A 70487-nucleotide genomic window follows, 5' to 3' on the forward strand; every position below is an offset into this window, starting at 1 on the left:
TTCCACTTCTGGAGCCTTCCAGCCCTGAGGGCCAGGCCCGATCTGTGGTGTCTGCACCAGACAGTCACCCCCCACCCCCCGCCACCCCCGCCCTGTCCTCAGAGGCTAGGCACAGGGGCTGGGGCCTAGCACCGGGGTGCAAAGTCGCAGCAGGGCCCATGCAAGGAGTTGCTGGGCCCGAGTCCCCGGTTGCAATGGAGGGACTTCCTCCCTGCAGGTGAGAGAGGATGCGGGTTTAGGCCGGGTGCACCCTGTTGATGTGACTGTGCCCAGAGCAGGGAGGGCCTCGTGCACATCCCCAGGACGGAATGGGGGTGGCAGTAGGCACCTGCAAAACCTTCATCAGAGCTTGCGTGTAGCTACCAGAGTCCCCTTAGCAAGAATCCATGCCTGGCCTTTCCTGCACGCAGGCCGCTGCAGAGGGGGAATGCAGGCCAAACCCCGTGAAGATGGAAATTAGATCACTTTGCTCCCAATTCTCAACGCTCCGCGACTCCCTGTCACATGTGGAAGGAAATGGCCGTTCTCTCCCACGACCTGCACCTACAAGTCTCTGGGTGTCCCAGCCACCTTCCCTCTGAACTCACCGCCCACCCCACACTTCCTCCTTCGCCGCGCTCTGCCCCGACGGCCTGCGGGTCCCACCACACATGGTACGTGTTCTGAGCTCCGGGCCTTGGCTCTAGCTCTCCCCTCCTCCCAGAACCCCCTTCCCCCTGATATCTAGGCCTCTGGCCGTCTCTACTGCTCCAAGCAAAGATTGCCTCTTGGGAGAGGCCTTCCTGGCCTCCACGTCTTCAACGGCATCGAGGCCTCCTCCTCTCCACTTCTGTCTTTCCCTTTCCTTGCTCTGCTCCCTTCAAGGCTTTTCTGCAGCTCAGTGGAGGGATCACATACTTACCTGTCCATCAGTCGTCTCCCCCACCAGAAAGAAAACCTCAACGGTTCCCCCACGCCCAACACAGTGCCTTGCAAATGGAGCACTCAGTAAATGTTTGCTGGACGGATGAATCCTTGAGATGGGTGGGAGGAACTCAGCGTCAGTGGCATCCTGGCGTTTCTGACGGAAGGGAGATGCTGGGAAGGACAGGGAGAACTTGACCCCCAGCCCTCAGGACAGACGGGGCGTGGCTGCTCCCACCGCTCCTCAAAGAGGTGCATCTGATACACTGAGTTTAATTTAGCTGATGTCTTGGCTGCAAGCCAGAGCTGGTAAATTTAGTTGGAGGATTAAGGAACGTATAAGATGCATAGCTCCTTAAAAGGAGCTGGATGTCAGGGGAGAAGGAAAGCCGGGCGCATCCTGAAGTTGGCCTTGAAAGGGGAGGCACTGTTTGTGGAGCAGAGCACAAGGTCACGTGTGCTGAACCTCCTGAGGGGCTGGCATCTCCCCGTGCCGGAGGGGTGATGAGGGCGAACCCAGGGACACAGCCCGTTCCTGAGGGGCCCAGCAACCCAGAGCAATCCCTTCAACCCGCTGACAAGGAGAGGGACGGCCTTCAAGCCATGGGGCTGCCCAGACATCATAAATAAATAGATCACCAAATGTGACCCTATGAAAATGTAAAACTTCTGCTAGGAAAAAAAAAAAATCCATCAGAAGAGTCCAAAGCGAACAACAAAATGGAAAGAAACGTATTTGCCACACACACCATAGAAAAGTGCCAGCTGTCCTTGGTTTATAAAGTGCTCGTAATCGATGAGAAAATGAGGAACAATCCAATAGAAAACAAGGGTGCCAGGACATAACAGGAGGGTAAAAGGAAAAGAAATACACGGGGTCAATAAACGTATAAAACCATGCTCAGCCTCATCCAGCGGCGAGGAAACACAAATCAAAATGAAATACTTTACTTGTCAGACTGGCAAAAATCTTAAAAGTGTGATCATATCCATTGATGGCAATGAGAACAGGAAACATAAATTTCCCTGTTGGGAGGGATATTTGGTGATTTCCATGCAAATTAAAAATGCGTAAGCCCTTTGATCCAGAAATTCTACCACTGGGTGGTTACCCTATGGATTTTTATGAATATGCTCCAAAAGGAATATTTCTTTCAGAATATTTTGGTAATAGCAAAAACAAACCATAAACAACTTAAATTTCCATTAGTGGGAGACACTTATGGATACCACGATATATACTGTGGAGTTGTTTCTTTTTTTACCATATATGTAAATTATTTTTATTAAAAATGTTTATGAGGTTAACCTAAGTCACAGGGTGATTAACCCACTTTATTTTCTGACTTTAAAAACACCCTATTGGGGCGCCTGGGTGGCGCAGTCGGTTAAGCGTCCGACTTCAGCCAGGTCACGATCTCGCGGTCTGTGAGTTCGAGCCCCGCGTCAGGCTCTGGGCTGATGGCTCGGAGCCTGGAGCCTGTTTCCGATTCTGTGTCTCCCTCTCTCTCTGCCCCTCCCCCGTTCGTGCTCTGTCTCTCTCTGTCCCAAAAATAAATAAACGTTGAAAAAAAATTAAAAAAAAAAACACCCTATTATGTATAATACAAAACAATACAAAAACGTGCAACTAGCTTGGGGCAAGCCAAATTCCAGACAAGCAGTCTGAAGATTGTATCTGAATGAGTTTGCCATGCTAGGTTGTGTGATGATTTGGGGTAAGACGTATCATTTCTTTGGACCTCACTGTGTTCATTTGTAAAATGGGAGGACTGTTCCTGCTCTGTAATGATTTTGCACGAGTGATTTTACTCTCTGAGACTTGGGCTTTTAATCTCTAAAATATGGATAATAATTTACTCACTTTACAGGATTGTTATGAGGAGTAAATAAAAATAATGCATGTAAAGTATTTAACACAGCCATCTAAGTAAGAGGTGCCAAATAATGATGATGATGATGGTGATAGTGATGGTGATGGTGATGATGGTGGTGATGGTGATGATGATGATGGTGATAGTGATGATGATGGTGATGTTGGTGATGATGATGGTGATGATGATGGTGATGGTGATGGTGATGTTGGTGATGGTGATGGTGATGATGATGGTGATGGTGGTGATGGTGATGGTGATGATGATGATGGTGATGATGGTGATGATGATGGTGATGTTGGTGGTGATGGTGATGGGGATGATGATGATGGTGGTGATGGTGGTGATGGTGATGATGGTGATGGTGATGATGATGATGGTAATGTTGGTGATGATGATGGTGATAATGGTGACGATGGTGATGGTGATGACAATGATGATGATGGTGATGATGATGGTGGTGATGATGATGGTGATGATGATAATGGTGATGATGGTGAAGATGATGATGGTGATGATGGTGATAATGGTGACGATGGTGATGATGGTGATGGTGATGATGTTGGTGATGTTGGTGATGGTGATGATGATGATAATGGTGATGGTGGGAGAAGAGAAGATAGTAGTAGAAGAGGAGGAAAAGAGGGAAGACCAGGAGCAGAGGAGGGACCAAGATGGGGAGAACGAAAAGGAGGAGGAAAGGGAGGACCGGCTGGAGACCACTATATGCAGGTACTTTATATTCCTTAGCTCATGCAGTTGTTCTAATTATGCCATGAGGTCTACACATAAGGTGACCACTTGTGTGCATTTTATGATCAAGGAAATAGAAGTGAGAATTGTGACTCACCTGAGGCCACCCTCCAGGCAATGATCAAGCCAGCGTTGGGCTTGTAATCTTTTTTCTTGATAAAGAGCCAACATTTGAACATGTAACCTTGAAGATCTTTTTGGTGCCAAGACTCCTTAAGACTCCCGTTTTCTATGATGTGGCACCGGGGCTGGGACTCTGCAAATCCATTTCTGTGCTGCCAGCTGCCTCTTGTTAGGTTCTGCCACTAGTGGGCACTAGAGGGAGACCGTGAGGTTGGAGCGGGGAAGCGGTTCTCCTGAGTAGCACCCAGCCTCACTTCTTCACCTTAGCAATGACCCTTCATCTTGGTGGCAGCACCTGGTAACCATCTTCAATTTTTTCCAGCACCCCCCAAGCCCCACTGCATTCCCTCAATGTCCCAGAGTCAGTTGGGTAGTGTCCCCTCCTCAAGAAGTCCAGATCCCAACTCTGTGGGGTCCCCTCTCTGAACTTCTAGGTTCCAACACCTGTCCACCTATAGCAAACTCTCTCTATTAAAATCAGTGTGTGCTTTCTTATTTGGGGCTGGACCCTGGCTGATGCACAAGGTAAAGTTGATTTGGGGCAGGAAGTATTCGTTAGACTCCAGTCTTGGGGAAGAAAAGAGAAGGATCAGGTTGTTTGATTTTTGCATTTTGCACCAGACATAAGGCTTCATCATGAAGAAATGAGACGGATGTTCTCATATGACTTGCTGAGCTATCTCCCACCTCTTGGTTTTGGTTTTCTGTTTTTGCCACCCTGACAGGTAAGGGTATGAGCATAATGAGGCAAAGGTAGAGCCTGGAAAGTGCAGTGTCCCAGTAGGCAATGGACAGACTTTCCCTGGGGTCTGGATTTGACCCCTCCCAGCACCTCCACTCTGGCCTCAAGGGCTGGGAAGGGGTCACTGCTTTCCTTTTGGTGTTCCCAACCAAAGCCACCAACTCCTTCCTACATTTATCCTTAGAGTGGTAGAATCAACCTGAAACTGTCAAAAGACTTTCATAAACCCTAAAAGAGGGCAGCTTAGAATTCGCACAAAGAGGGCATGAATTAAGCAAGCCTTGCACGGCTCACCATCTAGGATTTGGAATGTGCTTGCAGCCTGCCCCTCCAGAGAACCCAGAGAAAGATTGTTTTTCCTCATTGATTAGCTCTTGGCCTGTTTCCATGGGGTCAGTGTCATTTGTCACCTGCCTCCAGGTATGTGACAAAGATGCTGATAATGGTAAGTTCATGTGTTAACTCATTTAGCCACCCTATGAGATAGACACTATTCTTAACCCTATCTTACAGATGGCAACACTGAGCCACAGGGAGGCTAAGTGACTATCCCCATGTCACTCTGCTTACTTACTCTGCTGGTAAGTAGCCATCTGAGATGTAGCCCCAGTTAGTCTGGCTCCAGAGCCCCCCTCCTATCCAAACCTCTTAGTTCTTCTCTTAAAGATGCCCTTCTTTTCCAGGTGGTTCACCGTGCAGGGGCACGGCCTCACCCTTGCAAGCTGCCATTGACCAAAAGCTTACTTCTTCACAAGGCTGCTTAGATTGTTGGAAAATTCCTTACATTGGGCTGGCATTTGCTTCTAGTCACTTCCACCTTTTGCTCTTGGGAGTTCCTTTTAAAGACACATAGAAGGAATCTATGTTTCTTCAAAACCAGCACGAGTCTCTTTCTGAGTTCTCTCATATTGTCTGGGATCATCCGGAGCTACCACCTCCAAGCAGCATGACCTTGGACTGTTACATACCGACTCTTTGCCTCTGTTTCCTCATCTGTAAAATGGGAATCATAGGAATGTAGACCTCATTGGGTACTTCACATGCAAAGCCCCTTGGAGCAGTGCTGAACACACTCTCCATAAAGGTGGGCTACTGGTGTTGTTCTGCAGCCTTAACACCCCCCAGTCTTCCAGATGGGGGTGATATTGAACCTTGCTCAGTGCACAGTGTGGTTCTATGGAAACGACCAAGCATTTTGTGATCCTGCCCTCTGTCTGTCTGTCTCCACTGTCCGACTCTTCAGACCCTATCAACCCTCCCCTGGATACATATTCACCCCATTACCCAATCTGCCAACTTCTAGTCTTGCTCTGCTCCAGCCCATCTTCCCCTTGGCTTCCATGTTGTTCTCAGAGAAACACAAACCTGATCTGGTCCCTCCCCTGCTCAGATCCTCCCGGGCTGCTCTTGGGCTGCCGGGCTCTCCTCGATCTGTCCCTTACTGACCTATCCGCCTCTCCTCTCCCGTCTCCCTTCTTGCTCCATTTTCAGCAAAATGAACCAACTCCCAGATCTCTGAGCCTCACCTGACTTTGAACCTACCTGCCTCCTGCCTGCCACCCCAGGGCCTAGCACAAGGCCTGGTACCCAGCAGGGGCGCTGTTGAGCTCTGGTTGATACATGTGTTGGTGGGATAGCCTATCAAGTGAGTTCTCAGTAAGCCAGCCTGGCATCCGTGTCAGTTCATGTCATTATTTTTTCCAGGGGTCATATTCAAAATCCGTAACCACAATTGTCGGGTTTGTGAGTAGTGTCCTGCAGGCCTCCTGATGTACCAGGCATTAACCCTTCAGTTGATGGACTGTGAGGAGGATCTGGGGGTCCAGGGGGAGGGGGGAGGCACAGGCACCAAGGAGCAGGGTTTTTTAAGATACTGGTAGAAGCATCTCAATATTTCAGCAAAGGTACAGCTGTGCCTGTTTCTCCAGAAAGCTCCTTCCCCATCCCCGGGCCCTGTTCCCTCCCCTCTCTGCAGCCTCCCTGGCCTTGTCTTATGGCTCTGCCCAACTCCCACCCACCCCCCCCAACCCACTGCACATCACTATTCAGAGGCTTTTATTTTGAAGCCTGCTCAGGGTCCGGGTGACCCGTTTTTCCCAGAATTTGTCCACAGGGCTTGGAAAGGCTCCCTCCCCACATGGCACTGTGGACACCCATCTGGCCTGGTTCTTTAGCTTAAAGATCCTTCATCCCGGGGGTGCACACTCAGGGTGAGGACAGGGAGCACTCAGCCCGCTCTTCTCATCTTTCCCAGCACACGCTACACAAAGAACAGGGGGCAGCATGCACAGCAATTTGACACCCAAGACCTTTGTCTAAATAGGCTTGCAATTTGCATTGGCCTTTGAGACGAGTTTCGTAACCACGTTAGACAACAAAGGGTGTTGCTGCCCAGGTTGCAAGGATTGAGAGAGTCCTGGGTTGACTGGGAGCCGGGTGACCTTGCACCAGCCTGTGGGTGTCCACAAGGTCAGACAGGAAGACTGTCTCCAAAGGCAAAGGGGCACACGGAGGAGATGGGAACACAGTGAGCCTCTAGACATGGGGCTGAACACAGGGTATTAATTGGAAGTCGGCATCCCAAATGGTCAGAACATCTTCCTGGCCCTCCTGCGCTCAGTGCCCCCTAGCCTGCTCCTACATCCCAAGCAGAGAATGGGAGCTGCCAGATAAGTTACTGGAGAATTTACTAGAGAAAAAGACTTATGCCTGCTATCCTTTCTGGGAGTTCCCAACACCATAGCTGCTTTTCTGTCCCAACACTTAAATGGACACCTGTCAATCCACAAGCCCTCACCCACACTTGCAGAGCATCTGATCAGCCTTTTTTGTACATATGTCTTAAATACTAGTGAACAACCAGTGAGCATTGGACTCATAAGGAAAGCTGCCAGTGTGGAACAGAGATGCCAAACTAACAAGATAAATGAAGAGCCTGGAAGAAACACTGTCCCTCTCGACTGGATTCAAGAATGAATCACCTGGGTCAGAATGACTCTATTCAAGCCACAGATACATGAGCAAAACCAAATTGCCTGTTGTGCACCACTGGAGATTTCTGTGATTTGTTACACAGCGAAAGCTGACTGATATAATCCAAAAACAAAAATAAGGCGCTATGACAACCGAATAATCAGAAAACAAGAGAGAGGTCTTGGAAATTTAATATAAGGTAGTTAAAATAGGAATTTCAGCAGCAGATTTGAAAAGTATGTCACAGAAATATCTTCAAGGATCTAATAGGAAGAAATGAAGAAGGAAAATACGAAGAGAAGAAACAGAACAACCATCCGGGAGGTCTCACATCTGACCTAGAAAATTTTTTGAAAAGAGAGGAAACAGAGAAAATTACTCAAAAAAAAAAAAAAACAATTCAAGAAAACTTCCCCAAACTGAAGGTCATGACTGTCCAGGTAAAATGAACAAGACATAATCCACAAAATACACATCATCACGTAACCCCAGAAGACTGGAGATAGAGAGGGTTCCAACGTCTTCCAAAGAAGAAAAAAGATTTAATACAATGCAACAAAAATAAGAATGCTGAATTCTCATTTACAATAAGAGGAAACCAATGCATATCTAACAATCAATGAATCAATCAAATATAGCAATATAAGTTTTTCGTTTTGAAATTACAGAGGAATTTATTTTTTTTAATTTTTAAAAAAATTTTTTAATTTATTTTTGAGACAGAAAGAGACAGAGCATGAGCAGGGGAGGGGCAGAGACAGAGGGAGACACAGAATCCAAAGCAGGCTCCAGGCTCTGAGCTGTCAGCACAGAGCCCAAAGCGGAGCTCAAACTCACGGACTGTGAAATCATGACCTGAGCTGAAGTTGGATGCGTAACTGACTGAGCCACCCAGGTGCCCCGAAATACAGATGAATTTAGAGGAAATAATGAAAGGGGTTTAAGTAGTTCCCTTGGGGTGGGAGCTTTTCAATACTCCTCTTCTTTGCTGCGAACCAAATGCCTACACCTTTTATTCAAACCCGGACAAGTCAGCAAACAGAAGTACCAGGTGTAGTTGAAACCATTGGATAGGGTGAAGAGTTGGAAAGGAAGGGTCGTGTAATGAGCCGTGCTTTGAGTCCAAAGCTGGCGAGTAGTTTCTTTTTTTTATTTTAGAATTTTTTAAAGTGTATTTATTTATTTTGAGGTGGTGGGAGGGGGAGAGAAGGGGAGGAACAGAGAGAGAGGGAGAGAGAAGCCCAAGGTCTCTGCACTGTCAGATGCGGGGCTCAAACTCACAAACCATGAGATCATGACCTGAGCCCAAACCAAGGGTTGGACGCTTAACCGACTGAGCCACTCAGGTGCCCCTGTAGAGCAGTTTCCTGCAGCCAGAGTGGGTAGAACCCTTTTGCTTCCACCTTCCTTCCTTCTCCCCTGAAAGTCTGTAAATGTGATCTGGGGGGACTGAGGGGTGGGGCCATGCCCCCCATGGGATGCTGCCTGACTCAGGGAGGCCGGGGGGTTCCCGTGGGAGGGTACGGCTGCAGAGGAGAGAGGGCCCCTCTTCCTCCTCTTACAAGAGGAAAGAGGATGCTGGAGAGAGTCTAGATCCTTCTATTAAGTGAAATGGGACAGGATGTCCCTTCCTCTCATTGCTACACTGGTCTGAGTGGTCTGAGCACCAAATGCCATCATGAGGGTAAAGCCCACCCTGAGGCCTGCATGAAAGCAACACGTTGATCATGGCTGGTGTCCCCTGGGGCTCTAGGGGCTCCCACATAACGTGCTGGTCTTAAGCACCTACTGTGTGCCAGGCAGATAACATATTTGAATCCTGTGACACCTTTCCAGGGGGTGGTAGATGGTCTTTTAGGAGCAAATAGGAGTTGGTCAAGCAAACAAGGTGGGCATCATGGCCTGCAACATGGGCTGGAGTTGGAAGAGGAGAGGACCGGGATCAGGATCAACCTGGAGCCTGAACGATCTGGACTCTGGTTCTCTGACGGCCTGGAGGGTTAGAGGCCTCAGAGTTGGTTATTTTTAGGAAGGGCCGCCTGCAGCCAGTGTGCGAGACAGCCTGCAGGGCTGAGGTGGGACGGGAAGACTGGTTAGGTGGCTGCTGGAGCAGGGAAGGCAAGAGAGGAGGGAAGCCTGAATTATGACCAGGCTGTAGGGATGGAGAGAGGGGGCTGCTGGAGGCGGGCGGGGGGGGGGGGGTGAGCATTTGGAGGTGAAACACATTCCTGAGGGTGAGAAGACCGCAGTGACTCCCAGGTCTCTGACTCTGATGATGGTGGAGACAGCAAACGCAGAAGGAGGGGTGCTCTGCAGAGCTGGGGAGCATCTGGGTGCAGTGGGGGGCCCGGAGGCGGCTGGACATACGGGCCTGGGAGAGCATTGGGGTGCAGCTGGTAATGGAGACATAGGAGTGGATGAAACGCGCAGCCACGGAGAGTGTAGGGGCGGGGGGCGGGAAAGGGGGGTGAGGAAGTAGATAAAGAGGAGCCCAGGAAGGGGCTCCCAGATGTGGAGGGGGAACGGGGGAGCAAGTGGTGTGGGGGAACTGAAGCCATCAGTGGAGCTTGGGGCTGGAGAAGGTCCCCCAGGGGCAGGCTGGGGCCGGGTGCATGGAGGGCAGGAGGTCTCAGAGCCTCGGGGGTGGGAGCAGATTGCCAAAGGGTGACAGGATGGAAAGGAAATTACAGAATTTCCAGGATCTCATGTTGCAAAGCTCTCTGGTTCCTGGGTGTGCAATTCCGTGGCTATGGGGCATTCTGGGCAATTACTGCTCATTGTGGTCTGGGAGAGAGGAAGCTCTTTCCTTACCCGGGAGGGGCAGAGCCCCTGAGGAGGAAATGCAGTCTACAAGCCCACTCACCTGCTTTGCCCCCTTCTCTGAGTCCTTTCTCCACCCCCCCACCAACACTCGTTGGTCCCATTTTGGACACTGGAGATTCATAGACGAAAGTAGCAGTTCTTGACTCACAAGTGCTCATGGTACATAATCCTTTAGGAGGAAGGGGTAGAAAGTCTAGAAGACGCTCTGATGGGGACTCCCAACCCATACAATCTAGAGGCCAACCCCAGCCTTCAAAGAGCCATTGACCAGTTCCGCATGTTAGGTGGTGCAGAGAATCCAAAAGGTGAAGAAAGCCCGTAGAATCGTGAAAGTGGGGAGACAGCAGGGAGAAAGCACTGAGATGCAGAGAGAGGAGAGAGAGAGAGAGAGAGAGAGAGAGAGAAAGAGGCCACATTGATCTATGGGATCAAGAACAGGCAGGAGAGAGGAGGAAGTCATGCCCTGGGGGCTGGGGCTAGAGGGAGAGTGTGGAGGGGCTACAGAGCGGCTGCAGGGTGGCGAGGAGCGGGGAGGAGAAGGGGGTTATGAGAAGGGAAGGTTGGCATTCCCTTTTAGTTCCTACATGGAGATAGAACTGGTTTCCAAAGAGAGCCCTTTGCAGACACGGGGCCCCTGGAGCCACGGCTTTTCTGCTGGTTCCATCCCCGCCCCACCCCCTACCCCCCAACCTCCCACTTTTGGTGCCTTCAGGAAAGTCAAGTTCTGACAAGTCTAGGCTGTGCAAACTGCAGTCGGGGGGTGGGGGGTGGATGGGCTCCCTTCCCAGGGCAGAGTTTTGGAGGCAGTGGCATCGTAGTAGCATTAAGTAGGGGTAGACCCACCCAAGGAGAAGATAACCTTGGGCCAGTGGCTCAGTGTCGTCCCCACCAAGGAGTCACCCTCCTGAGCTCCTCACAGAGTCTCTTACCCACAGTCTCTGTGAATTGTTACCGGGGGACTCTTGGCTCTTAACTCTTGTTCAGGGGTCTGCAAACTACAGGCTGAGGGCCACATCTGCTGCCTATTTTTATAAATAAAGTTTTATTGGAACACAGCCATACCCATTCACTTATCTATTGTTTACGGCTGCGTTCGTGCTACAAAGCAGACTTCAGTAGCTTTGACTGAGACCAATGCCCCGCAAAGCTTAAAATATTTACTATCTGGCTCCTTAGAGGAAACATTTGCCAACCCGTGCTCTACAGTATGGACGAGGGCACAGTTTCAGCTGCTGTAACAAAGGTCAACATACCAGTGGCTTGAACACAAAAGAGATTTCTCTCTTTTTCACAAACAACCTGAATGTAAGTCATCCGGGGTTGGGTCAGAGTCCCTCTATTTTGTTGTTTTCACTGTTCTCCATCCTTGGCCTCTGCAGTCAGCAGAAAAGAGACCAAAGGATGGAGAACATGCCCTCTCTCTTTGAGGATGCAGCCAGGAAGTTGGGTCCACAGAGTCCCCTCGCATCCCACTGGCCAGCACTTGGTCATGCAGTCATGGAGTTGCAACATGGAGTTGCAAGGTAGATCGGGAAATATTACCTTTAGCTGGGTGCCCACAAATCCACCACCACTCTGGGACTCTATCATCAAAAGAACATGGTGAGCATGAATTCCAGGGGGTGTTTAACAGAAGAACAAAAGCATAGAGTGAGGAGGGGGAGGAATTTGCACTCTCTCTGGGAATAAAATTTGCAACGTGTCCCAAATGAGTGGGTGTCAGTAACTAATATAGCATGCTTCCTTCTCTCAGTTCCTTCTGTAAATATTTACTGAGTCCTCAATTATATCAGGCTCTAGCTGGATGCCTTTTACAGAGAAAGATACTGCCAGTCAGAGTGGTTGGGTGACTTGCCCAAGGGCCCATCCTTCTGCTCCCAGCATGGGCTCCTCCTGCCTGGTGGTCCTGCTGCCCTCGGGATGCCCCAGCCCAGAGCTGGCCTTGTGTCCAGCTAGGCTGGCTGGGTGTTGGGAAGACAGAAAGTGCACAGATTATTTTAGCAGTGAGAATTTAATAGAGGGGATTGGTTGAATAGATCTTGAAGGACTGAGAAGCAAAAGGGGATATTGAGGTCACCAGAGACAGTAACAGCTTCCTATGGCCATGAGAACAGAAGGAAGAGAGTGGGGTTATCACAACCTAGAAGCTTGAAGGAAGAGCAGATGGAGAGGCTGTTGCTCAGTTGGCATGGGTGCCTCAGAAGCTTGGAGACGGGCCCTCACGGAGTTGGGACTCAGAACTTCCGCCCTCTGAGGAAGGGGTGGGGCGAGGCTCATCCTGGGGATGTGGAAAAAATTAGAATTGTTACTGGAACCCACCATGGCTTCCAGGGCAGTGCTGTTGGGTGCGGTGAGCAAATAGAAAGGAGCGAATGCCTTCCTCCTTTCCATCCTTCTGGTCTCCGGGTAGTGGCCACGACTGGCAGGAATGAATGGGAATCAGTCGATAAAGCAGAAATGTCATTTGGAGGCCCAACGCCAGCACCAGGAAGCCGAGCACGGAAGGTCCGGAGCTGAGACGAGATAGTTTAATAACCAGCCCAGAGGCCACGACTGCATTTAGACCCCCAGTGTTTACAGACCTGGAGCCACCGTCTCTGAGCCAGTGTAGACCTAGAAACTAGGCACAGCTGCCGGTGGGAATGTAAAACGGTACATCCACTTTGGAAAAGAGTTTTCTTTATAAAGTCAAATACGTACCTACCATATGATTCAGCACCCCACTCTTAGATCTTTGCCCAAGAGAAATGAAACGCGCGTCCACACAAGCCTTAAGGCTTGAGTGGTTTTTTTTAAGTCTATTTTTTAAATTTATTTCGAGAGAGCAAGTGGGGGAGGGGCAGAGAGAGAGGGAGACAGAACCCCGAGCAGTACCCCGAGCTGTCGGCGCAGAGCCCCATGCGGGGCTCGATCCCACGAGCGCTGTGAGATCGTGACCTGAGCCGAAGTCAAGAGTCGGACGCTTAACCGCCCGAGCCACCCAGGCGCCCCTGTGATAGCTCTGTTTTTAATAACCCTAAGCTGGAAGCAGCCCTAATGTCTACCAGCTTGTGAAAAGGACAAGAAATTGTGGCATAGCCATAGAATAGAACACTGCTTGGCACTGAAAAGAATAAATTGCTGATGTACCCATCAAACATCGATGAATTTCAACAGCCTTCTACTATGTGAAAAAAGCCAGACTCAGAAGACCACATAGTCTGGTTCCCTCTGTATGAAATTTCGGAAATGACACACAGAATGACAGAAGGCAGATCGGTAGTTGCCAGAGCCCAGGGCAGGGAAGGGAGGAGAGTGAATGTTGCAAGGGCGCGAATCGTGTCCCCGTGGGAATAACGGAAGTGACCTACATCAAGGTGTGGTGGCTACATCATGGTCCAGACCCACTGACGTGTACACCATAAGTTGGTGGGTTTTAGCATAGGCAAATGACACTTGATAAAGCTGATTCTTAAAAACTGAATCAGAGGGGCCCCTGCGTGGCTCAGTCGGTTGAACGTCTGACTTCGGCTCAGGTTGTGATCTCACGGTTCGTGGGTTTGGGCCCCACATCGGGCTCTGTGCTGAAGGCTCAGAGCCTGGAGCCTGGTTCTGATTCTGTGTCTCCCTCTCTCTCTCTCTCTGCCTTCCCCTGCTTGTGCTCTGTTTCTCTCTCTCAAAAATAAATAAACATTAAAAAAAATTGAATCAGAAAGCTTTAGTCTATTTACCCCCAATGCTACCTCCTGTGAACCACGGCCCAAGCGGCAAAGAGATCTTTAAAAAAGGTTAATCAGATTACCACACTCTTTATTTAAACACTGTAAATGGATTCTCTTTCCTCTTTGAACAGATTCCAGAGGATTACTGTGGGCCCCGCATCCCTCCGCCCTCCTTACGGACCCCGACACTTGCAGGGACCAGAGCCACGGGACAAATGGAGGCCCATGTACGGTGTCTCTAAACACCTAAAGCTGAGATCAAGCCAACAGACGCCACTACAACAAGTCCCGTCCTACCTTGACAGGCACAGTCTCATGAAAAGCTGGAAGGCCAGGTTCAAATTTAAAATTTCATGGGGTCCTTGGAGTTCTGTGCCCGAGGGGATGGCATGGAGAGGCCAACCCTGAGCCACAGTCTCCCCTCCTTCTTTCGCCCCCCACCTCCCCGCTCCATCGAACCTGTAAGGGTCCCTGCTAGGCCTCTGGGGACATTTGCATTTGTAACCCCCTGGGGGCTGAAAACAGCGCTGGGCACGGAGCCAGGGAAACTGGATTCTTCTGTATCTCCCAGCTTCTCCCCAAATTGTGCTTTGATCTGCAGGCATGTATGTGTGTGTGCGTGTGTGCGTGTGTGGGCATGTGCGTGTATGCATGCCTGTGTCCGCGTACGCACGTGTGCATGCACGTGCCTGCATGTGTGTGCATGTCTGTGTGTGAGCACGTGTGTAGGCGTGCATACGTGTTTATGTGTGCATTTCAACAGCGGCGTGAGCTCCCTGAGGGTAGCAACTGCACCAGATTCCTCTTTGTATCCTTTATACCTGTGCAGAGTGGATGCTAACTGAATGCCCATGGAATGAACAAAGGAAAGACTGCCCAGTGTAACACAGTTAATAACAGTGTGTTCTGTTTCTTAAAATTTTTTTAATGTTTATTTTTGAGGGACAGAGACAGAGCACGAGCAGGGGAGGGGCAGAGAGAGAGAGAGAGAGAGAGGGAGACACAGAATCCGAAGCAGGTCCGGGTTCTGAGCTATCAGCACAGAGCCCGACCAGGGCGCTTGACTCAGGAACCACGAGATCATGACCTGAGCCGAAGTGGGAGCTTAACCGACTGAGCCACCCGGGGCGGGGGGGGGGGGGGGGGGGGGGGCGAATAACAGTATGTTTTGGTCATCAGATTTGAGGTCAAAATCTCACCCTGCCAGCCACTCAACGAAGTCACTTTGGTTCAGTCTCCTAATTCAGAAACCTCGGTTTCCACATCTCCAGACCAGGCATAAAAATATGACCTATTTTATGGGGGTGGGTGTGAGGATTAAGCAGCGATAACCGGAGCTGATGTGTCCTGAGCCGGACTTCGGGCCAGGTGCTTCGCAAGGGCTAACCCATGTCCTGCAATTTTAGGGTGGACGGAGGGGTAAACCGTAAACTCGGGGCATCTCAGTGCATATTCCTGATCAGTGGAGAGGAGGTTCCGGATCCTTAGCCTCCGGGGGTATCTTCTCCTGAGTCCTGCTCAGATTCCGAACGATGGGTCCCTCCGGCGAGGGGGTTGCGGGACCCGGCGCTCAGCGCGCGCTGCTCGCGGCTCATCACAATTTGACCTTCGGTTCCCTCTACTGCTGCCTTGGACGTTTCTCCTGAAGGTGGCGCTGCAGAGCGGGAACCGGGATGTTGGGTCGCGGCGCCCCCTGGTGGTCCGTTTCCGTCAACACTTTGACTAACTTGCAAAGCCGTTTCCCTAAAGTCAAGCGCAGCGAGGGTGTGGGTTAGATGAACGTTGGGGGGGGGGGGGGGACTAGAATTCAGTGTGATAAGTTTTGAGACACAAAGAAGCAAAGGTGCGCACGGAGAGCTAGACCAAGAGGGGTCCAATCCGTACCAAGCACATTGTCACCAATAATAACAACATTAACAGTCGTTACTTTACGGATTTACCTCCTACGCGCCGGCCTTGGACTAAGCACTTGGTATTCGTGATCTTCTGGAACACACCTCCAGAGAGCGTGTATCACAAGAACAATTACTTTTATCTGGAGCCAGGCACGCGCTAGGAGTCTGGCGCGGAAGAGGGGCTCACTCCGTTCGGAAAAAAAAAATGATTAACAGAGCACTCCTAGGAAGCCGGTGTCGTCTCCACTTAGGAAAATGAACTGCCAGTCAGCCACAGGCCAGAGCCAGGGCACCTGAGCTCCAGACCCAGCCCTTTTGCGCCAAAGAGAAGGCAGAACCCTCTGCCTTCAGGGAGCTTGCTGTCTGATTGGTTTCACCCACACCCTCTGTCTTCAAATACCTCTCCCCAGGGCCTGCCACGGGTGACTATTCGTGGCTCAGGGAGGAGGGCCAGTGAAGCTCCCCTCGTAAATTATAAGGAGAGACACATGTGGGTCAAGAGTGGGGAATTCAGTGCGTGAGGGATCCCCAGGAATCTCGCTCAGTCTAATCTGGGATTTTCCTTGTCCTCCCTAGGAGCGCCGCTGACTCAGGCAGCGGGCATTTGCGGAGCTCCCCTCAAGAGCTCCTGGTCCTGCCTCCTCCCCAGTCCCTGGCTGTCACTGTGCCCCATTTCCCACCGCCCAGAGCTCTCAGGCCTGACCACGGCTCCTCGGAGGAGGCGTGCCTCGTCTCTAAGCGGAGGGCTATGCTTTATCCTGTAGACGCCAGCACCTGAATCCGCCATGGTTGGGAGTGCTGTGCTTTTTGGGAGTTTTAGAGCCAGCCCTGGGTCCCATCCAGTCCTCTGGGAATCCCTCGGGGGTGGCCTGAGTGTCTCGAACCCTTCCTTGGAGATGTGGATCTGAAGGGAACCCTGGCCGTCTTTCGTAAAGCAGCGACGCCCCTTCTGGAGCGGCCCCGGCCGTTTGTTTTTGAGTTCTTGAAGCTGCTTTCTTCCAGGATTTATTTCGTCCTCTTTGTCACTGTCAGACGGTCACCCGACTGTCATTTGCTTCCCACCGCCCCCAGCAATTTTCTTCCCGATCAGAATCTCGGGGCTGTTTAGGTTTGGGTTTGCTCCCAGAGTAACCTGGGGGAGGGAAGGCCCGTGGCTGCTTTCTTCTAGGAATGAAATATCTGAGCTTCGGTGCCCGGGGCGGGAGGCTACCAATCTGGATGGTTTAATGACTCTGGCTTGTTTACGCACGGGCCGTGGGGGGAGCGGAGGTTATCAGAAGTCAGTTGTGGATACGCGAGAGGTCACGTCAGGCGTTTCTTTGTACCTCCCCAGCAAGGCCGCATAAATACTTGCTTCATGGAATGTGTGAAGCATTTGGCTCCCTCTTCCTGGCTACTCCTCTGCCTCGTTCTCTGCTCTTCACCCTTGCAGCAGGACGGGAGTCTAGTGCTGACAGAATGTCTGGCCTCAAATTACACTGGATCAGAGCTCGGGCATAAAATTAGCAGCAGCTAATGTATGAGGAGCCAGAGAAATACCCACATTCAGCAGAACCACGGGAAGAGCTGGCCCCCCACAGCCCCGGGGCCTTCCCTGGACAATCTCCCCCCACCCCCCACACCACCACTCCACTGCCCTCCCTCTCCCTGCCACCCCCCCTACTGCAGAGGCTGCTGCCCAGTGGCTGAGTCAGGACCACAGAAGGCTTCTTGGGGTGGAGGGAGTGGGGCATGGGAAGCCAAGACCTTGAGAAACCTGGGAAAGTGAACTTGAGGGGCTTGCCTTTCCCGAAACACACCCCCCACCCAAACATACACACACACACACACACACACACACGCTGAAAACTATGAACGAGAATAAGAAATTCCCATGTGTCTAGGTACTTTTCATACATGTTTCTCATTAATACTTAATGCCACCCTGTTCAGTAAGGCTGTTTTACAGATGGGTAAAGAAGATCAAAAGGGCACATTGGTTGCCCAAGTTCATGTGTTACAAATGCACTCATGTCTATGCTCATTATGTGCCCACTTAGATCCCATCATCTTGATGTAGCCTCTCATATAATCTCCCTACTATGCTCTACACTGCATGCCTTAAAAAAATTTTTTTTTAATTTATTTAGTTTTGAGAGAGAGAGAGAGAGCAAGCAAGCATGTGGGGGAGGCGCAGAGAGAGGGAGACAGAGGATCCGAGGCAGGCTGCGCGCTGTGAGCGCAGAGCCTGACGTGGGGCTCGAACTCACACACCCACCGTGAGATCATGACCTGAACTGAAATCAAGAGCCCGTCGCTTAACCGACCGAGCCACCCAGGCGCCACAACACTGCGTGCTTTTGTGTGGACACGACATAAACGCACTAACACTTCCCTACCCGGAGTTGGGTGCGTTTACATACACATTCATAGGCAACGCTATGTGTTTCCCATCACGCACATGTGATGATACCTACAGTCATCATGCCAGTGCCGCGTCGCACTTTCTTGCTAAAATGGTCCCTTCCCGTCTTTCCTGGCCAGCTTCCTCCTGACCTCAGCCACGGGTGAATGCTTGCAGCTCTTGGTGCTTACAGACACCTGTCGCGGGTCCCACGTCACATTTAGTTGTTTTGTCCCGCGGACCAGGAGCCCTAAGACATCAGTGCCTGGGTCGAAGTCGTTGTTTATATTATTTCTAGTTCCGCAGGTGTGAATTCTTCCGTGTGTTGAGTCTACAAGCTGTCTTTCGCAGTGTAGGTGTTCTTTACATAATTTGTACTTTTGACCTGTGAGCTCACAGGCAGTTTTGTTGTTGCTCCTACAGGTTCACGGGCTCCAGGATATTATGATGTAACGCCTCAGCTTGGGATTTCCACGCCGGGTGGGGAGTTTGGGTCTGGGCCTCACGCCGGTGCACGTTTCTGGCTTGAGGCTCTGATCTGGCGTACGTATCCCTCGTTCGACCCATGACCTGGGAGAGTATCTCTATTCCTAGGGTGACCCCAGGCTGATAGCGGAGACATTCTTTTTTTCTTTTGAATGTTTTTTATTTTATGTTTTGAGAGAGAGAAGGAGACAGAGCGCGAGTGGGGGAGGGGCGGAGAGCGAGCGGGACACAGAATCTGAAGCAGGCTCCAGGCTCTGAGCCGTCAGCACAGAGCCCGATGTGGGGCTTGAACTCACGAACCATGAGATCATGACCTGAGCCGAAGTCGGACGCTCAACCGACGCTTAACCCGGTGCCCCTGAGAGCTGAGCAATTCTGTTCCTTGAATCAGTTCTGACACCTGGTTTCACACTAGTCAGATTTGACTTCTTGGTAACAGCAGGAAATGCAGCCCAGACCTCATCCCAGATCAGGCATTAAAATCTCCGCCCCGATAACCCGTATCCACCCTTACTTTTCCCATGGAGTGGGAGGCACCAGCCCCTCTCTCTGACGTAGCTATTTCCTCTCTGAGAACCTGAACATTACACCTTCTTGCTTTTGAGCTGGGCTCCATATGTTTAAAATACTAAAAAAAAAAAAAAAAAAAAATATATTCCCCAGCCTTTTTCATATGTCTGGAGTAGGATGGGAAATTTCAACTTGGTTTCATTCTGCCATCTTATCTCTATTCCAAATGCCTTGCTCAATAAATCGTTGTTGATCGTCTCTATTTTTTCCCCTCTCCTGTCCTCTCCTCTGTCACCCTCCAACTGCCCCTGCCTCCCAAGCAGTCCATAAGGGACCTTGGTTTCAGAAGAGCTCTTGGCTGGAGGAAGGGAGGCAGATTCTCACTGAGTCAGGGCTGTGGAGCTGGGCCCAAAGCATGTTTCCCTCCTGGGGACTCTGGCTCCGCCCTGAGCTCTGTTTGGGGCAGAAGTTCCCTTGGGGTGGCTGGGTGGGGCAGGGACAAGGTTCAGAGGAAGGCTCGAGGCTACCAGCTGCCCTCCCTTGCAGCAGCCAGACAGCACTTGGGATCCTGAGAAGGGCTCCTGTCCCCTGTCCCTTTGTCTGGGAGGTAACAAAGGGGCTGTTGTAGACGATCCTGGCTCCGGGCTCCACGCAGATGGCTCTGCCCCCACAGACCCCTGTCGCAGTCCTAGGGGCCCTGATGTGGCACGGGTTTGGGACAGATGGAGTCAGAAGGGCCCATTCTGTGATGCCCGTGGATGGCCGGGCACGGCCCCTTTCCCATCTACACCCCCTCTCTGCTGTCTTTCTGCTTTGTGTCGGCAGCACATGAGTGAGAGTTGGGCGTGAATGCGAGTGTGTGTGTATGGGACAGGCTGGGGTTCCCAGAGAGCTCCCCTCAGACTCCAGTAGCCACACCTGTTACAGGAGCCACAGAATCGCCAACTGGAAGCTTTCCATTCGTCCCCTGAATATCCGCCGAGTGCTTGCCTTGTGCTTGGTGCCGTGCTAGCCGGGAATGCGGTCGTTAAATGTATAAACACGCAAGTAAATACGAAATCGTAATCGTTCCAAATACTCTGAAGTAAAAGGACAGGGGTGTAGGAAAGAATATGACGCAAGGGGCTTAATTTAGGTGAAGCGTCAGGGAAATGCTCGCTGAAGAGGTGGCTTCCAAGGCAAGTTCCAAAGGAGGCAGGGAAGAACATTCCAGGAGGGGAACAGCATGCACGAAGGCCCTGAGGGGCAGCCACCATGGAGCATTCTAGATGCTCTAGCGTGGGGGTGTGGGAAGGAGAGAGCCAGGGAGCGGGGACTGGGAAGCCAGCAAGGCCTTCAGAGATTGGGAGGCAGAGAGGGCCAGGAGTCCAGACTTTCTCCTCAAGTGCAAGATGAAGGAGTTGAAGAGTTTAAGCAGGGAAAGACGTGATCAGGTAACATAAAGCTCACTGTGGCTGTGTGGCAGGCCCGGGGATCTAGGGATGAGGGAAGCATAGCCCAGAGCTCCCCGGGGAAGGAGAGGACAGAAGCATAAACCGACACTCACCCTCTAGAGGACAGGTAACTGTGAGTGTGTGCTCTGCGGGGGAACCCAGGGAGGCTTCCTGGAGGGGGTGGCATTTGCCCTGGGCCTGAGGGATGGCAGGCAAGGTGGAAGCCAGCATCCCAGGCCTAAGGAATAGTCTGGGCAAAGGGTTGGCAGTGAAGGTGAGAGGGTTGGGCGTGACGCGCCAGAGGAGGAGAAGTCACTCTCCAAGTTCATGAGGCCCCTTGGTGGTTGAGTCAGCGCTGGGACCCTGTCTCTGATGGAAGGGAGCGCTCCGGTGCCCCATGGAGGCCTGGCACCAAGAAATCCTATCAAGGAAGTTCTCAAAGCCCCAGAGTCAGTGGATTCCTGCGAACGCAGCATCCAAGGGTGGGCACTTCCCCAATTGCAGTGAAGCTATGGGGCGGGGAAGGGGAAGTGTGGGCCCCAGGCCAGACCTAGAGAGCCTAGGGGCGGAGCCTCTTCTAAGTGACAGAAGCAGGGGCGAGGCCTCCCCAGGGCCGTCTCCTGGGACCGCCTGGGACCACAGCAGAGACGCAGGGTGGCTAGAGGCGAGAGAGGTGAACGCGGCCTGGGCCTGCCTGGGTGAGAGACCCTTGCCACTCACGCCCTGGGAACACTGGCGGCCATGGCCGTGGCCCAGCAGCTGCGGGCTGAGAGGTGAGTGCAGGGGCGGAGCCCTCCCCGGGCCTCCTCGCTGTTCCTCGCAGGCCTTGGGGGACAGAGGCCGACCCTCCTGCAGCCCTTTATTACCAAGGTCAAAAGTTACGAGGCTGGAACTGAGTCAGAACCCAAGTGCTCGGCCACGCAGATTCTTAGAAGTGTTTTTCAAGGAACCTTCCAGTTTTTGCTCACTTCCCTCAGGCGCAGATGAAGACGCCGAGGCCCAGAGAGGGGAAGTGACTTTCCCAGGGTCACACAGGAGTGTCGCATCTGGACAGGATCAGGTGTCCTGGGGCCCAGGCCGGGCTCACTGCTTTGCATGGCTTTTCATCTTCTGTTCAAACAGAATCACAGAATCTGGCTTCTTCCTCTTTACCCAGGGCCTGGCTCAAATGCCAGAAACCTTCTCTGACAGCCCCCTCGTTGCTCTCGGACCGCCGGCCTGGTTTCCTTTTTCCGCACAGTCCTTAAACTGCTTGCAGGACATTCTACACTCACTCCTTTGCTTCTGTCTCCCTGGCATCCCCATTAGAAGCAGGCTCTGTGACAGTATTTGTCCCCTGGTCACTCTCGTATCCCCAGCATGTACCACCTTTGAGCTGGAGAATGTCCCGGGATCCTTCGGGTCCAGTTGCTGTCATTGCACAGATGAGAAAAGATGAGGACCAAGGAGGATAAAGTACTTACTCAGGGTCACATGGAGCCCGGCCTCATCAGGGCTTAGCTTCATCTCTCAGCAAGCCTGTGCTCTGAGCTGTGGGGGACCCGAGGACACAGGGCGTGGCTCCTGCCCTCGATGGGAGCAGCAGGTGACATCAGAAAAAAAGCACGCTGGGTGGCGGTGATGGGGCGGGCTTATTTGGGGTCAAAGCGGGCAGCAAAGGGTCCACGGCGGCGTCTGGGGTTACAGGTGGAATTTCCAAAGGCTGAAGGTCAGAAGAAAGCTTGTCTGTGTGTGTGCTGAAGGAGGGGTCGCAGAAGCAAGGGCTTGGAGGGTGGTGCAAGGGCTGGGTTTTCCCACCGGATTCCAGATTCTTCCTCCACGGCTCTCACTGGAGAGGAAGCTGAACACACAGGAAGTGGCTGCAGCGTGAAGCTCGTGGCACTTCCTGTTTCTTGGGGTACGTGTGTCAGAAGACAGGACGCCCCCCAAAGAGCTGGTCCCCCCCAGACTGTGCTCCCTTCCTCCCATCCTCTGTTTCTGTCCCCAGAGGACGAAGGGGCGCCCGCCTCCCTCCCTTCTCGGGGCCATGGAGCCAGGTCCTGGGCCTCCCTGCCCCTCGGATGCCCTGGACGTGCTGTGCCTGAGGCCAGAGCAGAGGACACGAAGGGAAAGCGAGGGTACAGCCGGGCTTTCTAAGACTTGAGACATCCAAAGTTGGAGAGGACTGCCTTGGGGTAGTGAGATGGGTCCCAACAAACACGTTTTAACCACTTCCTGAGTGCGGGAGCCACAAAACCCGAGCTAGCTGCCCCCTGAAGGTCTGTCCAGGCCTCAGCCCCCTCCCATCCGGGATCCAAAGTGGACTTTTCGCAAATGACACGAGTGCGTATGAACCCGGAGCATCCCCCGGCCCCAGAAGGCCCTGGGTTGACTTCAGCTCTGAGGGGTCCCGGCTGAGGTCTCCGGGAGAGCAGTTTTCTAGGGTGACTCCCAGTCAGGATCGCTACTCCCCCCCCCCCCACTCTGCCCTGGTGCACAGCTTCCTGGCTCAGCCCCCCGCACACAGCAGGGTCACTCCCATGCTGACCCCCAGGGCACTTGCTAAAACACAGACACGGGAGCGGCCCCGTGGTGAGCACCTGCTATGTGTCCAGTGCTGTTCTGGGCACTGGGGGTGCAGCAGCGAGTAGGGTCCCTGCTTTCGTGGAGATTCTCAGGCTGGACTCGTCACAGATGAGACCTCCTGACCCTCCAGGGGTCCCCGTTTAACAGAGGGAGGAAGGAGCCCAGGCACAGAGGGGAGTCTTCCCAAGGTCCCCGCTGGCAATGGCCGAGCAGGGACTCGGGGGTCACCTTCCCCCCCGCGCCTTCCCACTCTGATGCCCATGCTGTCCCAGTGTAACCCCTTCCTCGTCCCCACCGCCCCGCCCCCAGCGCAAGGCACAGGGCCTTCGTGATGGGCCCTGCCTGTCTCCCTCGCTCCGTCTCTCCTTCCTTTCTGCCTCTCACTGTGCGTTCCAACGGTGCTCAAACTGCCCCTTGCCCCGAAGTTCCTTGAACTTGCCCCCTCCTGCCTGCCTGGAGCCTTTGCACTCAGTTTCCCTTGCCTGTGGTCCTGTAGCTTGCCTGTGGTCTTCGTCTCCCGCTGGCCCAGCCCCACTTCTTCTGAGAAGCCCTCCCTGACTACCCTCAGTCTGCGCGAGCAGAGCCCTCCGACGGGTAGAGCGCCCTGCTCTTCTCTCTGGTGGACGTAAGTCCCATCTTCGAAGCACCTGCTTGCCAAGCTCTCTTGCCTGCTTCCCTGCCGATTCTCGGAGGGACTACAATAATGGCCGGCTCTGTTACAGCTCAAAACACCGTGTGCTTTTCCTTCCCGGCCTCTCTGACCATTGAAATGACACCATCATTCGTTCCGTGTCCAACTCTGGGTCCATGAGACCCAGAAGCCAGAAGCCACGTCCTAACGTGCTTAGGACACTGTCTGAGCTCCCCTCAGTGCCGACAAGGGTGTGCTGTTATTATCGTTGCTGTTACTGTTGTTGTGATTAGTACCTCAGACGGGGAAACTGAGGCTGGGAGGAGGGCTGGGATTTATCCTAGTACCTGCAGCGAGCTAGGGGGGCAGCAAATGAGGGGCAGGGTGGCGGCGTTCGGGAACAGAATTCTAGAGCCACACCGCTTAGGCTCAAATCCCAGCCTCTCGATTTCCTTGGGCAGGTTCCGTAGCCTCTGTGTGTGCCTCAGTTTCCCTGTCTGTAAAAAGGTGTCAGGAGAATATCTGGCACGTAGCACACGCTCAGGAAACAGTTAAGTGTAGTAACTGTTACCCAACCTTCCCGATTTGCTGCCCAGAGCCATTTCTATGCTCTGGTTCCTTCCTGTCCCCCTGCCATTGCATTGCAGATGAATTACCCGTGAAGCACACAGCCTCAAGGGAGAAAGTGGAGGAAGAAGCTTCTCCCAAGGGTATTGGCCGCGGGGGGGGGGGGGGGGGGCATGTGTGGAAAGTGAGTGGGGGGGAGGGGCTGTCAGTGGTCACTGAGTTGCTCAGAGAGTGGCGGGGATTTCCTCTGCCTGCCCATTGTCACCCTGAGTCACCCCACCCCCACCCCCGGTGGCAGCCACCAGCGTCCCGAGGTAGCCGGAGGTCCCACGCAGCCCAGGCCTCATGGGGACCAGCAGCAGCTGCGACTGGGTGTGCAGACTGAGAAACCGACCTCCTCTGAGGGCGTCGGAAGTAGTCGCCCCGCTCCCACTCCCACCCTGTCTCCCAGTTGTTCTGAACTCTGTGACCCCTGGCTGCTTTCTCTGTCCCCTTGGCTGGCTGTTTTCTCTTCCTCCAACGTCCCTCTCGGCCCCCTCTGCTCACGGTTTGCTCTTCCAGGGGGATCTTTACCGCGAGTCACGGGCACGCGGTTCTTAACCTCTCCTGCTGCAGCAGAGAGAGACCCACGCTCAAGCCCTCTGAGCTCCGGAACCACAGCGGCTCTTGCCAGACCTTGACCTGGGAGCCCAAGAGAGTCCCGCGTTAGCGTGCCCGGAACTGAGTCCAGCAACCCTGCTCCCCTCCCACTCATCCTCGTCAGAATATGGGTGACACGTGGGCGTCACTCTTGACCCTGCCCTTTCGTTCACCTCTGCATCCAAATAGTCCCCAAACCCTGCTGGCCGTATGCCAGGAATGACTCACGGGTTGGTAGTGTGTCTGTTAGAAATGTATGAGGCTGCTGGGCACAGAGAAACCGAGGGTAGCTTAAACACACAGGGGCTTATTTTTTTTCACATGACAAGATGTCCAGAGGTAGGCCACAGCTGCTCGGTGACCCAGCACCAGAATCCCAGAATTCCTTTGGTCTCCTCGGGTCTCTGCCTCATGGATGCAATATGGCTGCTGTGGGTCCAGACGGCACATCTGTGTTTAGGGCAGGCGGAAGGGGAAAGGAGAGGAATCCCTGCCGGCCCGTCCCTTCCTCTGGATCAGGAAAGCGAACGCTCTCTGAGAGGCCCCTAGGGCCCCAGATTTTCTCTTAGGTCTCATTGGCCAGAAATGGTCCCGTGGCTGGTCTCAGCTGCAAGGGAGGCTGGGAAAATAGGAAGGAGGTTATGAGGTGCGGCTCAGACCAATCATGGTCCGTCACCTTGAGGCCAGGCCCACCGCCACCCTAAAGAATTGGGGCTTGATTAGCAGGAGGAAGCAAGGGACACAGCAATGAGACAGCGTCTGACGAGGGTCGTGTCTCTGCGACTGTTCTTTCCGCCTGTCCCCGCTGTCTGGCTCTGTCGCCATCGTCCCTCCATCGCACTGAGGCACTGCAGGGCCTCACAGTGGTGCTCTGTCCCTCCGGCCTCTGTCCTTTTCCTCTCCACACAGCTGACTCCACCCACACAAGCCCCGAGCCCGCTCCTCGGGCCTTGAAACCTTCGCATATGCTGTTCCCACTGCCTAGAAGGCCCTCCCCTGGTGGATTCCCCTTCGACCTTCTCTTCAACGACCTTCTGGACCTGGCTCAAACGTCACCTCCTCCCCAGGCTGGGCAGGATGAACCATTCTCCCTGTGGGACACGTGCTGACTTTGTTTACTCCCGTGACCCGGGGCCTAGACCCGGAGGACGTGACTCGATGTGCGGCTCCTGGATGAATAGCGCAGCCACAGAGCAATTTGCTAGACTATGATACGGCTGCTGGCATATGGTCCCCTCTCCAAACGGGCTCACTCTCAAGGTCGGGTCCCGGAAGGGGTGTTGACACAGGCGACGGGCCGGCGGGCTGCAGGTGCTAACCAGGCTTTCTTTCCCTCCCCCCTCCCTCAGCGACTTTGAACAGCTTCCCGATGACGTAGCCGTCTCGGCCAACATCGCTGACATCGAGGAGAAGAGGGGCTTCACCAGCTACTTTGTAAGAGAGACCCTGACTTTCGGCCTCTGACCTCTAAACCTCCAACTCTCATCCCTTAACTTCTAGCTCTGGGCTTTGCAACAGGGTGATTTGCCTCCAGGGGACATTTGGTAGTACATGTCTTTTTGTAAGACTAGTTTTTGTTTTTTTTTTCAAGTTTATTTACTTTGAGAGAGAAACATACACAGAGAGAGAGAAGGGGAGAGAAATCACGTGCGCACACGCGAGCAGGGGAGGAGCAGAGAGAAAGAGAGGGACAGAGAGAATCCCAAGCAGGCTCCTGGCTGTCCCCGCAAAGCCGGGGACGGGGCTCCATCCCACAAACCTTGAGATCGTGACCTGAGGCGAAACCCAGAGTCGATCGCTTAACCGACTGAGCCCCCCGGGCGCCCCTGGTAGTAAATATCTGGAGACATTTTTGATGATTACCACTTGTGGGGAGGTGCCACCGGTGGGACGGAGCCCAGAGAGGCCTCTCAGCACCCTGGGGTGCACAGCACAGCCCCCCACCACAGAGAAGGGTGGCCCCCAGTGTGATACCGAGGTTGAGCAACGCTGCTCTGATCCTAGCACCTTCGAACCCCGCCCCCTCCCCCCCCCCATCTGGCCCTGGCCGCCCTCCACCCTGGCCTGTGTCCTCTCCAGGTTTTTGTCATCGAGGTGAAGACTAAAGGAGGATCCAAATATCTCATCTACCGCCGCTACCGCCAGTTCTACGCCTTGCAGAGCAAGCTGGAGGAGCGCTTCGGGCCCGAGAACAAGACCAGCCCGTTCACCTGCAGCCTGCCCACACTTCCGGGTAGGCCCCTGGCTGCGGAGCTGGGAGCCCGGCCCCGCGACACAGCCGCCACCCGCCGCCGATCCCTCCAGCTCCATTCAGCCCCCACGCAAACCCTTCAGTCCGAGGCCCCTCCCGGCAGTCGCGGGCTGCCCCCTCCGGCCTCACGCCCTCGCCCTCCTGTGCTCCGATGACTTCGCGGCCACCCTGTTTCAGCCATCCCCGCCTTGTCCATCCCACGGACTCGCGAGCGCCCCCTCTCGCCCGGTCCGAGAGCTGCCCTCTGACCACAGGCCCCTTCTGGGGCCCGTTTCCCGGAGCTTCCGCTCCCTCCCCCTCCCCTCTCCTCCCCGGAGGCTGTGGGCACCTCATCGCTGCTTCTGGACAGTCCCCTCCCCCCTCGCCTCCTGGCCTTTCTCCCCGGCTCTGTCCGAGCACGCACCCTGCACCCCGGGCAGGCGCAAATCTCTGGCCACGGGGCACCTGCCCTCTTGAGCCCTGCAGGGGTGTAGGGTGCTGGGTGCTGTCCCCCAGGGGCCCCCCGGCTTCTCTCTTCCTCCTTCAGAGCCAGTTCTGCTCACGCCTGGCCCATCACTTCTCTGGGGCTGCCAGGGACAGGGACCCTCCTGCTCCCTACCCCCCCCCCCCCCGCCCAGGCTCCTGCACGCTTTGTCCCCCTCTCTGTGTGTGGCTTTCCCCTGACAGCATATCCGTGGCCTCCTGGTACTCTCGCCTTCTCCCAGTTCACTTCCAACCTCACCCCTGCTCCTCCAGCTCCTTACAGAATCTGTCCCCCCTGCTGCCCCTTGAAAGGTGGGCCTTCTGTGCGGCGCCACCTCCCCTCCAGACACCCTCCCCCGAACCAGGTAATCTGAACTCTGACCTTAACTGCTCCCTTCTTGCTGCTGAGTCCCAGCCGCCTCCCGACCCCAGACCTCAGTCACTGTCCCCCTCCTACTAGCTGGACACCAGCTCCTGCCCATCTCACGGGTGGCAGGAGCCAGACAGTCACCTTCCGGTGGGAGTTCTTCCGGTAGACGGTTCTACCGGGGGCCCCACCGAAGGCGCCTGGAGAGGACATGTGTCTTGGGTCAGCCATCATCTGTTTCCCCTCTCCCCCTAAACACGCTGCCTTGCTTTTGAGGAATGACCCCTTCATCTACCCAACAAATATTGATTGATTTGGGCCTCGTTGGCATCTTAGGAGCCCCCTGAGAGTTCAAGAATTTTGATGCCCGAGTCACCCCCGGAGCCCCTGATTTAATAATCCCGGGCGAGTCCTATGACAATGAGATTCTTAAATGCTCCTCGGGTGACTTCGATGTGTAGCCAGGGTTGAGGACCCCTGTGTTAGGTCGTGGGATCCAGTTAAGAACTAAGCAAAGTTCCCCTCCTCTTGGAGCCAGGAATTGTGTGTGTGTGTGTATGTGTGTGTGTGTGTGTGTGTGTGTGTGTGTGTGTAGGAACAGGCAGTAAAGAAACAAGTAAAATATCAGCTGGAAACAGTGCAACCCAGCTGAAAGCAAGCTGAAAGGCGGTGTGGACTGGAGGGGCCTCTTGAGCGCCGCTGAGACAGTGGGGAGGGTTCCTGGCCTCGGGGGGCGGTGCAGCTCGGGGCCCAGAGACCGCGTGCTCGGGCCAGGCTCCCAGGACAGCTCTTTGCACTTCCTCAGCCAAAGTGTACGTGGGTGTGAAACAGGAGATCGCTGAGATGCGGATTCCTGCCCTCAACGCCTACATGAAGGTAACCGTGGGGCCGTGCCGCCTGGGCACCTGGGAGGGCACCTGGGAGGGCATCAGGGAGGGCACCTGGGAGGGCATCTGGAAGGGCACCTGGGAGGGCATCAGGGAGGGAATCAGGGAGGGCACCTGAGAGAGCATCTGGGAGGGCACCTGGGAGGACCTGGGAGGGCATCTGGAAGGGCACCTGGGAGGGCATCTGGGAGGACACCTGGGAGGGCATCAGGGAGGGCACCTGGAAGGGCACCTGGGAGGGCATCTGGGAGGGCACCTGGGAGGACCTGGGAGGGCATCTGGAAGGGCACCTGGGAGGGCATCAGGGAGGGCACCTGGGAGGGCATCAGGGAGGGCACCTGGGAGGGCATCTTGGAGGGCACCTGGGAGGGCATCTGGGAAAGCATCTGGGAGGGCACCTGGGAGGGCATCAGGGAGGGCACCTGGGAGGGCATCTTGGAGGGCATCTGTGAGGGCACCTGGGAGGGCATCTTGGAGGGCATCTGTGAGGGCACCTGGGAGGGCATCTTGGAGGGCACCTGGGAGGGCACCTGGGAGGGCATCTGGGAGGGCACCTGAGAGAGCATCTGGGAGGGCACCTGGGAGGGCATCTTGGAGGGCATCTGGGAGGGCACCTGGGAGGGCATCTGAGAAAGCATCTGGGAGGGCACCTGGGAGGGCATCAGGGAGGGCACCTGGGAGGGCATCTGGAAAGGCACCTGGGAGGGCATCAGGGAGGGCACCTGGGAGGGCATCTGGGAGGGCATCAGGGAGGACACCTGGGAGGGCATCAGGGAGGGCACCTGGGAGGGCACCTGGGAGAGCATCTGGAAGGGCACAGAGAGGGAAGTAGCCCATGTACCATCCCTGAGCACAGCTGTGGGGTTGCTTCTCCTGCTCCAATGCCCCCATCTTCAATCCTTAAAGGCCTGGCCTGGGGGGAGAAATAGGTTGTGTTCTCAGAGCTCCAGGGGGTGGGGCAGAGGCAGTGGAGAAGGTACGGGAACCGCACTGTGAATCGACCAATCTGATGTCTGTGCCAAATATCCTGATAGCGAGCTGAATAGGGTCGAGTGTGTGCCCCCGAGGTACCTGCTGCCCAGTGGGGGACACGGAGAGGTGGGTCACGAAATCACAGAACCGTGGCCTGTGTAACGGAGGCGTGAGGGACCGGGGCCCCAGCTCTCTCACATGGCCCCTTTGTATGAACTGGAGAAAGGCCCTCCCTTGCCAAGGCACGGGCTTGTGTTAATTGCATTCACGAGCCTTGCCCAGGTGCCCTTGGTTGCTCCCCAACCTTTAAATTCTCTGCATCCCTAGGAGATGGAAGCAAAGAGAAAGAAGCATCTTGAAGACTGAGACCAGGCTGGTTAGGAAAGCCCTTCTACCAATCAGGGCTGTGCAAGAAAGCGGCAGGTTTCCTCATGAGGTAGTGAGCACCCTGTCACTAGAGGCATCCAAGCCACGGCTTGATGGCAACCTTAGGAAACTCCAGAGGGGAGCCCTCCTCCTAGCACAGAGGCCCCCTCACAGTCAGTGAGGCCTCCCCCTCCTCTTCTACTCTCATGGCTGAAGAGCACGGAACTAGGCGTCTTCAGTCTTCGCTCTGACATTGACCATTTGGGTGATTTGGGCCAAGTAACTCATCCTCTCTGGGCCTGGGTTTCCTCACCTGTGAAATGTGGCGGTGCCTCCAGCTCTCTGGTCTCCTGGGGGAGGAGTGATGTTGGGAGCTTCCAGAATGTGAGAGATCATAACTCCTAGCGGAGTGAGCGGCAGGAGGAGCGCAGAGGAGGTGGGAGGCAGGAGGAGGTGACCCCTGCCCTCTCCAGTGGCTGCAGGAATCCTGGGCTCTGGGCAGAGAAGAGGGAGGGTGGGAAGCCCCTCGGCTGCCGCACCGGAGGCATCTCCCCTCAAGGGGGCGCTGTGACGCCTGCTCCCTCAGGGTGGCTGGAGGCTCCAGTCTTCCTGCAGGGTAGGAGGGGGGGGGGTAGGGATGAGGCTGTGGAGCTGGGCCTCTTGGTCGCACACCTGGGCTGGAGGGTCCCCTCTCTGCCTCTCTCTGTGTGATTCGGTTCCTTAGAGCCCAGGGGCCCATCAGTGCAGGAATCTCTGCTACGGTTCAGGGCCGGGGAGCTCACTACCACTCTTCCCTGCTCATCTCCTTGGACAGTTATTAGAAAAATCCGATTCCTTGTAACTTGCACCGCTGTCTCACCACTGTCCGCGTGGGGAATATGGATCATGTGATAATGACACCTGCCTGGAAGGCTCTTGATATACATTTGTAGGGTAGACGAACAGGCTGACTTACTTCCCTCAGTTACTTGTGAGTTGGATGCTATTATCCCTATTTACGGATGGGGGAGTGGACGCACCGAGAGGTGGAGCCACGCATTGGGTGCCATAGAGCAGCCAGAGAGGAGGGCTGAGATTTGAACTCACGTCTCTGGGACGCCAGGGCTGCGCTTTCTCCCTCCGTGCTACGTGGTGATAGAAGTAACAGCAGCGATGATCATGTCCAACTTTGATGGGGCTCTTGCTAGATGCCCGGTCGTGTTGTAAGCGTTGTGCACCTGTTCACTTTTTTAATCCTTACACCATCCCACGAGGCAGGTGCTATTAGCATCCGCCTTTTATGCATGAGCATATGGAGGCATGCTTGGCCAGGGTCACCCAGCTGGTGAGTGGGACTTGATCCCAGGGGTGGCCTGGCTCAGTGTCTGTACCCTTAACCCCATCTCTGGGCTGCCTCCCAGCCCTCCCCATGTGACAGCTGTGTCCTGTCTACGCTCTGCAGTCCTGGTTCCTCTGGAACCTGGTTCCTGGTTCCTCCTGGCCCCTCCCCATCCTGCTGCCTCAGTGGGATTCTCGGGAGGGGGCTGGGTGCCTCTGGAGCCATGGCACCCAAAGCTGACCACAGAGCTCCTGGAGACCTATGCGTTGTCCAGCTTGGGAGGGGATGACCCTGCCAGATTCTGGGTACTCTGTGTCCTCACAGCCTTAGGACCTTTGCGTTGTGGCCAGTGTACCCAGCATCAGATGGAGTGAGAGTCCCGACTCCTCTCCTTCCCAGCTCTGCCAACTGGGTCAGGCACTTTGCTTCTCCAAACCTCAGTTTCCCCAACTCTGATATGAGATGAAGTATCAGAAAGCATTTTTTAGGCTGTAATGCCACCAACTGTTGCTGGTTTGGGTCATTTGAGGTATCCTTCCTCCCACTATTGTCTCATTTTCATCTCGAGGATGGGTGTCGGTGGCAGATAGCTCTGGGGGCCCCAGCTCTGTCGCTTGCCAGGCCAGGTGGCCTTGGGCAGGTCCCCTAACCTCCCTGACACTAACTTTCAGGCTTTTTATGAGATGGGGTGAAGCCATGTGGTGTGGCACTGAGTGCAGTTCCTGGACAGTCACCGCCACGTCATCTTACCTGTCGTCACCATTGTTGTGTCTGGAGGCCTTTAAGGTCTTTCCGAATGAACTGTTCTCAAGCCAGCTGGTCCCCTCCTGATCTCAAGCCCAGGAGTAAAGCTTATGAGATGTTACACGTCTTGGACGAAATGAAATGTGTCCTGTTGCCGTGCTTGGGCGGAGCCAGCGTTAATAGAGGGGGGGGGGGGACCAGTGTGGGGGACGGGGATAGAGCAGATAGGCTGGGATGTCTAGACCTTTCTGCTGACCCCCCACCTGTGCTGTCTCCTCTCTCCAACACAGAGCCTCCTCAGCCTTCCCATCTGGGTGCTGATGGACGAGGACGTCCGGATCTTCTTCTACCAGTCATCCTATGACGCGGAGCAGGTGCCCCAGGCACTGCGCCGGCTCCGGCCACGCACCCGGAAAGTGTAAGTGACCAGCCCCTGTGCTCTCTGGGCCAGAGCCCTGGGCCACCTCCTCTTAACCAGGATCTCTGCTCCAGATGCCCCTGCTGCAAAGGTACTTCTTTTCCCTGGAGGAAGAGAAGAACCAGAGATCAGTTCTACCCCTGAACGCCCCAGGATGTTCAGGTGGTTAGATGAGCTTGGAAAACCAAGCGCGGGCCTGGAGGGATAGGAGGCGGGTGCATTTTGATGTGTGTGACAGGGCGGACCGGAGGACAGGGGCTGGACCACTGACAGGGAGAGTTTGGAGCCACAGCGCCCACGGGGGATGCCGCAGGGCTCTGGGTGCCTGGAGAGAGCGGGGAGAGGGAGGGAAAGGGGGAGCTGCTCTCTCTGCAGACCTTCTCAGAGCCTTTCCTGGGATGCCCTGCCCCCCCCCCCCACACACACTCCCTTGCAGCTCCTGGTGTATCACACTGGTCCCCAGGGGGGCGCTGCTTCTCCCTCTCTGATTCCAAACAGCCCGCTACTCCCTTCCAGCCCCCTCCTCAGCAGGAAATAATCATGGAGAATCCAAGCCACTGAAATAAGGCTGGGTTTCGAAAGCCAGGCTTCTGCTGCTGCTAAGGATTCCAGGGACAGGGCTCCTGAGCCCTGGCCTCCCTCCCAGCTCCTCCCTCCCTCCTCAGGCCAGTATCTCTGAGTGTCCTCTTGGCGCCTGGCCATCTCCCCACGCATGCAGGCAGGCATGGTCTCAATGTCACCTGAGCCGCGCGGCCCTGCCCCTAGAGCCCTGGAGCAGTGCACCTCTCCAACCCGCTTCCTTGGTTGAAAAATGAGAGGTTGGGGGTGGGGAGTAGTAGGAAGAACAGATGTGAAAGCGTTGGTAAGTTAGAGCACTAAGCAAATGTGTGTCTTCCTCCCCACCTCCTTGCTGAGCCTCTGTTTCCTGGCCCACAAAAGGAGATACAATCCCTCCCCCAGCGACAGCGGGAACCAGGGAGTGAGTGTGATGGTCAGAGGAGCAATTGTAGCTGCATTTTTGACATCCTCCCCCTCCCCCGCCTTTCCCACCCCTGATGAGGGGCTCCTCTGGGCACAGAAGCAGGGAGCCAGGCCCTGAGAGAACCAGGAGGGCTGACAGGCCTCCCTTCTCTCTCCACAGCAAGAGTGAGTCCCCACCAGGCGCCCTCTTTGACCGCATGGCCGCTCCGAGAGCAGAGGTAACCCCCCGACCCTGGGGCCAGGCCTCCCATCTCACCTCTGGGCTCCACCTTTGGCCACTGTGCCCCCACTCTGGGTGCCCTTTGTGTGCCTTTGTGTGTTCCTGTCAGCCCAGCTGACAGGAGCTGGTGTGGGGAGCATGAGGGGAATGCGGCCATCCATCATCCATTCAGCAAGCTTTCCTGGCCTCCTCCAGACCGGCCCCACCCTGGGGACTAAAGCCTCAGAAATGACTCACACAAGGCCCTGCCCTCAAGGAGCTCACAGCTCCCTGAGGACACACGTGTGGAAACAGTGTGGACTGGGGCCCACACTGGGGGGCCGAGGAAGGTGCTCAACCCCGGGAGTTTGGATGCTTGCCTGTCTGTGCTCATCCCACCAGGTCTGGAAGGAGCACGTTCTGGAGTCAGAGAGACCTGGCTTCTAATCCTGGTTCCTCATGAACAAATGAGTGGTCTCAGACAAGTCACTTATCCTCCTTGAGCCAGTCTCCTCAACCGTTAACTGGGACCCTGAGGCATGTGGAGCACGGTAGTAGGAATTCATGGAGTGCTTCCTCCGTCCTGCCTTACTCCACTCTTCTCCCAGGCCCTGTTTGACTTCACTGGGAACAGCAAACTGGAGCTGAATTTCAAAGCTGGAGATGTGATCATCCTTCTCAGTCGGATCAATAAAGACTGGCTGGAGGTGAGGTTGGGGTGAGGATGGGATGAGGTTGGAGGTGAGGTTGAGGAAGGGCTGGGGGTGAGGTTGGAGGGGAGGTTGGAGGAGAGGATAGGGGTGAGGCTGGGGGTGAGGTTGGAGGTGAGGTTGGGGTGAGGTTGGAGGTGAGGTTGAGGTGAAGATGGGATGAGGCTGGAGGTGAGGCTGGGGGTGAGGTTAGAGGTGAGGCTGGGGGTGAGGCTGGAGGTGAGGCTGGAGGAGAGGTTGGAGGTAAGGTTGGAGGAGAGGATAGGGGTGAGGCTGGGGGTGAGGTTGGAGGTGAGGTTGGAGGAGAGACTGGGGGTGAGGTTGGAGGTGAGGTTGGAGGTGAGATTGGAGGAGAGGCTGTGGGTGAGGTTGGAGGTGAGGTTGGAGATGATTTGGGGGGAGGTTGGAGGTGAGGCTGGAGGTGAGACTGGGGGTGACATTGGAGGTGAGGTTAGGGGTGATTTGGAGTGAGGTTGGAGGTGAGGCTGGAGGTGAGGCTGGGGGTGAGGTTGGAGGTGAGGTTGGAGGAGAGGATAGGGGTGAGGCTGGGGGTGAGGTTGGAGGTGAGGTTGGAGGAGAGACTGGGGGTGAGGCTGGAGGAGAGGCTGGGGGTGAGGTTGGAGGTGAGATTGGAGGAGAGGCTGGGGGTGAGGTGGAGGTGAGGTTGGAGGTGAGGTTGGAGGTGAGGTTGGGGTGAGGTTGGAGGTGAGATTGGAGGAGAGGCTGGGAGTGAGGTTGGAGGTGAGGCAGGGGTGAGATTGGAGGTGAGGTTGGAGGAGAGGATAGGGGTGAGGCTGGGGATGAGGTTGGAGGTGAGGTTGGAGGTGAGGCTGGAGGTGAGGCTGGAGGAGAGGTTGGAGGTGAGGTTGGGGTGAGGTCGGAGGTGAGGTTGAGGTGAAGATGGGATGAGGCTGGAGGTGAGGCTGGGGGTGAGGTTGGAGGTGAGGCAGGGGTGAGATTTGAGGTGAGGCAGGGGTGAGGTTGGAGGTGAGGTTGGAGGTGAGACTGGAGATGATGTTGTTTCGGGTCTCCTGGCCGGGGTCAGGGGAGGCAGGGTCAGGGAAGGCCCCAGGGAAGAGATGCCGTCTGAGAGTCACCCGGGAAGTCCGAGCAGCTGGGTGGAGGCAGCCTGAGGAATACAGCCAGGGGGAGGCAGGTGTGTGAGCGGAACAAAAGATCCCGGAGACCACACCTGCCTTCGGTTCTGACCCCAAAGGACAGTTGCTCCAGGCCAGTCGGTTGACCTACTGAACCGACTATCTTGGTCTATCGCAGGGTTTCTCCCCGGCGGCGCTGTTGACATTTGGGGCCAGATTGGCGTGGGGCCATCCTGTGCCCTGCAGGGCGTTCCGCCGCATCCTTGGCCTCCGCTCACCAGATGCCGGCAGCACCCCTGCAGTTGACAGTCAAATCCCTCCAGACATTTGGCTCGGGGTGGGGGAGGCTGCAAAATCAGCCGCAACTGGGATGGGCTAGTGGGTCATCTGGGAGAATTGTCCTAACCGTCGTGCGGCAAGAAGAGAGTGATACAGAGCGTAAGCTCCGGGGTCGGCCTGCCTGGTGTCCTTTCCTAGTTGTTTTTAACTAGCTTTGCGTCCCTGGGAACCTTGCTCAACCCTGTGGTTTCCTTTTCCGTAAATGGAGAGAGCTGGCAATTTCTTCCTAGCGGTCCTGGGAGGGCCGGCCGAGGCGCGGCTGTTCGGGGCTTGGCCCGCAGAGGGCCTCCGTGTGTGGCATCTGGCCGGTGCCGGGGCTGCTGGGAAAGTGAAATGAGACTCTGACGCCAGAGTCCGTCTTGACTGTTGCTTCGTCCCCGCAGGTGGCATGTGGGGCCCCCCCCAGGGGTGATTGGTGGATGGAGATGGGAGGTCCTGGCCTGCTTCTGGCCATTCCGGTTGGATCCTGCTGCCCTTAAACAAAGTTCCCTTTGGTCGAGGCTCCTGAGGCCGGGGGGCGTCTGAAGGAGATTGTGGAACGGGCCCCGGGGGTTCTCGAGGGGGAGGGGAGGGTCGCTGGTGTCCAGGAGCTAGACAGGGGCAAGGACCGTTGGTCTGGCCGACTTGGCAGCTTTGATCTTAGCCCCCGTCCTGGAGCCGTGTCTCGGGACTCAGCGGCTCTTACAGCTGTTGGGCATTGCTGGCCACTCTCCAGACCCAGAAAATGTCTGTTGCCTTCCTGTTTTCTGAAAAGTTCTGTGTGTGAGTATGCTGGCCGACTTCTGGCCTCAGGTCAAGGGGAGGGTCAGGAGAGGAGCGAGGGGGACTGCTTGGAGCCTCAGTTTACATGTCTGTGAAACGGGATGTGGATGATGTCTCTTCCAAAGGCTTGTCAAGATTAAGAGAACATGTGGCAGTGGCTGGGTCTTGGCCTGGAGCTCAGGAGAGAAACCTGGGCCGGAGAGAGAGTTCTGGAAGTCTGATCTAGAGCAGGCGCTCGGTGCAGGAATGAGCGAAGAGAGCCACACCCCTTGATCTCCCTCCTCTGTTCTGTTTTCCTCCTTAACACCCGTGGCCATTGGCTCAGCGCGGAGCTCACCAAGCTCCCTGCACGTTGACTGTCACCCCCCATTATGATGTGGCTCCCAGAGGGAGGGCAAGCACCCACCGTCCATTATTTTTTTTAAGTTTTTTTTAATGTTTATTTGTTTCTGAGACAGAGAGAGACAGAGCATGAGCGGGGGAGGAGCAGAGAGAGAGGGAGACACAGAATCCAAAGCAGGCTCCAGGCTCTGAGCTGTCGGCACGGAGCCCGACGCGGGGCTCAAACTCACGAACCGTGAGACCGTGACCTGAGCCGAAGTCGGTCACTCAACCGACGGAGCCACCCAGGCGCCCCGAACCCGCCATCCATCCTGAGTGCCCAGAGTGTGCCACCTGGCTGGTGCCGGTGACGTCTGTGAACCAATGACCGAATTAGGTGAAAGCAGCTTTCCAGATGAAGCGAGATCTTGACTATTGTTCTATTCTGGGACAGAAATAGAAGTCTTCTTGGGGTCAACAGCACGGTGACCTGGGTCACTTATTCTACCTTTGCATATGCCCTCGTCTGCATAATGACAAGGGTGCTGGGTGGGGGGGGGGGCTCGAAGTTGGGCGCTGCTGTCTCCCTTCCCACTGTCAAGGCGGCCCCTTCTTCTCTCCTCAGGGCACCATCCGGGGAGCCACGGGCATCTTCCCACAGTCGTTCGTGAAGATCCTCAAGGACTTCCCGGAGGAAGACGACCCCACCAACTGGCTCCGCTGTTACTACTATGAGGACACCATCAGCACCACCAAGTTCGTGGCCTGTCCACCCTCCCTGCCCCTCCCCACCGCCACCCCAGCCCCCCGCATCGCACTCTGGGCTCTGAGACCTCCCCTGACCCAACTGAGAGCCTCCAGGGGCTCCAGATAAGCCATGACTCGGTAACAGGATGCCAAGACCCAGAGGGGTCCTGCCAGCCTCGTTCCCATGTCCCTCTTCCGGCCTGATGCCCCCTCACCGCTGCCTGTTGTCCCCTTAGGGACATCGCGGTGGAGGAAGACCTCAGCAGCACTCCGCTATTCAAGGACTTGCTGCGGCTCATGAGGTGAGTGGCTGGAGGGGGACGGAGTGGGGGGGGGGGTGGGCGTCAGAGACCCCGGAGGAGAGAACAGAGGGGCAAACGCAGTGCGTTAAGGTTCATCTGCTTTGCCTTCTTGTTTCGGCCCCAGCCCAGCCCTGCAGGGCAGATGTCAGCTCCCCATGACAGAGCCGAGCGGGGTCCGCAGAGACGTACGGGGCCTTAGACGAGGTCACATGGCCTGTGAGTGCAGATTTGTGGCTAGAGCCAGCTGGCAAAAGACCCGGGGGCTTGGGGCCTCCACCAACAGAGAGGACCACCACCTCCCAAGGTCCAGCGTGTCCACGGACCCTTCTTTTACAGAATGGAAATAACATTGGTCAGTTCCCGACCATGAGAGTCATTCCTGTTAATTACATGTATATGTATTTATATACATATACATATGTATATATACGTATATATATGTATACATATGCATACGTATATATACATATGTATATATACATATGCATATGCATATATACATATATATACATATGCATATGCATATATACATATATATACATATACATATATATACATATACATATATATATACATATACATGTAATTAACGTCAGAAATGGCAGGAGGGGGTATAAAGAAGCAGAATCACCTCGGGCATCGCTCCGCTCATCATTAGGCGCGCATCCAGATGTCTCCAGAGCACATTGCCACCCCGTAAAGGTGGCGTTAGCTGGCCACGTGGTGTCATTTTGGGGGTGCGCCAGAATGAATGCAGCCACCCCTCCTCGGCTGTTTATGTTACCCCCGCTTCCTTACGCCCATAAATCATGCTGTGGTTCTCGCGTTTGGTGATCTGCCCGATAGTCCCCTCAGGATGAGTGTCTAGGGGTGGAATTAAGGTGTTTGCAAGTCTGTTAGGTCTCCCATCCCTTTGTCGTATTCCCCATAAGAAGGTTATATTACGTGAGTTCGAGCCCCGCGTCGGGCTCTGTGCTGACAGCTCGGAGCCTGGAGCCTGCTTCGGGTTGTTCTGTGTCTCCCTCTCTTTCTCTGCCCCTCCCCTGCTCACGCTCTGTCTGTCTGTCTCTCTCAAAACTAAATAAACATTAAAAATATTTTTTTAAAGGTTACATCACTTTTCACTTTCGCCAGCCAGGTCCACCCCACGTCAGACAGTCCCAGTCCCTCAAGAGACCTTCTTCCACGGCGGCACACAGCTCTTGGGGGCTTTATTCTCTCTACTCTGTGCCCGGCCAAACCCACCCCTCGGCCTCACATCGGTCCTTAACTCTTCACGTTTATACACAAGGCACTTCAGGCCGTGCCACGAATTTGTGGCGAAAGCCTCTTCTCCCCTGTAGGTCTCAGTGTCCCCATCTGTGCAGTGGGAGGTTGGACCCCATGGATGATAAGGCCTGTGCCAACCTCTGACCCCTTCGGATTCTTAGATCCTGGCTTTAAACCTCCATCAGCCCCCCTCTCTCTGTCCCTACGCTTCGGCCTAAGGCCGCTGGACCTCTTATTAACCGTGACCATTCCCACCCAGGCAGGAGTTCCAGAGGGAGGACATCGCCCTCAATTACCGGGATGCCGAGGGGGACCTGGTTCGGCTGCTTTCAGATGAGGATGTGGCGCTCATGGTGAGACAGGCCCAAGGTCTCCCCTCCCAGAAGCGCCTCTTCTCCTGGAAGCTACATGTCACCCAGAAGGATGACTACAAAGTCTACAACACTGTCCCCTGAGCTGATGGGGACTAAACAAATAATAAATAAATAAATAAATAAATAAATAAACAAACTTTAAAAATAAATACAAGTATCTTTATTTTTGGGAAAGAGAGAGAGAGAGCAAGCAGGGGAGGGGCAGAGAGAGAGAGAGAGAGACCCAAGCAGGCTCTGCACTATAAGCACGGAGCCCAACACGGGGCCCAAACCCAGGAACCGCGAGACCATGACCTGAACCAAGATCAAGAGTTGGACGCATTACCGACCGAGCCACCCAGGCGCCCCTCAAAGTATCTTTAAAGTACATTCCTCAGGAAGAAGACAGCGGATCCTCGAGGGACAGGCTGAGCCGCATGAACACATGATAAGCAAAAGCAGCGATAAGTATCGTGGATTCGTCTTGGGTTGACTGAGCCAAGCTGAAACCGTGTTTCCCAGAATGTCCTTCCCCGTGTGGATCCAGACGGTGCGGTGTGGCCCCTAAGACACGTGGCACAAGAGATTCAGAAGGGGAGCGCAAAGCAGCAGGAACTTCTTTTTAGTCCAGAGATGCCACTGCCGTTCATGCACACGGGTCCTTCTGTGCTGCTTCACGCTTTGGAACTTCAGAACACAGAAGTCAAAGAGAAGATCCCGGAAGCAGTGAGAGAATGTTGCAATGGCCACAAAAGAACAACACTGAAAACGATAACAGGCTTCTCGGTAACACGCTCAGTGTCAGGTTCCCGATCCCGGGCTGGGGGTGTGTTTAGCTCCCTGCCACAGGGCACCAGTTTCTTTGGGGTCCTGTTTGTCCTTGCTTCTCTCATGGCATATGCATCTTCTGTCTTTGACAGCCCTCGTCACTCGACCGGACACAGATACAGCAGCATCATATAGGTTTGACCAGGGGCACCAGCTGACTCTCTCGGTTGAGCGTCCGACTTCGTCTCAGGTCACAATTGCGATTTGTGAGTTCGAGCCCCGCGTCGGGCTCTGCGCTGACAGCTCAGAACCTGGAGCCTGCTTCGGATCTGTGTCTCCCTCTCTCTACCCCTCTTCCTCTCATGCTCTGTCTCTCTCTGTCTCTCAAAAATGAATAAACGTTAAAAAAATTAAAAATAAAACAAATTTAAGGTTTAACCAGCTCCCATGATTGAAGGAGATTAAATCCTCAAGGTAAATCTCTCATTCCCTTTTCCTAGTGGTCCTGCTTCTCTGATGGAATCCTGAGATACACATGCATATAAATTCAAATAAGTGTTCTCAATATAAGTGAAAAATAACTTCTCATTTCCATGGTTAAAAAAGGACAGAATTAAAATACTGGATGATAATAATCATACATGCACTGGGAGAGGTGGAATTAAAGCGTTCCAAGGTGCTTACGCTATCCGTAACCAGAGTTAAAATTTGTTTAACATTAGGCTTTGCCAAATTAAGCGTGCATGGTAAAATTTCAATGAAAATTATCCAAAGACTAGAAAGAGAACATATGTATTTTATTTACATCAAAATGAATAAGAAAAAAGGAAATCAATTTAAAAGAAGCAAGAAATGGGGCGCCTGGCCGGCTCAGTCAGGGGATCATGGGACTCTTGATCTCGGGGTTGTGACTTCAAGCCCCGTGTTGGGTGTAGAGATAACTTAAAAAGAAAACCTTAAAAAAAAAAAAAGCGAGACAAGAAAGAGGAAAAAAGAGGTGGATTTCAAAAGCCACTTGTCCAAATACATCGTTTTGATACTTGAAACGTGTATGGACTCAATGCACCAATTAAGAGATTGTCAGATTAGAGTTTTTAAAAACTAAGTCCATGTAAGTGTCATACACATGAGAGACTCACATAAAATCTAAGGATGTGGAAACGTCAAAAGCAAAAGCATACAAGAAGATATTCCTGACAACTGCCAAGCCAAAGACAGCTTAGTGTCAGGGAAGGGGATGTCTCTACAGACCCACAGTCTATTTTTGCATAAATTTAGTGACAGCCCTTGACCCTAAACAGATAGTTATGCTTACCAGCCACACTGGTATACTTTGTTGCTTTGGAGAGGAGGTGTGATTTTTTTCCTTTATTTTTGACTTTATGTTAACCGAAGTACCAAAATGTCAAAATCGGAGGTAAAAAAACTTTTGCTGATACCCAAGCTGCTGAAAACTGCATTAGGGGGGTTGCTATGATATTAACTGACTGGAACTTTGACACTGATCAATTGACAGTGGGGAGGAAACTGATGACGACCCACCAGTTGGTTACACCCTATGGACTTTTCTTGGTATGCAAAGGGCTATAGGTACACACAGGATACTTTTGGAACTCACCGGGAAAAAGACAACATGTGCCATCTTGGAAAAGTATATACAACTTGCTGTTCATTATCATGCAAACAAGGCAACACGGGTAACCAAAGAACTGTTTTCTGATTGACTAGTAACGGCTTTGCACCAGGGGTGCAAACTCACTACAGGCATTCTGGATTGGAAAAAAAGAATTATAAGATGTTATCATCATTTCTGGAAAACCGCTCTGCACGCCTCCTTCCTGAGCTTCTCACGAAAACCACTGTTTCAGCTTTTATGTCTCCCCAGTGAGATGTGCCCGAGTACAAAGAATTTTAGAGCAAAGATAAACACTTTTTTTTTTCAGACTGTGCTGTGCGCTTGTTATAATCACAGAGCCTAAGACTCCATGACTTCTTAAAAAGAATTTACTCTTAAGAATGTTATTTACACAGTTGCCCGTGCTTGCATTGATGATCACAAATCAACAATTCCCAGATACTCGACAGAACTGCTGTCTACAGCAGTATTTGAAAAATGAACCTGCCTTAAAGTCTTGGGAGACTTTTTATGTGACTGATGAGAAGATGGTAATATCAGACTTCGTACCTGCACAAGAAGTTTATCAGCCTAAAATGGAAGAAATGAGGAGGTGATGTCAAAGAAATGGCAAACTCTATGGCTCATCTATCATTCATTCTTGGCATGATGGGGAAATTCCTGAAGTGGTGTTACATACAGATAAGAGTTGACTGTGACCATGAGTGTGCTGATGATATGAGGGACACAGATGAAATCATGCCCCTTGCCAAGGTGGTGAATATTTGTGATCGGGGAATAGCCTTGAACATTCTGCAATTAGTAATGTGTAGAAGGTAAAATGGCAAATTGCCCAACTAGAAATAGACTTCTTAGGAAGAAATCGAAGTTAACGGATACTCACTAAAAAGAGTATCAATTGCAATGCTGCTTCTTCATTTGAGAATCCTATTCCTGACTCATCAAGTATCCAGTAGGAAAATGATGGCATCCTCAAATTAGGACGATCCAAGGAGTGTTTAATAAAGGAACTACTTAAAAAGGTAGATGCAGCATGTGGGAAACCAGAAAGAATGGCTCAATATCCCAGAGATAGGACTACGGACCTGTTACATTCCTGGGTCCATAGGAATAAAAGGAGGAAGTGTTTATAAAACTTGGAAGGAGAGAGTTGTGTGCAGAGGGCCACCTTGAGAGGCACAGTGACCTTTGCTTGGTGGACATAACCCACAGTAACCCTTCAGGGAAAGAATCAGAGAAATAAATACCCTATCGTCTTCCTCCTCCCTCCCTCCCTCTGATCTCCCCCAGAGGGAGTGTTTCCCCATGGCCAGAACTACCTGGAAGCCAGAGTACTAGGCTATTATCATCCACTCAGGTAAGGTCCCTAGGGCAGAAAGCAGGGTAGAGAAGAACACAGAGTAGAGAGGAATGGGCAAATGAAGATGTCTGGCACAATCTACCTATTTTGCTTCCTATTTCTCTTTTCCTTCACCCAGGTGAAAATTCCATGCCCCCTGGATGGGGAATGTGGAAAGTTTCATCAGCCACAATATCACTGTAGGGCATTATCAACACAGACATACACCCAACTAAAACCTAAAACATTCACTGACACAGGTATTCTTTATATAAAATGGGGGGGGGGGGGAGGTGTTGGTTTAAATAACACACATGTGGTTGTTACAGTCATAGGTCATAGGTTCTAAACTGGTAGCTCAAACTATTTCCTTCCACCATTCATTTCATTGTTCCCTTACTCTCTGCCAGCACACTGGCCAGATAGGGGCCTTTATTTGGTGGAATGACCCAACACTTCATTCTATGGGATTTGAGTTCTTGGAAGTCTTGTCTTTATTGAGCTTTCTCAGTATTCCACTGTCCAAGACTAGAGGGTAAGGAAATAATATAAGCACACACATGAATCACTGTACTTCCAGATATCACCTCCTTTGTGTAGAAACAACTTAATCTCCCCTCAGGCAGTAGGCATCAACAGCCCCACTCATTACAGTGACTCCTTTCTCTGCCTGTTGGCTCACTGGCACAAGGAGCCCTAAATGGCTCTGGTTTTTAAAAATGTGACTTTACCATAACCCCCAAGTTTCAATACCCCCATTGTTACTCAATTGTAAATGTTCTTTAAATTCAACTATGATTCTATTCTTTGAGCTATCAGTGACTCAGAAGTGTGTTTTTAAATTTCTAAATGTGTGGAGCTCTAAAAATATGTTAATGGTCAAATATAATAATACAGAAAGTGCAGAAAAAGAAAAATACCTGGAAATTAATAAGCTAAGCTACCAATAGCAGAAGTTAAAAAAGGAACAATAGAATTACTGTGAGAAAAGGAAGAAATAACAAAGATAAGCACAGAAGTCAACGTCAACAGCAACAGCAAATATGATAAAAAAAAAAAAGATGGGGAAAAAAGATAAAAAAGATTTTAAAAATGGGTTCTTTGGAAAGACTGGCAAGACTGATAAAAAGCAAAAGAAGGGATAAAAGAAAACTGTTAGGAATAAAAAAGAACCACAATGACAAATAAAACAGAGATTTAAAAGAAACTTACAGAAATCCATCAAAAACCATAATCCTAATTTTTAAATTTTAGACAAAACAAATACTTAGAATAGTATATCTTGGCAAAAAAAATTTTTTCAGGAGAACTAGAAGCCTGAATTTTCCCTTAAAACTGTTAAATAAATTGAAGCAGAAGTATTGTGTCTCACTAGGTATATACTCCAGGCTAATGGGCAAATTCTACCAAACATTCAAGGAGCAGATCATGCTACTTGGAAAAGAAAAAAAAAAAACAAACCTTCCAGGAAATAAAAGATAAAATACCTCCCCATTCATCTATGCAGCCAGAATTATCTTGGTGTCCAAACAGACAAAGATAGTACAAATAGTAAAAAGTATAAGCCAATCACATATATGAATATAGATAAACATTTTAGCAATGAAATTCAGCAGGGTGCAAAAAAGAAAAAAAGAGAGAACACAAATGGCTACATTAGGTTTAAGTCAGGCATATGAAGGAGGTCTAGCATTTAAATCTCTATACATGTTCACCACTGCCTAACATTAATGGACAAAAACTGTATGGCACCCCAACAGATGTGGGAAAAAGAAACTGAAACTATTGGAGATCCATTCACGATTTAAATCACACGAGTATTCACATATTTGCACAGCTCTTAGTATACTGGGAATAAAGAGACTTTCTTAAACTCATAAGCCTGTCTTCAAGAAAACCTACAGCAAACATAGTTCTTAATATGAAAATATTGGAATATTAGCAGCAGTTTCTTCAAAAGACAGAAAGAAGGCAAGAACACCCATTGCTGCCCATCTATGCAACACTAGAAGTCTTAGCCAACTCAGTAGGGCAATAAAAAGAAATTAAAGTATAAGGACTGGATGGCAAAAGCATATCTGTCATTATTCACATTTGATATAATTGTCTTTAAAAAAATTTTTTTCAACGTTTTTATTTTATTTTTGGGACAGAGAGAGACAGAGCATGAACGGGGGAGGGGCAGAGAGAGAGGGAGACACAGAATCGGAAACAGGCTCCAGGCTCTGAGCCATCAGCCCAGAGCCTGACGCGGGGCTCGAACTCACGGACCGCGAGATCGTGACCTGGCTGAAGTCGGACGCTTAACCGACTGCGTCACCCAGGCGCCCCTGATATAATTGTCTTTATAGACAACCCAATAAAATGTATAGGCAAATTATTAGATCTGATAATAAAGTTTATCTATGTGGTAGATTATAGTAATACTAAAGTTGATTGCCTTTTTACATATCAACAATAAACAATCTGAAAAGAATTTCACAACATCAACCAAATCTTTAAGCTACTTGGAAATAAATCTAAAGGTATACAAGACCTGTATGTATAAGATTACAAAACTCAACTGAAAGATTAAAGACTAAAATAAGTGGAAAGACAGCCCATATTCATGGATAGGAAGCTAATAGCATACAAAGATGTCATTTCTTCTCATTGACCCACAGATATTCATGGGTTGAATGCAATTAGAAAAAACACTCCAATAATTATTTTGTTTGTTTTTGTTGGTTTGTTTAAAGTTTCATAAATTTATTCTAAAATTTATGTAGAAGAGTAAGGGACTTGTAATAGCCAATGCACTCCTGAAGAAGAATAAAGTGATGAGACATGCCCTCCACAGAGCAAGACTTCTTATAAAGCAATGGAAATGTAAAACAGTGTGATATTAGTGCAGGAATTTACAGTTTAGCGGTGGAACAAAATAGACAGCCCAGAAATACCATGCACATATGGTATTTGATATGTGAAAGAGGTACTTTTGCAAATCAGTGGGGGAAACCAGGAACAAAATTTTGAAATGGTGCATAGACAAATTGCTCAACCATATAGAAACCCAACACAAAAGAGATTAAATCCCTAATTCAAAGTATCGCAAAAGGCAATTCTTGATATATTAAATCATAAGAGGGAAAAGCAATACTTTGAGAAGATATATAGGATACTATTTACCTAATCTTGGGGTAGGGAAGGATTTCTTAAGCAGAACAAAAATGAATAAATATTAATACATTTGACTACATTAAACTTAGGAAGTTCTGCTCATCAAAAACACAAGGGAAAACATAAGCCAAATTCTAGAAAACATTTGCAAGACATAGAACTGACAAAAGATTAGTGTTCAGAATATATAAAGACTTCCCACATATCAATAAGAAAAATACAGACAAGTATATTTTAAAATGGGCAAAAAACATAAATAAGTATTCCACTAAAGAGAAAATAGTCAATACATATATGAAAAGACACTGAGTAGAAATAAGAGGAGTGTAAATCAATCCGATCACTTTGGAAAACTGTTTGCCGTTAGTTTATAACGTTGAACATTCATGTACTTTGTGACCCCAAAAGGATCTGTTGCATGTGATCAGGAGACATAAGCAAGATGACTTTGCAAACCACCCCTACAAATGTAAACAACCCAAACGCCAGTCCAGAGAGAACAGTAGTTTCATCCATTAATTACAACACCATGGTGAAACACACGTTAAATACGTGAATGATTTTCGGAAACATAATTGAAAGAAGAAATCTAGTCTCCAAAGATATGATTCTATTTTCATAAAGCTCAAAACCTATGAACCACAAATAGCAAACAAAATTCAGGAGAGTGGTTACTTCTGGGAGGGAAGAAGACAGAAAGATACAAATGACTGTTTCTGCGTTCTAGTACTTGGGTTTGAGCAATGCATTCTCAGCGGTTTATTATACTTTATAGCTTACATAAACATTACACATAGTCTTATCTATGCATCAAGTATGACATTAAAGATATAATTTAGATTAAAAGTTTAAAAATTGGTTTCCATGGGAAGTTCATATTCTGCAGCTTTCAGAACTTAAGCTTCATCTTGTGTGAATTAAATTATTTTAAGAGCATTCACTCCCTCCCTGCCTTGGGTCACTTTGTACCTTTTTAGATGTTACGTGACACTGATCAGTTCTTTCTTTCCTGGCTCCTGATGGGTCAGGAGTGAGGATGGCATTTCCCTTCTCTGCAATGGTTGGATGATGCCAGTATTTCCCAGAGGGAGTGCCTAAGGCTGCAATAGGCCATCTAAGAACATATTGAACGACAGTATGTTTCCTCCACATTCCAGCTGACAGGTGTGATGGAGCGGAGGCTTTCCTGAAAGATAGGGCAGGGGGAGGCTGTAGACTGGGGAGGCTGGCCTTGGAGAAGAAAGGCCGGGCAGGAGTCCAAGTCAGCACTGGTGTCTGGGAGGGATTCAAAGCTCTTCCCAAGCTGAAAACTTTGGGACTTTCCACCTTTGCAGTTCTGGTCAATGTTCCATTTCCCTGCAAGCAAGCGCAGTAAACCCTGACCATGGCCTCGGCTTAGAGGTTTGTCTTTAGGGGCAAAGACGAATGGGAGTAGAGGAAGGAAGGGCGGGTGCTGCTGGGCACCGTGGGGGTGGGGGAAGGGAAGTTCATGCTAAAAAGGAAAGGGAGGCAGCTCTCCGCCTGGAGGCCTCTGTGAAGAATAGGAAAGCGAGGGGGACCCTGTGGTATGTGGGTGAAAGCATGGGTCCCCTCTCTATCACTTCCTAGCTGGGTAATTTGGGTAAGAGACTCAGTTTCCTCATTGTGAAATGGGCTAATAATAATAGTATCTTCCTTTGTCACAGGGTTTTGTGAGAATAAGGAGATATATTGGGGTGTCTGGGTGGCTCAGTCGGTTAAGCTTCCGACTTTGGCTCGGGTCTTGATCTCGCAGTCCGGTCTGGGGGTTTGTACCCCGCGTCGGGCTCTGTGCTTACAGCTCAGAGCCTTGAGCCTACTTCAGATTCTGTGTCTCCCTCTCTCTCTCTGCTCCTGCCCCACTCGTGCTCTGTCTCTCTCCATCTCTCAAAAATGAATGAACATTAAAAGAAAAAAGAATAAGGAGATATATCTTGTTCATTTGCTTGGCACATAGCAGCCACCCAATAAATGCAGACCTAATAAAAAGACCACCTAAAAAGAAATTTAAGGAGAAACAAAGTTTTTGAGGCGGGGACTGGCAAGGCAGGGAATAGGGGCACAGGGAGAGCTGGCTGGAGCTGGAGGCAATTCCAGACGCTGGGGCCAGATCACACTCTCCCAGCACCCCCTGCCCAACCTGTCCCATAACAGTTCCTGTAAGGGAACACAAAGACCATCCAGGGACCATGCTGAGGCACTGTTATTATTGTTAACTGGGCTTTTACAAGCTGTGTGCTTTCCCTCCCATGCCTGACGAGAACTGGTGAGTTTCCTGTAAGACAAGATTGACTTGTTCACCCATATGACATTTAAACAATGTACACTTGGGCCCTAATAGCACCAGCTGGGATGTTTGGTTTGGGCCTTAGGTCCTTCCTGCTTGGAAATTGGGGCCTTTGAGAAGCAACGTTTGTTGTTGCAGATCTTTAAGTTTTATAACCTCTATCACCGAAGCAGTTGGAATCCTAGAATCCCCGTGACCAAATTACAGAAACTTTGGAGATCAGTGTGTGTCTGTGTGTGTGTGTTGGGTAAGAGGAGGGCAGAGAATACCAAAGCAAAACCAATGTGGGATGGAGAGACCAAAGTCTCACAACAGGACAGAGCATTTCTGAAACCTGAAGTAGAAAGACACCTGGGAAAGCCCAGAAGCAGTGTCTCTTGTCCCTATGTCCCGGGAAGAAGGAGGCCATCTGGTAGGCACCATGACTGCTAGCCTTCTCCCCTGTTAGGGGTGATCCAAGGATGAAACCATATAAAGCCAGATGCTTAATTAACAATTGTTTATGTTCAGATCTCTCAGGTCAAATAACCGGTGTAATCTCTGTCTCTGGATTATAATTATTATAATCTATAATAATTATTATATTAATTACATTTACTGTATAAGACCTAGAAGTCATTGTCTGGCACTTAGAGAGTCAGTATTCCAGACCGAAGTCTACCACTAACATACAAAGTGATCAAGTAGACAATCCCATGGATTTCCCTCTCTTGTTCTGCTCCCATCCTCTTGGGTTACAAAGTGCTCTGTGCTCAACTGCCCTTATTTCCAGGAAATAATAATAATGAAGATAGCACATATTATGAGTGTATTAGGTACCATGTCACTCCTTATTTGCACTTCTCATTTAGTCTTCAAAACAACGCCATAAAATAGATATGAGTATCACCTTCACTTTATAGACAAGCACTGAAACCCACTCAGAGAGGTTAAAAGACTTGTCCCAGGACTCGGAGCTCTAGGTGGTAGGGCCAGAAATCAACTCCCTAGTTGGTGACTCCAGAATCCATGTGCTTCAACTATTGGCTGCAGTGTTGTGGAAAGAAACAGGCTCTGAGTCACAGCTCTGCCACCAAAGGAAGGAATGGCCAGGGAGCCAAGTAGTGGATGGCTCCATCTTGTGAAATGGTGACCTGAGTCAGTGGGGGCAGGAGTGAGCCACGCGCTCGAGTCAGCAGTGATTGGCGGGGGTTGACTGGAGCACTGGCGATGCCAGCAACACAGAAGGGCACAGTAGACTCTGTGTCATGAACTTCAAACGAACTGGGATTGTGGAAGGAATGGGGAGAAACCATCCCCCGCTGGAGAGAGCTACCATGTCCTCAGGGGAGGGGTCAGAGGTTCGAGTCAGAGGTCAAGCTATAGTAGTTCCCTGGGGCTGACCCAACAAAGTACCACAGGATGGGCAGCTTAGCCAACTAAAATTTATTGTCTCAGTTTTGGAGGTCAGAAGTTGAAAATCAAGGTGTCAACAAGGTTGCTTCTTTCTGAGGGCTGTGAGGGAAGCGTCTGTTCTCTCTTCTTCTTGGCTTGCAGAAGGCCATGTTTCATGTTCACAATGGTGATTTCTGTATGTGTGTCTGTCTCCAAATTTCCCCTTTTGATAAGGACACCAGTCATATTGGATTAGAGGCCCATTTGACCCATAATTACTCCAGTCTAACTTTACTAACTCTGTATGGATTCTGTCTCCAAATGAGGTCACATTCTCAGGTTCTGGGGGTTAGGACTCCAACATATGAATTTTGAGGGGATGCAATCCAACCCATAGCAAGTCAACAAAGAGACCAAGAGACAGTGGGCCCTTGCTAGACCATGAGTCCCCATGGATACAGGGAGGTGTTTAGAAAAGCTGAGGGGTCAGACAGAGATATGATTAGGAAGTATACAGAGCCCTTTGAGATAAAGGCTTGGACTTCTGGCAGTGACTGGGGTGACCCAGGAAGTTGATGTGTTGGGCTTACCCTAATGGTCTCTTGGGGAAGGTGGTAACCAGTTCCAACTAGCCTAGGACCACCAGACAGCCACCCCCTCTTCCACTCTCGGTAGTTCAGTGCCAAGTGGGGAGGGAAAGCCTCCTTAGCAGCTTGCTCTCTCAAGAATCATTAAGGTGAGTGGGTTTCCTCCTCATGGAAACAAAAGAACAGGAATTCTCCCCCAAGGCCATCAAAGCAGAATTAGGATCACTGGGCACCACTGACCATTCTGTGCAGGGTAAGGGCAGGGTGTATGTAAGTTCTGGAACCTTTGTGACTTCCCTCAATGAACCAGAATTATTACCCACTTTTCTCTTATAATCAGGAAAACAAAAATCTTAAGAATGTAGAATGTCATCATGGAAGTTTTGAAGCATCCTGACTTAGTGGGTGTTGGGGAAACAGGAACCCCTGAGGTTGCAGAGGGAGTAGGAACCTACAAAAGAAGCACTTGCGGAGAAGACTGGGCTAGAAGGAAGGAGCGATGCTTGGGGTCAGGTTTCTGGGGCAGCTCCCAGATGGGGGAGACCCTGATTGCCTTGAACACAAGGGCTGACGGATGGCCCTGGACCCCAGGGCTGTTGACCCCATACAGGCTGAATCTACTCAGCTGTCCTCATCTACCTCCCCACCAAATCCCAACCTCTCCCTGCTTCGTCACTTGAGACTGTCTGGTGTGAGAGAATGCGTGTGTCCAGTCAGCACCCCCACTTACATACTAATCACCCCAAGACACATGTTCACCACTTCCTCTGTCATACTCAAGAATGTGTCAATTCAAAGGAAACAGTTACACAAGAAGTGGGGGGAGCAGTCTAGAGAGCAGGAGAATCTCATGCAAGGAAGATGCATTTGAAATGGAGAACAGAGTCTGAGAACTCCATGAGTTGCAGACAAATCCCTGCAACGGTCAGGTGGGGTAGCAATTCCCAGGGCGGAGAAAGGGGCCATGTGGGCCTCAAGCTCCCTCTCATCTCTCTGTCAGCTCCCCCAACCAGGGCTAGTGCTCTAGGCTCACCATGACTGTGCAAGTTCTTATCCCAGCCTGCCTTCTCTGAACCCAGCACTCTAAACCCACCTCTTCTGGTTCCTCTATCCGCACCTCCACCCTCAGACTGTGCTCAGTCAGAGGCAGTTTCAGGCCTTGAGTCACACTAGGAGGATCTGTCTGTCTAGGTCTCTCTCTGAGATGCCTCCCAGAGGTCCTTGCATTCTTGCCTGGGGCATGGCCTTCAACCCCTCAGAACAGAGTTCTCAATAATGTTCCTAGGTCCTCCTTTCCCATGGCTGAGCCACTGGAGCTCATTCCCCAGCTGGAGGCTCAGATCCATTATCAGCCCTAGGACTAGAGCTGACATAAGACAGGAGGGATTCACAGGGTCACAGCTGTTCCTTAACCCTCCTTGAGACTCTGTTCTCACCCCTGGGTCTAGCCTTGTTTTTGAGAGCAAGGGCCCACTTATGCCTGGTAGCTGAATTCCCACATACCTCTCCATGCCAGAGTCCCTTTCCTAAAAAGCTCTAGATGATTCTCAACTTTATAAAGAATAGCTACAAAAACCTACCATTGACATAATACTTAATGACGAGAAACTTGAAGTTTCTCAGGTACAAGGCAAGAATGTCTCTGCTCACTACCCCTTTCCAAGATTGTACTGGAAGTTCTAGGTAATGCAATAAGACAAGAAAAGGAAATAAATGGTATACAGATTGGGAGGGAAGAAATAAAACTGTTTTGTTTGCAGACGGCATGATCATCTATGTAGAAAATCTGAGAGAATTTTTTTAATCTCCTGGAAATAAGTGATTAAACAGGTTTCAGGATACGAGGTTAATATACAAAAGTCAATCATTTTCCTAGAACCAGCAATGAACTAGTAGAATTTAAAATAAGAAACATAGTACCATTTACATTAGAACCTATAAAAAATGAATATTTAGATGTAAATCTAACAAAATATATATAAAATCTGTATGAGGAAAACTACAAATTTCTGATGAACAAAATCAAATAATAACTAAACAAATGGAGAGAGATATTCTATGTTCATGGATAGGAAGACTCAATATTGTCACTATATCAATTCTTTTCAATTGATCTACGAATTCAATTCAATATCAATCAAAATCCCAAGATGTTATTTTGTAGATATCAGTAAGCTGATTTTAAAGTTTATATGGAGAAACAAAAACCCCAGAATAGCCAACACAATATTGAAGAACAGAGTTAAAGTACTGACAGTACCTGATTTCAAAACTTCTTGGGGCGCCTGGGTGGCGCAGTCGGTTAAGCGTCCGACTTCAGCCAGGTCACGATCTCGCAGTCCATGAGTTCGAGCCCCGCGTCAGGCTCTGGGCTGATGGCTCAGAGCCTGGAGCCTGTTTCCGATTCTGTGTCTCCCTCTCTCTCTGCCCCTCCCCCGTTCATGCTCTGTCTCTCTCTGTCCCAAAAATAAAAAAAATAAAAACGTTGAAAAAAAATTAAAAAAAAAATAAAAACTTCTTGAAAGCTACAGAAATCAGGATAGTGTGGTATCGATGGAAAAATATTCAAATAGATTGATGGAATAGAATAGAGAGCCCAGAAAAAACCCACATAAATATAGTCAACAGATATTTGACAAAGGAACAAAGGCAATACAACGAAGCAAAGACAGTCTTTTCAACCAATAGTGCTGGAACAGCTGGATATTTACATTCTAGGAGGAGGAGGAGGAGGGGGAGGAGGAGGAGAAGAAGAAGAAGAAGAATCATCTAGACACAGACCTTACACTTACACTCTTCACAAACATTAAGTCAAAATAGATTATAGACCTAGATGTTAAAAGCAAAACTAGGGAAGTCCTGTAAATTAACATAGGAGAAAATCTAGATGACCTTGGGTTTGGTGATGACTTTTTAGGTACACCAAAGGCACGATCCACGAAAGAGATAATTGAAAAGCTGGACTTCATTCAAATTAAAAACTTCTGCTTTGCAAAACACAGTGTCAAGAGAAGGAGAAGACAAGCCACAGACTGGGAGAAAGTACTTACAAAAGACACCTCTGGTAAAGGACTGTTATCCAAAATATTTAAAGAATTCTTAAAGCTCAACCGTAAGAAAGTGAACAATCTGATTTTAAAAATGGGCCAAAGTCCCTAACAGACTTCACCAAAGATATACAAATGGCAAGGAAGCATATTAAAAATGGCCTGCATCATATAGCATCAGGGAAACACAAATTAAAACAACAATGAGGTATTACCACGCACCTATTAGAATTACCCTAATCCAGACCACTGATAACACCAAATGCTGGTGAGGTTGTGCAGCAACAGGAATGCTCATTCATTGCTGGTGGGAATGCAGAATGGTGCAGCCGCTCACCAAGCAGTCTGAGGGTTTCTTCTAAAGGAGTAAAAAAAAAAAATGTATGCTCATACAGAAACCTGCAAACAGTTGTTTGTGGCAGCTTTATTCATAGATGCCCAAACTCGGGAGCAACCAAGATGTCCTTCAGTAGTGGATAAATAAGCTGTGGTAATCCAGGCAAATGGAATATCATTCAGTTCTAGAAAGAAATGCCCTATCAAGGCATGAAAAGACATGGGGAAAACTTAAACTAAGTGAGCCAAGCCCATTTGGAAACTTTACATACTGCATGACTCCAGCTATGTGACATTCTGGCAAAATTAAAAGGAGACAAGGGGGAATAAAAACTTCTCCAAAAAAAAAAAAAAAGACCAAACTGTGGAGACAGTAAAAAGGTCAGTGGCTGCAAGGGGTTGGGAGAGGGATGATATGTGGAGTACAGAGGATTTTTAGGGCAGGGAGACTATTCTCTATGATACAGTAATAGCAGATGCATATCATTATATGTTTATTCAAACCTGTAGGATGTAAAACACCAAGAGTGAACCCCAATGTAAACTGTGGACTCTGGGTGATAATGACGTGTCACTATAAGTTCGTTCCTCAGTTGTAACGAGCGTATCACTCTGGTGGAAGATGTTGATAGTGGGGAGAGGAGGTGGGAGTGGGGTATGGGGGTAATGGTAAATCTCTGTATTTTCCCAATCTTCATGGGAACCTGAGATTGTTCTAAAAAAAATCTTAAAAAAAAATTTTTAAGCTCAAGATGGAGGCCTGCCTTGTCCTGCCCCTCCCCAACTGGCCCCCATAATCCTGCTGCTTCTAGGCCCCAGCCCAGAGGCATGGGTCCCATCCCCCTTGTTGACTCCCTTGTTGTCCCTCAAACAAACCTGCTTTCCCTGTCACAGTAATCAGCCTGAGGTGGGGACACCCCTCTTCTTGGGCAGCTATTACTGCCTGCCACCGGTAATTGCCTGAAATCTCTTAGCTTTGCACACTTCTATCCGGAAAAACAGACCCATCGTTCAGAAGGGAGCATGGCTTATCAGGCAGGGATTTTCCTGCAACTCCGCACTCGAGGACAGTTGTTTTATCTGTCTCTGCACAGATGAAATGCTGACGGGCCCTTATCTTCCTCATGACTTCAAACCACACGGTTCAGTTCCTGGTATCTCCTTTACCACCTTGCCCACCCTTGAAAAACAGCAGGTGGTTTCAGGGCAGAGATTTGGGTTTCATCTCCAGTTCCCGATCTTGGGCTCAGAATGCCCTGCTGGTGAGGAAATGTACGTTGGGTGCTTTTCTGGCCTTGGAAGAGTGGTGCAGGGCAAAGCCACCGAGATTGTCCATTGAGGGGCATGGGCAGGGAGGAGGTAGGATCATCAGGTCTCAGAACATAAATTCTCCAGCTACAGATGTCAGACCAGCTTCTCCTGCCAGGAAAGCCAATTCCTTCCACAAATCCTAACAGACCATCTTCCACGTGTAGGGCTCAGCACTGGCCAATAGCAACTGCCCTCCGAGGCTGCGTCTCCCCTAGACTTGCTGCCCTCCTTCCATCCACCTGGCTGATAGCCACCCCTCCCAGAAATGTGGGGCTACCATCACCAGACACTGTGTTCCTATCCTTTAAATATGCCACAAATCTACTCACTCTTCTCTCTTCATTGTCACCATCAAAGTCCCAACCAGCATCATTTTCCTCCTGGCGATCGCCTGCTCAGTGATGTCCCCAGTTTATTCTCAGCATGGCAACCTGAGCCACCTGCTCAAAAATCAAATCTGATCATATTAATCTCTGCCTGAAATTCGCATAGCTTCTCAGTGCCTATAGGATAAAGCTCCAAATTCCTAGTGTGGTTCCAAAGTCCCTCAGAACCTGAGTTGCCACCATATCCCCATCTCCTGACTCCCCATTCTTCCCCTCTCCCTCTCTGGGCTCCACTCCCTGCTCTTCCCAATTCCTCAAATGTCTCTTCTCAGAGACTCTTATCCAACACTTTCCCCCACTCGCCAAACAACTCCTGCCCACCCTCAGTTTAAATGAAACCTCCTTCAGGGTGCCTTCCCTAAATCTCCAGACAGCCCTGCTATCTGCTTCTCATAGCAGCTATGCTTTTTGTTTTTCAAAGCTTTGAAATGTTCATCATCCTTTTGCTCATTATCTCTGTCTTTAACAAAACTTTGGGCTTCACAAAGGCAGGATCATGGCTGTTTATTCGGTGCTCTGTTCTCAGTGTCCTGCACAGTGCCCAGAAAGTTGTAGGAGTTTAATATATTGTTCAGTTAGGGTTGTATTAGTTTGCAATGGCTTAATTGTTTTATTTTCATAATAAATCAGAATATATATATATATATATATATATTTTTTTTCCAGAATGTATACAGAATGAATCTGGATACCAGTGTTGGTCCAGTACCTTGGTAATGTCAGGGCCGGTGTGTGAATGGTTCTCTTGGCTTTTCCCTCATTCCTGTTGCTCTACGGTTGGAAGATAGCTACGCTCCAGGCTTCAAGTCCAAGTTCAATGATGGAAGGAGGGGGAAGAAGAGAAAGACAAAAGATCATCTCCTTGTAAATTGATCTTTTTATTTGTAAAGAGGAGCTCTCCTTCACAGACCATCCTTTTTGTTTTGGGTCAAAACAGGGCAAATACTCATCCTCAGGCTAATCCCTTCCCAAACAGAAGGAGGCTTCCAGAACTGCTTTATGAAATCGTTTTTCTTCTTCGTTATTTTATTTTTAAAATGAAGGTTCTTCTTAAGGGTTGCAATAAAGAACCACCTTCCTTGAGCACAAGAGATCCTCTTAGAGACCTAAAAAAATAATGGTTCTCTTAGAAGAGAAGAAATAGGGTGAAAACAATATAGATATTATCTATTGTGCTTAGCAACTTAAAGCAATGAACATAGTCTCAAAGTTTCTATGAGTCAGAAATTTGAGAGCAACTTAGTTGTGTGGTTCTGGCTCAGGATCTCTTAAGCAGTTGGCTGGGGCTACACTCATCTGAAGGCTGGACTGGGGCTACAGGATCCACTTGGAAGTTGGTTCATATGTTTGCTGGCACGACTTCAGCTCTTTGTCATGCGGGCTTCTCCATAGGGCTGTTCATAACATGGCAGCTGGCTTCTCCAAAGTGATCTATCTAGGTGGGGGTTGGAGGTGTATAAGGAGAGAGATGGAGAGAGAGTGAGAGAGAACGAGTGAGGCAAGATGGAAACCGCAGTATCTATTATAATATCAGAAATGACACGCCATTTCCTGCTCTCTTCCATCAGTCAGACAGACCAGCCCTGCTGCAGCGTGGGATGGGACTATGTGAATATAATATTCAGGAGATGGGCATCATTGGGGTGATCATGAAAGCAGCTAAGGCAAACCTGTAGACAATACAACAGACCTTGGTTGCCACGGTGTGTGTTTGTTGAGTAGAACCGCACTGAAAGGAAGGAAATGAGTTGGAATGAAGTGTTCCTATTTTCGAGGGGAAGAGAAGGAACGAATTGAAAAAGCTTAGGCTCATTTCATGCCTGCTATATGCTAGCCATGCTATATAGGTAATTTCACTGACTTTTCCCAACAGTGCTATAGCAAATAGGTGGTGATGTCGCCATTGTCCGGATGAGAGCATGAGGGGGGTCAAACCTCAGCATGCCTTCTCTACATCTGACACTCAAAAGCCAACCCAACCCACAGGTGGCTATCTACCTGTGATACTTGGATTAACTGAGTCTGTTTGATTCTCTTGCATGACCTTGAACAAAAGAAGCATAGTGAGAGAGTGAGGATCTGGTTGTGAGGCAGAAGCTGAAAACCACTCCACGGTGGACACTGATATACCACTGAGATGCCCTGTCAATTGACTCACACCCCAGGGGCTGGGGATGCTGTTGGCTCAACTGGCAGCCCCTTTAGGGACAGTTCAGCAAAAGCTATGATACTGGAGGTATCCATGGTGGGGAAAGGTGCATGTGGCAAGCCCCAATGAGAGTATCATAATGGCAACCCCTGGAGTCCTGGGCAAGGTTATGCCATCTACAGTGAAGAATTGTATGTTTCTTGAAAAATAATCTTTTGCACACTGTGGGGCCCTAGCAGAGACATTGCTTGATTATGGGACACCCCATGGCCATGTGGCCACAACTGGCCTTCACGAATTGGGTTCTGTCAAACACACCAAGTCACGATGTGGGGCAGGCCCAGGGCATTATATCATCAGATGGAAGCAGTCCATCTGGGATCAAGCATGAACGGGACTGGGAGGCATAAAATAAGCAAGCTGCATGAACAGGTTGTCTGTCTGCACCAATGCTTCTCTCTTAGCTCATGCTAAGACTGCATAGGGTGGGAAGGTCCCTGTTGGACAAGCCAACAGAGAAAGAAAACACTAAGCTTGATTCATATATAGGTCAGAGGATATGTGGGTGCCAGCAGAAAGGAAATTGTGGCTGTACTGCAGCCCCACATAGGAATGGTCTTGGAAACAGTGGCAAGGAAAAATCCTCCAGTGGGCAGAGTTTTGGGCAAAGGATTTGACCACTTCCTTTGCAAGAAAAGTAGAATAAATATAGACTTACGGGCGAGGCTATGATTAGATCAGGAATCACAGCTCAGCTGCTGCTGCCAGCCCCTGCTTCTTCTCCTTCCTTCTTACAGGTTTTGCTCCCAAGAGCACATCTTGTTTTTAAAGTTTTTACTTACTTGTTTTTGAGAGAGAGAGAGGGTGGAAGAGAGAGAGAGAGAGAGAGAGAGCGGAAGTAGGGTAGGGGCAGAGAGAGAGGGGACAGAGGATCTGAAGTGGGCTTTGCACAGACAGCAGAGAGTCAGAGAGCCTGATGTGGGGCTTGAACTCATGAACCTCAAGATCATGACCTGAGCGGAAGGCAGATGCTTAACCGACTGAGCCACCCAGGCACCCCACCAAGGGCACATCTTAATAAACACCCTGCAAAACCCCAAACTCTGTCTGAGAATCTGGCTGTCGAGGAGCCCAAACTGTGACATAAACAGCGAGGCAGCAGGAGCCTGTGTGACACCATGAATAATAGTTCAGGGAATCAGGTGGGGGGGCTCATGGGCACTGACAGGAGGAATAGGGACAGAGATAAGGAAGGAGTGGTCACCGTGGTGGTAGATGCTGCTGCTAAGTGGCTGACAGTGAAACCAGAGTCTGCTCAGACTTTCAACCACCTGCAGTGCCCCTGTTGCCTCCCCAGTTCGGTAACGCTTGGCTCTGTGGGTTCCAAAGAACACCCATCATTGCCCCCCAAGTGTCTGTACTTACTTATTCCTAATAAAAGAATTTGTGGGGGCGCCTGGGTGGCGCAGTCGGTTGAGCGTCCGACTTCAGCCAGGTCACGATCTCGCGGTCCGTGAGTTCGAGCCCCGCGTCAGGCTCTGGGCTGATGGCTCAGAGCCTGGAGCCTGTTTCCGATTCTGTGTCTCCCTCTCTCTCTGCCCCTCCCCCGTTCATGCTCTGTCTCTCTCTGTCCCAAAAATAAATAAACGTTGAAAAAAAAATTAAAAAAAAAAAAAAGAATTTGTGCTGGATACGTAGTGTGGTGGGCTAAATGGTGGCCCCCCAAAAGATATGTTTACATCCTAACTCCCAAAACATGTGAATGCGACCTTATTTGGAAAAAGAGTTTTTGCAGATGTAATTAAGGATTTTGAGATGAGATCACCCTGGATTATCCAAGTGGGCCCTGAATCGAATGACAAGTGTCTTTATTTCTTTTAATTAAAAGAATTTTAACCTTGTTTCTTTATTTTGAGAGAGAGAGAAAAAGCATGAGTGGAGGAGGGGCAGAGAGAGAGGAGAGAGCGAGAATCCCAAGCAGGCTCTGCACCACCAGTGTGGAGCCCCATGCAGGGCTCAAACTCATGAACCATAAGATCATGACCTGAGCTGAAGTCAGATGCTTAACCTACTGAGCCACCCAGGTGCCCCAGGACTATTCTTTATTCTGAAGTTATATACTTCACTGAAAACAGCAACATTCTTTCTCTGGTGAAACCAACAGTGGTAGATGGAGTGGTGACTGCTTTTGACTTTTCATCCCATATTTCCTTGTATTTACCAAACATTCCAGGAAGGGAACTAGAAGAAGAAATACCAACTCTGATTTAAGAACCAGGAATTGATAGCAAGTTAAGTGAGCAGCCTTGACCCAGGAGGGAACTGACTGGCCTGTAGTTGCTTTTGAAAATGTTCTTACCGGGGCGCCTGGGTGGTGCAGTCGGTTAAGCGTCCGACTTCAGCCAGGTCACGATCTCGCGGTCCGTGAGTTCGAGCCCCGCGTCGGGCCCTGTGCTGACAGCTCGGAGCCTGGAGCCTGTTTCCGATTCTGTGTCTCCCTCTCTCTCTGCCCCTCCCCCGTTCATGCTCTGTCTCTCTCTGTCCCAAAAATAAATAAACGTTGAAAAAAAAATTAAAAAAAAGAAAATGTTCTTACCTAGCACCACCCCTCCACACAGATGTTGACATCCCCCCACTGGTCATTGTAATAATTTGGAGAAATGTGGGGTGGGGAATGTCACTGGTGTGCAACGTTCTAAATCTGAGACCTCCAAGGTAGAGCACAATGTAGGGCAGATGTCAACATGTTATTCCTAGGATCCACATCTCATACATTTCTGTGAGGGTTAATGACGGGAAAAGATATCTGGGTGGGGAATTAAGGACAGAGGAATGAAATGAGTTTGAAGTGGATTGGGGAGAGAGAGTTTGTTTCACATCTGCTTTGGAGACATGGAAACCTGCAACCATGGTCTGTGCCTCCATGACACCAGCCACAAGGCTTCCAAGGTGGGAAAGACCAATTTGCAACCCAGTGATCTATCCTTGGGGGAAAGTGGGCCTGGAGAAATGATGTCCCTGGGATGGACACGGGCCGGCACTAGTGCCCCCACGGCCCCCTTTGCACAAGGCTGTGTTGGGGGCAGAACTGCTGGAGGTCTCAGGCTTGCAGAGGGGTTGCATCTGAGCCCCAGGTGGGAAACACTGAAATGCTGGGGCAGCTTTGGGGTATTGATCAGAGGGAGCAATCTGTGATAGGCAAGGAAGGAAAACATCAAAGAGTTAAGCAGATAAACTCAAGATTTTAATTTAAGTAGGTTAAGTGTAGTAGTTTCAGTCATGCCTGGCTCTTCAGACAGATCTCATTTGGAGAAAAAAGACACAGTGAGGCCAGAAAACAAGGCAATAATTGAGGATTGGCTTACATTCTCCTACCTTTGGGAGTGAGGGGCCCTGGAACAGAGCTCCAGCCTGGCCAGGTAGAATCAACGAACTTACTCAGGGCCACCCTGCACATGCTCCACTCTGGCTGCCCTGGGGTAAATGCGTTTTAGGGAGAAAAGTCAAATACAGATGAGAGAGACCGTTGTCAAGGGGAGGCAATATGTGGCATCAGCCTTTGCTCCTCTAGCTTTCATGTGCCCACGCATCACCCGAGGATCTCGTTAGAATGTGGATTCTGGTTCCCTGGGTCTGCAGTGGGGCCTGAGATCCTGCTTTTCTGACCAGATGCCAGGTGGTGCTGCTGGGGGTTGTCCAGGAACCACACTTTGAGCAGAAAAGGCCTGGTTGACATCACCCTAGGAGAAGATCTGGGAAGGTTTGTGGAGCAAACGAAGACGTCACGAAGGGGAAAGAATATATAGTATGTAAAGGGAGTGCAGTGAGGCCCTGTCAGCTGCAAGCAACCAAAAAAAAAAAAAAAAAACAAAAAAACAAACCACTGAAAGTAGCTAAGCTTAAGATAAAGAGCCTGGGGGTTGGGCAGCACCCTGTGAATCTCAACAGGTCTCAGGGCCTCAACCTCATCATGAACTCATGTGTTTCCCCTCCTCCTGCTCTAACGGCTCAGAATGTGGGTGATGGTGGCTAGGGTGGCTCCAGATGTCACTAGCAGAGGCCTGGGGGCATGTCCAGATGCAAGAATGATATTTTTCCTCACAAGGAAAGGTTTACCCACATGCTTCATTGGGCAGACTGACCACATATGCCCCTTTCTAAGCCAATCGCTGGCAAGAGGAGAATTATCATGAGTAGTTTAAACCAATCAAGTTCTGCCTTCTTGGGACTGGGAACAGGAATGTATCTTATATCCAAGATCTGGTTGATCCACAGTCTTGGTTCTTGGGGATCTATGGCTATTGTTTGTTGTTTCTGTTTGCTGTCTCCCATGGTGGCTTGTTTCCTTGTGAATTAGGTGATAATTAGTTATGGGCTTGTGTATGGAAGGATATGTAGAAAATCAACATGATTTGGTCAAAGACAATGGTGTTTTCTACAAACATCTAACTAGAGCTTGGGGCCTGAGAGACACTTGGGGTTGAGCTGATTCGTTGTGCCTCCTGATGATTGGTCATGTTGGTGTTTGTAATAAGTCACGTGGTTCCATGTCTGCTCTGTCACATGTGCTCCTTCTACCAGATGGCTTCCCAAGGGAAATCATGGAAGGCAGGAACGTAGGATAAGCAGAGAAAGGTGTTCTTTCTCCTAACATCTTGTTCTGGGGCTCAAGGCAATCTAGGCATCCTGACTTTGCCACAATTCCAAGATCGAGTCCACACAGAACAGGCCAGCATCATCAAAAATGGCCATTCTCAGCCCGAGGAGCTCTCATTGATGGTGTCTTTCCTTGGGCTTGTGACCATATTTCCAGGGTCTCTGCACCCACCACAAGCCTTCTGTTCCTTCTCTTACCCCAGACCTTGGGCCCTAACCCAAACCCTCCGCTGCCTTCTTCCTGCTATGCCCAGGGACCCTCCAGATTCCTGAACCTTAGTTATGCTGAGCAAGTTTCTGGTAGGAGGGTAAGGGCCTCACCTTTCATGAACAAAAAGGAGCCTATGGATCTCTCCAGAGGTCAGGGCTGAAACAGATTTGGGCTTCACAGCATGTGTGCTAATGAAACTCTCTAGGGGAAACCCAGCTTGAGATGAGCCAAGGGTACAGATGGGCCTTGGAAACACCATCACTTAAGGTATGGGCAGAGAAAAAGGAAGTGATAAAGGAGAAATAGAAGAACACAGAGAGGGGCACCTGGGTGGCGCAGTCGGTTAAGCGTCCGACTTCAGCCAGGTCACGATCTCGCGGTCCGTGAGTTCGAGCCCCGCGTCGGGCTCTGGGCTGATGGCTCAGAGCCTGGAGCCTGTTTCCGATTCTGTGTCTCCCTCTCTCTCTGCCCCTCCCCCGTTCATACTCTGTCTCTCTCTGTCCCAAAAATAAATAAACGTTGAAAAAAAAAATTTTAAAAAAATAAAAAAATAAAAAAATAAAAAAAAAAAAATAAAATAAAAAAAAAAGAAGAACACAGAGAAGTGTCGTGTCCTGAAGGCACAAACATGTGTCGAGCATAGAACGTTCAATAGCATCAAGCTCTGCTTCCACAGAGCTGGAAGGTGACTCCAGATCTGGCCATATGGAGGTCCTTATTGGCCTTGTCAAAAGGAAGGTTTAGGGAGCAGATTTCTCTGGGCTAAGGAATAAGTGGGAGGTAAGAAGTGGTGACAGTGAGTGTAGACAAGGCTCTTTATAAATGGTGAGTATCTCCTCTGCCCAAGGAGATTTACCCTGATCATCCCATTTAATCACGCAATCTGCCCTCTGCTCGCCCGCCCAATTCCTTGTCCAGATCTACTTCTTTCTTCCATAGCACTCACCTCCTTCCAAAATACTATATGCATTCTATCCTTTGTTAATTTATTATGTTCCTTGTTGAGTGTGTATCTCCCTTGCAAGACTGTAAGAGTCCTGAAAACAGAGACCCTTGTCTGTTTTATTCACCGATAAATCCTAAGTGCCTAGAACAAAGAGTTGGCACCCAGGCGCATTCAAAAATATTGGTTGAATGAAAGAATGAATGAATATAAAGATGGGATTGACAAGAAAGCCCAGGCAAAGGAGGGTTTTGTGTTTAAAGATGGCGGCAGCCAGATTGTGTGTATGGCTTGGGCAAACTCTCCAGTTTGAAAACAAAGGAGAAAGTAATGGGAATTAATGTCTCAAGGTCTTGGAAATGATGAATTTCAGAGAACACTTGGAGAGAATGATCTGGTTTGGGGAAGTTGTGATGCTGGGAGGGTAGGTTCATTGAGTGTCCTAAGCAAATCTGCCAGCCTGAGCTCATGTCAGCTGGAAATCCCAGCGCCGATGGTCTTTTTGAACAAAGGAGTGACAGATCACTGTGGTGACTGCTCAGGGTCTCTGTGTTGCACGGCTCAGGAGACATCACTCACAACCCCGTAGAGCACAACGTGAATGGTGTCCTTGGAAGTTGTGCAACACGGCAGCCCCGTGAGAAAAGGCTGGCACTGAGAGGGATGCAAGGCAGGACTGTCTGATGGGAAGCTCTTAGAGACACAATAAGGCCTGACGAGGGAATGGCACAAGGGATGGGTCAAAAGTCATAGAGGCCGAGTTTCTGCCAGAGCAGAATTCACACAAATCCAGATCTAATAGCAGGTTGGAAAGTAAGAGGGTGAGAAGTACTGAACGTAGGTTGTTTATGGAAAGACCTCGGGGACGGGACGGCTGTGCTGGGGAGATAATGACCTGAGGTTTTGGTAGTTGCAGTTACTCAAGAAAGAAGGAAGTCCACTTAGATATCTTCAATTTTTAAAGTGTGATTATAGATAAATTACCAGATAAGACCCCTGAAGGGAATTCAGTACTTTCTCCTAAAAAGGGGGCTATTGGAAGAGTCAGTGACATTTGAGATTGAGGTAGGGAGGCCACCTGTGTCCTACCGAGGTCATCTTTGGTGCCACGGGCTCCAATTGCATCCTGTCCACTCCATTCAATCCAACCGTGTTTCATTCCATTCAACAGACATCAGTTGAGCATCTACAACTTCCCAGCGTCAGAAACAAGGAATAAACGGGATGGTCCCTGTTCCTGACTGTTGGGCTAAAACGGGAGAGAGAAAAGCAACTACAACAGAATGTGGAAGACGTTACACTGAAGTTTGCAGGGGATTGAGGGAGGCCAGAAGCAGACGTTTGGGAGGGTTAAGGCTCTTTATCTCCCCAACTTTCCTATGGAGATGAGGCATAGATGGGCTTTCCTTGGTCATCTTTCTTCCCCAAGCCCCAGGAGCGGGGGTGTGCAGGGGCAGGAAAGGGTACAGGAAGCTCAGGAATTCACATTTGCTCCTAGGATCTCTTACTGCACTCAAAGTCATAGAGGTAGCATTGGACTCAACTCAACCACTAACTGGCTGTGACCTTGGGGTGTTCTCGCTAACTGTCAGCCTAGAAGCGAGGGTGTGGGTCTAGTTCTATGTGGAGGCCCTCTTGACTGCCTGGTGCCTTCCTTAGCTAGCCATGTCAATGAGTAGACCCCAGGGATGATGAGTTCTGTGCAAAAGCCCTCACCTCCAAGAAGGTGACCCAGATATCCCTTTTCCTCTGTCTGGCAAGAGTCTCTGTAAACTCCAAGATCCAGCTCTAGGAGGGCATCCATTGTGGAGCCTTCTCTGACCTCCCAGGAGATGCTTCCACTGTGGTAGTGGTGGGGGGGGGGTGGTCTCAGTGTGTAAGAGGGTGAGGTTTCCACATCACCCTCCCTAGATTGTGAATTCCACGTGGCCAGGCACTGGGGTTTACTCCTCTTCATGTGTTAGATAATGACAGGTGCTCAATGCTTATTGAATGGATAAATAAATGATTGAACGTCAACATTTTATATCCTCCCTCACCACCCAGAGCCAACGTCACCCTCCCTTGCCACCCTAGGTAAAAGTCACCCTCTTTCTTCATACTGTCATCAAGGGCTCTGAATATCTACTACAGAACAGGAACTGGCAACCACTTTCTATAAAAGACCAGACGCTAAATATGGCTTTGCAGGCTACAGGTCTCTGTTTCAACAATCATGGTAAAACATAGAGCAGCCAGGGACAAAACATGAGTGAGGGAGCATGGCTGCATCCCAGCAAAACTATTTATGGACCCTGAAATATGAATTTCATGTAATTTCCATATGCCACAAAATATTATTTTCCTGTTGATTTTTTTCCAACCACTTAGAAAATGTAAAACCATTTTTAGCCCATGTGCTGAACAAAAACAGGCTGTAATCCAGATTTGGCCTGCAGGCCAGCGTGTGCCAACACCTACCATAGGACTTATTTAGATCTGCTTAGTTCACAGGCTTATTTTGGTGTCTCCCATTATTCTATGAAAAGAGTAAACTAAGTAAGAACACAGCCTTTGGAGATGGCTGGGCCTATATTCTAATTCTGATTCCAGACTCCTTCCCTTCCCTTCCTTCCTTTTCAGTCAGTCACGAGGGTGGCCTGATAATGGCAGGAAGATGCCAGAACTCCTACAAGGGGGGTACATCCTTTTCCTAGGGTTGCCAGAACATGCCGGAACAGAGCACTCAAAACAACAGAAATGCACTGCCTCACGGTTCTGGAGACTAGAAATCCAAGATCAAGGTGTCAGTGGGGCCATGCCCTCTCTGACCGCTCTAGGGGAGAATCCTTGCTTGTTCCTTCTAGCTTCTGGTGTCGGCCCGCAATCCTTGGTGCTTCTTGGCTTATACGGGTACCACTCCCTGTGCGTCTACACATCTTCTTCCCTCTGCACATGTCTCTGTATCCAAATTTCCTTTTTATAAGGACACCGGTCATATTGGATTAGGGTCGACCCTTGTGACCTCATTTCCACTTAGTTATCTCTGTAGAGACTCTACTTGCAAGTAAAGTCAGGCTCTATAGTACGATAACGGGGGTTGGTTAGGACATCAACATATCTTTTCCGCGGAAGGGGGCGCAATTTGGGTATCAGAGCAGGGCAGCAGCCCAGCAGGGAAGGGGGCTGCGTGCAGCTGGGCGAGCAACTGAGTAAACATACTGAGGACAACAACAGTGTGGTTTCTCACAGCCAAGAGGCGAGGTGCAGGCTGGAATGGGCTCTGTGTCGTTCCATTGGAAAGGAGTGTCGATGTGAACTTGGGATTTTCAAAAACTGATAGATCTACACATAACGAGAGGTGTGAAAACAGGGTTCATGCGTGCATACATCCGTTCATCCACTTCCTGGCTCTGTCCACCCTGAGGGCCTGAGCAGCAGTGAGCCCTAACTATCATTCTCCACTAACTAAACACAACACAACACAACACAACACAACACAACACAACACAACACAACACCAAAGAAAGAAACAACTAGAATTCCTTGGAGAAATGCCTGAGCCTAAGGCTGGGGCAGGAGAAGTCCAAGATAAGACGGGCGTATCTTATGGTGCCCAAACATCAGGAAGGCCTTGAGGAGTAAGGGAGATGTGTCCAAAGGCCACAGGAGCCACTTTGAAGGAGCTCTTACTGTCCAAACCTGGGCTGATCAAAACATCCCAACAAATAATCATACTGATCGATGGTATCCATTTAATAAAGCAGGAAGCCATGGGTTTACATTGATTAAATAAGGGGCTAAAAACATGGGAAGAAAATAAAGTTCTTTCTTTAGTTAGTGCCAAAGAACAAACGTAGAAGGAAGGATACACTCAAAAGGGGCAATCGTTATGATAGTCTGCAATTTAGTTAAGGAGCATCACTCCTTGCTAAATCAGTGGGTGGAAGAGGGGGATGATGGGATTTCACACAGTCTCCAATCCAAAAACCTCTCCACAAAATACTCATTGGTTAATTCAAAAGGTCGGGGGAGCTTTGTGCAGTGGCAGTATCGTAGCCAATGAGGTTTATCCGAGGCGTGATTATTGCTAATTGAAAACAAAAGGTCGGGGGAGTGGGGGGGGGGCAGGAGGGACTAACTTGACAATGGAGAAGTTTGGCCAACTCCATCTTCATCACGTGAGCAGAGTGAACCTCCCCAGCAACTGGACAGAGCAAACTTGAAAGCTGACAGGATGCCCTGAGAAGAATCCAGCGTCGCTTCTCTGTGATCCTGACCAAAAATTATAACCTGGGTCGAATCCTGAGGAAAACCCCAGACCAGCCTAAACAGGGAACGTTCTGCAACATGCCTGACCTGCAGACTTCACAGATGGCAGAGGGAGGAGGGGCAGCCGTTCCAGGTTGAAGGAGCCTGTAGAGGCGTGACGTCTACACACGGAGATGTGTTGGATCCTGGGTTGGATCCTTTGTTATAAAAGGCGTGACTGAGACACTGAGGCTTGAATGGCTCGTGACGTCATTCAAAGGGAGTATTGAGGTGTTTTGTGCCGCCCTTAACGCTTTCTGTATTTTGAAATTGCTTTGGAATTAAAGAAAAAAGAAAAAAGAATTACCGTAATAACTACAGTGTTACCATAGATGAGCTATGTTCCCTTTGACACGTTATTTCACTTGTTATGCCTCAGTTTCTTCATCTGTAACATGAAAATAATAATGGCTACTTAAAGGATATTGTCAGGAATAGAAGAGATCGTGTGAGTGAAGCACGGGGTCCACTGTCTGGCCACCTCGGGAAAAGGCTCAGCCCAGGACCATTGCCAGTGTCGTGTTCTTGTCAGCATTGTTCCGAATTTCATAGACTCTAAGATGTCACCAATGGTAAGATGCGTTCTCATTTTATAAGCCACCGGGAAATTAACAACATGCCCAGTTAAGCTGACAAAGTGATTCTTCTCATGTACCGTGTTTAATATTTATTGGAAGAGCTGTTTAGGTTTTTTTGTTGTTGTTGTTGCAGTATAATTAGCACACAGTGTTAATATTAGTTTTAGGCATACAGTGTAATGATTTGGCAATTCTAGCTATTTCAACAGAAGTACCATATGATCAGCAATTCTGCTTCCGGATACGTTCTTTTTTTTTTTAATGTTTTTATTTATTTTTGAGAGAGAGAGACAGACAGACAGAGCGCGAGGTGGGGAGGGGCAGAGAGAGAGGAAGACACAGAATCCGAAGCAGGCTCCAGGCTCTGAGCCGTCAGCGCAGAGCCCGACGTGGAGCTTGGACTCATGAACCGCGAGATCACGACCGGGGCCGAAGTCGGACGCTCAACTGACTGAGCCACCCAGGCACCCCTGCTTCTGGGTACGTTCTTAAAAAAATCGAAAGCAGGGACTCGGGCAAATGTTGGTACACTCCTGTTCACAGCAGCTTTGCTCACGACAGCTGAACAGCCCAAATGGCCATCAACAGATGAAATGGATAAACAAAATGGGGTTTCACCATACCGTGGAATATTATTCAGCCTTTAAAAGAAGGACATGCAACAATCTGACTCATGCAACAATGTAAATGAACCATGAAGACATGACAGTGAGTGAAATAGGCCAGTCACCACAGGACACATATCGTAGGATTGCACTTATACGAAGTGCCCAGAGATTCATAAAGATTCATATGATTCAGATTCGTAAAGGCAAGACGTAGAATGATGGTCGCCAGGGGCTAGGAGGAGGGAGAGTGGGGAGTTACCGTTTCACGGGTACCAACTCCTGGTTTGAGATGACGAATGAGTTCTGGAGATGGAAGGTGGTCAAAGGGAATTCACCCAATTCGCCCAACAGTGTGAAATGTACTGAACGGCCGCCGAACCATGCACTTCAAAGTGGTCAAGACGGCAGATTTGATGTTATGTATCTTTTACCACAGTTGTGAAAACAAACAGGCACTGTCAGTTTACAGTGAGAGAAACCAGACTAACAGTTACCTTTGAGGGGTTGTGATGGGGAAAGGGCACAGACGGACCTCCTGGGGTCTCGGAACGTTCTGTAGTTGATCTAGCGATTATACGACTGTGTAAGTTTATAAATATGCATTGCGCTGGACACTTAGGACTGGTGCACTTTAGAACATGGAACTTGAAGATATTTCAAATGCACAAACAGTAGAGAATTTTTTTTTATTATATGAGCCAACCTTCCTAAGTCCCGGGCAGAGAGGAGCTAGGCAGTTGCCCAAGGCGGAAAGCAAGCTTCCCGGGAGCTAGGTGGGATCTGTGCATTACCTACCCCTCTCGTCAGAGCCACGCTGAGTGACCACACACCCCATCTCGCCTTGTGGGATCTCCCACAATCCTGCGTGTGGCCCGCATTTCTCTCCCCATCACCCGGCACGTGCCCCCTGGCACAGAGGAGGGTCTTGGCGACTGTAT

At 50.4% G+C, this 70487-nt stretch overlaps 1 protein-coding gene, 1 long non-coding RNA gene and 1 pseudogene across 4 annotated transcripts; 2 read left to right on the plus strand and 1 right to left on the minus strand.

Moving 5' to 3' along the window:
- The first annotated feature begins 21173 nt into the window (after positions 1 to 21173).
- NCF4 (neutrophil cytosolic factor 4) lies at positions 21174 to 40015 on the plus strand. Of its 3 annotated transcripts, XM_030320544.1 has the most exons (11): positions 21177 to 21372; positions 26351 to 26435; positions 27081 to 27234; positions 28887 to 28957; positions 32659 to 32786; positions 33928 to 33985; positions 34575 to 34673; positions 37821 to 37951; positions 38179 to 38244; positions 38369 to 38460; positions 39773 to 39962. In XM_030320544.1, exons 1-11 carry the CDS (start codon positions 21341 to 21343, stop codon positions 39868 to 39870), a joined length of 1014 nt encoding a protein of 337 aa, XP_030176404.1. In that variant the 5' UTR covers positions 21177 to 21340; the 3' UTR covers positions 39871 to 39962. The 3 variants fall into 3 exon arrangements, 2 of the variants coding, with proteins under 2 accessions (XP_030176404.1, XP_030176403.1); XM_030320543.1 differs by lacking the exon at positions 38369 to 38460 and having other exon boundaries at positions 21179 to 21372; positions 39773 to 40015; XR_003970030.1 differs by lacking the exons at positions 38179 to 38244; positions 38369 to 38460; positions 39773 to 39962 and adding an exon at positions 35952 to 36874 and having other exon boundaries at positions 21174 to 21372; positions 37821 to 37910.
- LOC115517681 lies at positions 28922 to 29821 on the minus strand. The gene is made up of 3 exons (XR_003970031.1): positions 29787 to 29821; positions 29047 to 29224; positions 28922 to 28998 (listed from the first exon to the last, which is right to left on the minus strand). It is a non-coding gene; the product is annotated as an uncharacterized LOC115517681 (long non-coding RNA).
- A 28070-nt stretch (positions 40016 to 68085) lies between the features above and the next one.
- On the plus strand, positions 68086 to 68167 carry LOC115519513 (annotated as a pseudogene).
- Positions 68168 to 70487: the final 2320 nt, after the last annotated feature.

This window comes from Lynx canadensis, chromosome B4 (genome assembly GCF_007474595.2).
Source record: "Lynx canadensis isolate LIC74 chromosome B4, mLynCan4.pri.v2, whole genome shotgun sequence".
NCBI lineage: Eukaryota > Metazoa > Chordata > Mammalia > Carnivora > Felidae > Lynx > Lynx canadensis.

What these genes read in the sequence shown, in the direction of transcription:
- NCF4 (XM_030320543.1), top strand. Translation starts at nt 21,341, where the DNA reads ATGGCCGTGGCCCAGCAGCTGCGGGCTGAGAG. An exon ending in GGGGCTTCACCAGCTACTTT is followed by an intron (nt 26,436 to 27,080) that starts GTAAGAGAGACC and finishes TGTCCTCTCCAG; the next exon opens with GTTTTTGTCATCGAGGTGAA. An exon ending in GACTTGCTGCGGCTCATGAG is followed by an intron (nt 38,245 to 39,772) that starts GTGAGTGGCTGG and finishes ATTCCCACCCAG; the next exon opens with GCAGGAGTTCCAGAGGGAGG.